Raw genomic sequence first — 72089 nt, forward strand, 5'->3', positions numbered from 1 at the left:
TTTGGTGAGTCCAAAATGGCCCAGGCCGTCAAAAGCCAGAATTTTGGTTTCCCCTAATGGTCCTGGCCATTGGAACCAGGACTCCACATTTAATCTTAATTTATGCATAATGGTAAAACACTCAGTGAATTTTTTAGAAAAATAAATTAATATAAAGCGTGCAAAGACAAAAACCCAATATAATAACAATATGGACGGATAAGCAATTGTCTTAGACAGAGTTGCACCCATAAAAAAAAAATAATATGTTTAAAAAAACTGAGAAAATGAGAGAGGGAGCCCCAAATTAAAGTACAAAGGCTCGGGCCTGGGCTTCATTCTGGTCTGGGACGTCTGAAGCATTCTCATCTTGCTAATCCCCAGCAAGAAACATCACATCCTCTTTCTCCTTAGCTTCAAATTCGTCCCTCTTCCCCGCCGAATCCGGATAGAGGAGGAGATTCATATTTTTATCTTAGAGCCAGGCCATGTAAACGGTCTCATCGAAAGCAGCCGCCAGCAATTCGTCATCCTGCTCCTTCTCCTTGCGAGCCTCCTTGCTCTGCTTCATCTCCAGCTGGGTTGTGGCCTCCAAAGCATGGTTCTGCGCCCCGAGAGATGCCACCTTTTCCCACTCCTGGCGAAGTTGGGCCTCGACCGCCTCCAAGAGCACCTTAGTAGAAGCCTCTGAGCCACGAGTACAAGATAGCTCCGCCTCCAAGTTCTCCACCAACTTCTTGTGTTTGACATCTCTCTGAAACAGAACCTCCTCATGCTCAGCCTGAACCCAGGCAGCCTCCTTGGTGAGGGCCTCCTTGGCAACTTCTCGCTGATTGACAGCTCCCTCCAGTTCCATTTGGGTCGTCTCCAACTTTATCACCAGCTCGGCCATCAACTTTATGTTCTTGTGAGCCAACAAGGCATCTTGGAACAAAGCATAATTAGAAAACACAAGAGGACAACAATATTAAAGAAACAAAATAGACAAATGGCTTACCGCAGTGACTTAATGATTGATGGCCTGAGAGACGAAGAGAGCTTCTTTGCTCGCCAAGGTGGCGTAGCATTTGAGTGGAAGAGTGGACATGGTAGTCCCCACCTGGGCTAGCAAGTAGGGCCATGTCCTGCCCCAACTTAGGCCGAAAACCCATCTCGGCTACCAGCTAATCCACGATCTATTGAGGGGCGTTGAAGGCCTCCTGACGTTCAAAAAACTCCACCTTCTGGCGGAGGATCAAGGCTAGGGCTAGCTCATCTCATTTATCGCACCCCTCATCCCAGGCCCGGGTCACCATCTTCATCCTCTCCTCCAGGATGATTGAATCCTTCTCCAGGAAAGGCCAGGTTGACGGGAAGCTCGGGAGCATCCGAGAGCTCTGTCGTAATAACAAGGCTTTCACCAGAGGAATGCTACTTGGCTAGGGAGAAATCCTTTGTCTTGGCCTTCTTGGCCCGCTTCGAGGACTCCGCGGTGAAAGAGTCCATCTTTATTTTACTCTTCCCACCTCCTTCTGGAGGCTCATGCTTCAAGTAACCTAGAGAGGAGCAGATGGGGATGGACGATGCTCAATTGGCACCGCCGGGAGCAAAGTTGTAGTTTGAACTCCCTTGGAAGCTCCCAGGTCCGACTGTGAGTCCCCAAGTATTAGTTTGATGACTTTCTTCTTGGTCGGGCCCTTGGCAGCTTTCTTTCCTGAGGCCTTGGCCACAGCAACCCTAGCCTCAATCATCTCCTTCATTTTTGCCACGGGATTCGACATTTTTGGGTCACTTGAGATAGGAATAAAAAACGAATTAGCAACATAAAGGAATGGAGTGACAGACAAATGTAAAGGAAACATGTAAGTCTAAAGTCCTCCGGGACAAACCCTCATCAATGGAACGAGCATGACTCAACTCTCCTAGTGCAAAAGAATGAATTTGGTCCCCCATGTCATTCGGGTCCAAAAAGTTACCGTACTGAAGGAACCAAGACGAGTGCATGAGGGTCAGCGTGTCTATAGCAATGGGGCAAGGAAGCCCCACATTGCTAATAATCCTGGTCAAATAATCCTTAAATTGTTGCCTATTCCTAACTAAGCCCTCAATATGAGGGGCGTAAGTTAAAACCGGAGGCGTTTTACCTTGCCCCAGGAGCTCCAATGTTGGGCTGCCTCCCCTCGAGAAGGGCATCCAGCTCCTCAGATTCGGCCCGCTCCTCACGACGTGCCTGCTCCGTTTTCTTTTTATTTGCGTCCACCTTGACTGCGGCCTCCACTACCTCGATATGAATGAGGGCCAACTCCTTTCTTAGAGCAGAATCCCTCTCACATTGCAGCCCCCAGAAGCTAGGGGCGTCTATCGATTGGTGGCTGGCAATCAACCTGACCAATCGAAGGTTCTCTATGGTCACAAATCCCCCCACATCCAGCTCATCAGCGCTAAGGGTGGTGTAATACTTCTTTCGATCCAAGATCGACTTAGTGAGCCAGGTTTGAGCGTTCAAACCTATCCACAAGAGCGTGAGTTTCCAATAAACAGAACAAAGGGCTATACAAAGAATGGAGAAGGATGACTTACCCACACACTGAAAGTCCAGCACCAGGGTGGGATTCTTCTCAATGAGGAACTCGGATGTCATGAACCAGTAGTGCCTAACATCTGGGGGATGTTTCCATGTGCTGAATGGAGTCGGACTAACACCACATGCTTTCAACTTATAAAATCCATCCCGTGTCTTGTCCTTGGAATTCAGTTGGGACTGTTAGAAATACTTATTGCATGATCTTTATTTATTTTAATGTGATTTACATATTATCAAACAAACATGCAAATTCCTAGAACATGCTCCTATGAAATTGATACAAATACAGAGTAAAGTAAAAACTTACATTACGCAGCAGAACTAGAACAACTCATTCCTTCAATCTCTCTAACCCTTGATTCCTTTCCGTAGCGGAGTATTATCAAGAGATTGAACTAGATCAGGAACACAGTCTTCCTCACTAAGCCTTTGATCAACCTAGAACTAGTGTGGGCTGGTTCTCAACACATGAGAAAGAGATCTAGAAGAGAAGAAGAAGAAGAGAGAGTGGCCAAGAAAGGTTAGATTGTCTAGGTTTTCACTTACCCAATGAATCAATTGAAACTGACTTCCTTATAAAAACCCTAGATATCATATTCCTTATATAAGCAACTTAATGGGCTTTATTTAAATTTAAAATAATAAACAAAAAGATAAAAGCTTTGGGCTCTCACAAATGAACTTTGATCCAATCTCTTTGTTTTGAATTTAAATCACAATTTGACCTAAATTAAAAATCTTTTATTTATTTATTTTTAATTAATTAATTAAATCCTTATTCAAATTAACTAATTATAATTTGAAACTTGATTTAATATTATTTATTTATATTGACACTAATTTATCAATATTAATAAATTTACCCAAAGATTCTCTTTTATTCTCTAAATCTTATATCTCTGTAAATTTTTCGAAATTGACCTAGTCAACTTTAAAAATCCTAATTTATAATTAAACCAATTAACTGAGACATTCTAGATGATTTACTCAAAGGTGATGCGGGGACCATGGGTCCATGAAATCAAGCTCCAATAAGTTACCGTGAATTTATTTACGAATAATTTCACTACCTTATTAATTCCTCGTTACTCCACTATAGACTCGGAATTGAACTCTTGAATTCATAGAACGTATTTTCCAAACCATAAATATGCTATCCATTGTTATAACCATTACCATCAGTCAATCCTCTATCGATGACTAATTAACGAGTTTGGTGCAAATTACCGTTTTACCCATCATCAGTATTTTATCCTTAACTCCCACTAAGTTCCTTATAAATGATTTTTCTGTGAACTTAATCACATAAATGAGATCTCAATCATTTAACCTTTTGAACAAAGCAATTAAGGAAATCATCTTTTCACTTCTCATACAGAAGTTATAGATTTCATATCTATAAATAATACTCCCACTCAATTACACTACTAAATCTCCACGATGTAAGTATGGGTTAGACCGTAGGGTAATGTAACGACCCGAATTCACTAATAAGGCTTAAGGGCCTTGATTAGTGTGCCAGGAAGGCGTGTTGGGATTTATGTGTGATTTTATGAGTTAAATGCATGGTTATAATTTAAAGCGTGTTATGTGACTATTTGATTGTTTGAGATGCATGACTATGTATATTAGTATGCATGTAGGTAGGCCCGGATTGTGTTAGAAGGGCATAATTGTAATTTTGGCCATGTTGGGCATAACTGTATTAATATGTGATGATTGTAGAGACCACAGTGATATGTGGGTATATCCATGATTGGTAACTTTCGACACGAGGCGATCCTAGAGCTGGATAGCGGGGAAAGTCACAACGGGGCATTATAATTGACTTTGGACAAGTCAAGGAGTATTTTGATATTGGGTTATGAAAATAAATAATTGGAGATATATTTGAGGTTAGGATGCCTAGGCGGGAATACTGGGGGATTTTACCATTTTTGCCTCGGGGACATTTTGGTACCCCGAACCTTGAGGTAACCAGCTTAAGTTATAAAAACAAAACAAATAAACCATTTGGAGACTTAGAGAAACCGACCTAGCCTCCACCCTCTCTTCTTCTTCTTTCTTTCCTCTTTCTTTCATGAAATCCACAGAAATCTTAGGAGAAATCAAGCTTGAATTTCTGAAAATTGTTGGTGGGATTTGGAGGTTTAGCTCAAGAGTTAATCAAGAACAAATCAGGGTAAAGGTAAGCAATTAATTCTTTTTCTCAAGTTAAATTCTGAGATGTTGTTGGGTTGTGAATGTTTATGGATTTTGATATTCAAGGTGGAGTTTGAGGCTTGAAACTTTGAAGATAGGTCATGGGATCCTTTGGGAAACGATTCTACAACTAAGGTAAGGTTTAAATTAAAGTTTGATGGTTGAGATTGAGAATTCCATGGTTGGTTTTGAGTTCTAGGTTTGAAATTTCAGAAATTTGGAATTGGGATTTTGGTGAGTGTTAGGTTGGACTTTTGGTGGAATTGTGTTGTTTAAACCATCCTAATGTTGTGATTATTAATTGGTTTTGAATTGGGAGCTTTGGGATGGCTTAAGGTGAGGTTTTAAGCTTGAAAATGGTGGGTTTTTCTGGGTTCGAAGGGTCGGGCCGCGGCATGGTTCTTGGAGGGCCGCGGCCCTTGAAGGCTAAGATGCGCTGAGGATGGAGGGCGGGCCGCGGCATGGTCCTTGTAGGGCCGCGGCCCTTACCTGTTTCTGGGCATTTTTGTGGCCCTGTTTGGGGGCCATGCCGCGGCATGGTTGGGCCATGCCGCGGCGCTTAAGGAATTTTGGGATTTTGAGAATTTAGGCTTCGGAATTTAACCACGGGTGCTCGGGATTGAATCTTTTTATATTTTTGGTGAAGTTCAATGTTCCGGGGACTAGAACTTGGTTTAGAAACTCATTTGAGATTTATCTTATTGGTATCCATTATCTTGGTTGTGACTAGGTGTTAAGCTAGAGCTCGGGAAGTGGATCGTGCTCGGGGGCCGTCATTTTTTTTTATTTAAAGCATTCGGAATTAAGGTAAGAAAACCGTAACACCCGAGATTAGGGCATGGCCCCACTGTGTGATTGTAGGGCATGGCCCCAGATTATATTATGTGCATATGTTTAACCTTAAATGAATCATGATGTGTGTGAATGATTATTCGAATGTACTATATGTGTGATTATAATGAAATGAACGGCAAGGGCCGAGTGCGGCGTAGGCCGGGTATGGCCGTGGGGCCGAAAGTAACACACAGCACATGGGATGCTTATATTCAGGGTGGGACCCAAGGGATACATGAGTTATCCTCGCGGTGAGAATCGATACCCCAGGCTTCGGTAAGGCTCTGGGGCGGCATGGCCGTGTTTGCTTAGTCTAATGGTTGACTTGTTTATCTGTGGGTTATCTGATATGATTAACCATATATATTTGCATATGTTATGTTCTGCATGAGTTTTCTTGTTGGGCTTCGGCTCACGGGTGCTCCGTGTTGCAGGTAGGGCAAAGACTGAGTCAACCAACCATGAGTACGGAGAGCGTGAAGCGACGCGTACATGTTTGGCCTGCCCGACTGCTTTGGTTGGGGGTTTATTCGAAAATGGCTGTAATAATCTATGATTTTTATGATCAATCAACTGTAAACTCATTTCAAGATGTAAATAGTTTTCAAACCTTATTTTGGGATCCCAAATGTTTAATACTAGAAGTTTTATTGAAACGACGCATTTTTCTAAGATTACAGCCTTAACTTTTATTTAGTCACACTTTTGTTTAAAAACCTCGGTTAGCGAGCTCTTTGCACATTGTTTTGTCTTAAAACTCACTTAGTAACGGCTCTAAGGAAGTAGGGCGTTACAGGTAAGCTGGTAACGAACAAGTCAAAAGATTTAAATAATATAATTAGCAGAATATTATCACTCAGAATTAAGATTGACTTAACCTATGGTCAAGGTTGTGACATTGATTAAATTCAATAACAACGATACTTATTTATCAATCAATAATCAATATCGGCCCTAGTCTGATGTAACCAAATACATCTGATCCTATCTACTTGGTCAATGCCTTGGACAAGACATTACACCCCGAATGTGTAAGTAGATCATATCGTAGATTGCCTAATTAGTGAAAATCCAATGCATTGATCTAATTTTAGGACTCGTTCTTTTGAACATATAATTACAACTATAATCCACTATGACTTAGTCACTATAATTGTAACTATCCATATGTTCAGAATTTTATAAATGTTTGTATTATTTCAACAATCATGTAATAAAACAAGCAAGCAACACGGTTGTCAAACTAAATGATTTCTACTACTTTTATCGACAATATAAAACCGCGTTACATGTCTGACATGGTTTTATAAGGGCATAAAACCCAACAATGGCTCCAACCGATAAAAGTACAACACCTCTGCGGGAGTGGGTGTCGCGATCTCCTTCGATGCGCAAAATATACGCTATCCCGCAAGCAACTTATAAACCTGGGGGAGAAGCTGGAAAGACGCGATCCTCACGAATTTGATGAACCGCGTGAAGTAGTCATGAAGCGGGAGAGTGGCTCCCACATTGATGTGGCCTACGCTCCAGGCCCCAAATATGCCCAATCTGGTATGAGCCTTCTCTTCTCTCTGGGCCAGTCTGTTGTAAAAGAGCCATGGAGTCGATTCTACTCCGAGGGCCTTCTCCAGCTCGTTTAGCATCCGGTTAGTTCTGGAATTCGTTATTTTCCCCATCCATTTCCCATGTGTTGCCAGTGGGAAGCTCGTGCCCCTCCAGGACTACGGGGTCTGCTTGGACATCATCTTCTGGGTGTAGAGTAACGCCACAACCCATGATCAAAGAAGTGACAAGAAAAGCGAGAACGAAATAGTTAGCACCAAAGCCAAAGAAAACTGGTTAAGTTACAAGGATTCTCCTCAAACTGCAGGGAAAGGTCCCCTCCGGACCTAGATCTGGGATCAATAGAGATCCCAAAAACATAAGTTGGGAAGTAAAGTACTAATAAACTAATTTACCCGAACGGTTTTGAGGCACCCGAGTTCAATGATCCGGGATAATCAATCCCACTCCACCAATCATACTATCTATGGTCTGAAATGTCATCTGGAAACCCAATCGTTCATCTCTACCACTACCACTACCTAGAACCACCCTACACAGTGGTCGCAGCCCTAACAGCTATACGGTCGCGGAAACAACATGGCAATAAAAATGACCAAAAGAAATAAGGAAATGACCAGAAAACATACTTTTGGATAGTGGATCTGGAATTCCTTCAAACTCAGGCGACAACGCCGACAAGAATTCGATCTTGAATCGGAGGAGACTGTGCGACAGTTTGTCGACTCTTCCAGATTAGTCGGCCGAGACAGAGCTGTCTGCTTGCTCAGTGGAAAAAGGGTTTGTCAGAAACAAATGGGCACGGAGATGCACTAACCGCCGGAGAAGTTCATCGGTAACTACGGACATATGAAGCTCTGGCTCTCTACTCTCTAGATTGAGAATTTGGGATCAGTAAAATGTGGAAAGGAGTCTGTTGAAGTATTTATAGGAAGAGAAGTTATTATTTAATCCAACGATCCATGATGAGGATCCCAAGATTATCCTCATCTAACGGTCCCGGACAATGCAAGGACATTAATTGGCCCAGTCGAGTGTTAAATCGTGGATTCGTCAATCCACGATCTACACTACCTCATCCAACAGTCCACATTGAAATTCCAAAATAATCCCCATCCGACGGCTCTGGATAGTGCAGAAGCATTAAACAACCCACTTGAGTGCCCTAAAGCACCTTTTCGTACATATGAGACGCTTTGAGAAATGTGCTCACACCCATCGGTCACCTAGTCATCAAAAGATTTTCTCTGGATTTTTAGGGTGCAAGTGGTACAAACACACCATTAGCTTGGAGGCACGTGTCTAGGACGTTGGGAATGTGAAAGGATAGGATCTACGAAGTGGCCCCCAAGTAAACAAACTCGGATCCTGGTAAATGAATTGGGACTTAAGCAAATGAACTAGGACTTAAGTAAATGAACCGAGATATATGTGATTGATTCGGGAGGAAGAAGGCAAGTCTCCACTGTAGCATCCCCAATTTGCTAATAAGGCTTAGGGTCTTGATTAATGTGTCGAGAGGGCAATAATTGATTTAATTATGTTAATATGTGAATTAAATGAGGTATGTAATTAGAAATGCATGTTTAGGTGGATTAAATATGCATGTGGGCCCAATTTGGTTATTAGGGGCATATTTGTAATTTTAGCCCGTTGATGGCATGAATGTAATATATACGTGTGTTGTCATTGATACCACGAGATTGTGGTGATATATTTGTAATGTACGATCTGAGACTGTCCTAGGGAGCAGAATAGCTAAATAGTCACAATGGGGTTGAATACCCGGCATTGGAGGAGCCTAGGGGTATTGTGGGAACATAGTTGGTGTTCGGGATTTACCGAGTAACAGGTAGTGATTTAGTGACTATTTAAGTATGTCGGGATTAAATGGAGATTTATAGGAACACTCGAGGATTTAGCGGGATATGGCCATTGACGGGATTGGCCTCGGAGGCATTAAGTGGCCAAAGGTAGACTTGGGGGTATTTTAGACATTTTGCAGACTACGAGATAGACTTGAACTTAGACACTAGGCAGCTGAGGACTCTAGAACTAAGGAAAGACAAAACAAAAAACAAACAAAAAATAGAACTTAGCTTATCTCATTTTCTCTCTCTCGGCTCCCTCTCCCTCTCTTTGGTGCTTGGAGGTTTGATGGAATTTTGAGGATTTTAGGCTAAAGAATTGAAGGATTAGAGACTTGATGTGCTTGAGAATCAGCTCAAGGTTGGAGATATCACAGAGGTAAGGGTTTTAAGTTGTTGTTTCTGTTGAAATTTTCTAGAACCTTAAGCTTGCATAGGAGTTGGACTCTAAGGTTGGTTCTGAGTTTTGATGAGCTTGTAGAATGATTTATGGGATTGTTATGATGCTTAGGATGTGGGGATAAGGAATCTAGACTCAATTGTGGGTTTAAATGATGTTTGGGGTGTGAATTAGTGATTTAGGCTCAAGGAAAAACACAGAGAAATGGTGGGATTTCTGGGTTTTGAGGCTCAAGCAGCAGCCATGTTCATTAGGCGCGTGACCCGCTTGAATACTAAGGCCTGGGGGCCTCAGAAGTTTGCCAAGGTGTCGCGACACAGGCATGGCGCGCCACGGCCCATGTCCTTCAGCAGAGAGAGTCATGCTTTCTGACTTGAGCGCGTCTGGGTCGCGGCTCAAATGGGAAATGTTGAGGGTTTTCAGCTCGAGAACCCAAATCTTAAGGCTCGGGAAGGATTCTACTACCCGGTATAGTAGGATTCGAGGTCCCGAAGGCTAGTATTTTAATCCAAAGTTCTTATTTGGTTTATGGCTTGATGGATTGTTATTATGGATGCGTTGTGACTAGGTTTACGTCAAAGCTTGGATTAGTGGATCATGCTCGGGATTGCGATAAGCAATCAGCTCGAGACACAGGTAAGAAAACTATTTGTGCCCGTAGAGCAGGGCATGGCCCTATTGTTTATGTTTCAGGCCATGGCCCTATTGTCTGTGTTTAATATATGTGTGAATATCTGTGAATGCTATGATGTGTTATGCATGTTAATGAATGAATAGCGAAGGTCCGGAACGGCGAAGGTCGAGAACGGCGAAGGTCGGGTACATCAAGGGGCCGAGATCGGCGTTAAGCACACTGAGCATAGGCTGCTAGGGAAAAACCCTCTAAGGGTGCTGTATCCACTCGCTCGGTGAAGACCGCGAACCCAAGGCCTGGTAAAGCACCTGGGTCGACGGAGGCCGCTATGTGTTTAGTATGTTGATTGTTTTGCTGTACATTGTGGATTGATATGTGTGATTTGTTATGCAATGAGTTTTCTTGCTGGGCTTCGGCTCACGGGTACTCTATGGTGCAGGTAAGGACAAGGGAAAGGTCGACCAACCATGAGTTGGAGAGTGTGGAGCGACGGGTACATGTTCGGCCTACTTGGCTGCCACGGCCAGAGTTATTTTTGGGAAATTTATTGTAATGATTTGCTTTGTCACTTAGGTCGACCGTAATTATATTTTTGAGTTGTAATATATTTTCTAAACAGTATTTTGGGATCCTAAATGTATAACTTTTACGATTTTAATGAATGTCCAAATCTTTATATCCAATGTTGTCAAATAATTCTTTAATTCAATTTAGTCACACTTTTTAACCTAAAACCTCGATTAGTGAGCTAATGGCACATTTATAACTTACATGGTAATGACTCTAAGGTAGTAGGGCGTTACATCCACCGCGTAAACACGGGTGAAGACTTAGGGGGTAAATGTTATCCATATTTTCCACCTTATGACAGTGGCACAACCAAACTGGTTCGTGGGCCCTCAGAAGAGGTCCGGGCCCCATCTGGGCCCAGTGAACAATGAATAAGGAAACCCTGACAGCCCAGATCATACCAAGCCCGATGACGAGCAAGTAGCACAAGGATAGTAAAAGGGCCTGAACTGAGGTGCAGGCCCGAATCACCTTCTGATTGTATTCAGTCTATATCCTCTGGGATGTAAATTATGATGGCAGACAATCCATTCCAGGAGACAGATCCTGTCAAGGGGGATCCAGGAGAAGACACCACCATCAAGATATTCGCCTTGGTAAATGAACCCGAGTTCTGGTAAACAAACTAGGACTTAGGTAAATGAACCCGGATCACCTGTCGGATAGAACAAGCCCAGTCCTTCCTACAGTTAACGTGTCCCTGAGAAATCCAGCATTTGACCTCCCTAACTAACCTGCAGAATGGAGTACACACAGAACGTACACTATTCCTAGGTACTACCACTACTCTGACAGATCCTATCCCCAGGATCTCTTGGTAGTCCACGTGGATCAGTCCATGCTAACGTACAAAGGACAGTTGTAAGGCTTCATCACGCCTAAGCCAGCCTAATGGGCCTAGATTAACAACCCTTAATTATGTTACATTTCTTGTATTATGGCTCCATTAACAAGCAATTATAATTATATCCTTATTGGGCCCGGATTAGTCCAGCCTAAGTGACATGAGTGCCTATAAATAGGATTAGTCGTGCACTGTAGAGGGGATCCCATATTTTCTCTTGTAAGCAAAACGCTGCTAAACTTGCAGAAAACCTCCATTGTCAAAACTCCCTAAAGCCTAATACTAGTGACTCGTGGACCGAGGCTCATTAACGCACCAACCACGTAAAAACGGTGATCTTATTTATTTCTTAGCCTTTCTTTCTAGCTCTTATCTTTTAATATATTTATAGTTTCTGAAAAACTCGGTAAACAACTATTAAAGGGGTTAGGGTTAACTTTTATAACAACTTTGGATTGCGAATTATAGAGGCTAGAGCAACAGAGGAGGAGAAAAGACATCAGCATCTACATTCTTCAATCTAGTTTTTATTTCTTCTCAAAACTCATTTATTTTCATTGTATATTTATGTTTGTGAATATGAATGTGATTATGGAGTAGTTTTCTTTGTAGTTGAGGGTTATTTCAAAACCCTAGACATGAGATCTTGAATGTAATCATATATTTAATTCATTTTATTTCCTTATATTAAAATGTTTCTATTTTTCTAGTTTAATCTTATGAATATTGTGAAATCTTGTTAGGTGGCCAACTAATTAGCGTTCTGCATTATTCTACTATCATCTTAGGATTGATATTCACTTAATAGTTTAGGATTCTACGTAGAGTGATAAATTGCAATTAGGATATTGTGATGGGTATCTTGGTTGTGATGAAAAATAGAACCTAGGTTAAATGAATTGCATGCTTAATGAATTTGTTGCCTAGATTAACTTGTTTCCATAGAGTGTAATATTTTTACTAGGTTAAATAGATCACATGCTTGATGGGTTTATTGCTGGATAAAAATGATTAATTAAGAGTGCTTAGCTTTAATTAATTATAATAGGGAAACTAGAATAATTGACTGCTTATGTGTTATCTGCGGGATTAATAGTTTAATTGGGAATAGATAATATTATTTGTGATTGTGGATAAATTGATTGTCGAAGGTGGAGAGTAATTCTTGACTATTTCTTTAACATCGTTTTATCCTTAGTTATTTAATCTTTAATCATTATTTCATTTTATGTTTTCAGTTTTTAAAACTAAAATCCCTTTCTAATTTCAGTTTAGTTCTTATTTTGAATAATAATTTGATCATAATCCTCGTGGGTTCGACCCTTATTTACCAATATACTAAAGTAGCTGGTATAAGTAAGTGATCAAATAAACATTTAAATTTGATATGCCATACGACACCCATCAATTTTTTGGCGCCGTTGCCGGGGACTATTTTATCTAATTTGTTATTCAATTTTTTTTTCTTTTTACTAACTTAGTCTATTAGTTGTGGTTGATGTTTTTAGGGCTTGCATTGAACTTGGTTTAAGACATGACAATGTACTATCAACACTGCTATGATCCACAAATGAATAGATATGACCCATATTCTAACAATTACAATTCACAATGGGAGGAATATTCTAATACTTTCTACGATGGAAATCAATATGTTGAGCTGAATTACTACTCTCCATCATAATATAATGAGTTTGCGCCACAATATTCTGATCCATCAATTCTAGATCTCATCAATGCATTGAATGTCAGCAATCTCCAACTTCAACAGAAGTCACAGCAGGATTACGTGCCTCATCCTCAATAACCTCCTACAGGAATGCCACAAGATCAGGAACCATCAATTTTATATATGCTAAAAACATTAGTGGCTTCAAATATACAGACCCAAGTAATTCTTTAGAGTAACCTGAAATCTTTTCAAAATTTGGAGAGTACAATGGGACAAATTGCTACATCATTGAATAATCTTGAGGTTGAGAATTACCCACAGAACTGGAGAGTAATTTAATAGAGAATGATAGTGCCCTATCTCTCCAAAGTGGTACACAACTTGACATGTCACCTCACCCAGACACAACATTTGACCAAATTCCAACTCAAGAAGTCAACAATTCAACCCAGGAGCATCTTCTCCACTGGAGATCGAAACTTTCACGGCAGTTGGTTCATCATCACAAAACATGCTACACAAACCAACTGTCAGATTGTATGCCCATCTTCCTCCTTTTTCGAGCACATTGACAAAATCTAAGAATGAGGAGGAGAATAAGGAGATCCTTAAAACAATATTCTGCTCCTTAAGACCATTAAGCAATTACCACAGTATGTTAAACTTCTTAAGGAGTTGTGCACAAATAAAAAGAAACTGAAGGGTGATAAAAAAAAATAAGTGTGGGGGAGAATGTCTCTGTTGTTCTTAAAAGGAAGTTGCCACCTAGGTGTAAGGACGTCGAGATGTTTACAAATACATACACCATCAGTAAAACTAGGTTTGATTATTGTATGATAGATTTAGGAGCATCTATTAATGTTATATCTTATTTTATTTTTTCTTCTTTAAAGCTAGGGTTATTAAAATAAACTGGTGTTATTATTTGATTGGCTAGTCGCACTAATGTTTATTCCCTAAGGGTAGTTGAAGATGTTTTGGTGCAGGTTTAACTTAGGAGGCCATTCTGACTTATTACAAGTACAAAGCTGGATGTCAAAGTATGGGAACTTAAAATGAAATTTGATGGTGAAGTTATACAATTTGATATGTTGAATTCTATTGATAAGTACAAGATGAAGAAGGTTCTGTTAAATGACCCACCATAACAATTATGACCACATCATTCAGTCGAGCTAACGACGTTAAACAAAGCAAACTTGGGGGAGTTTTTCTTACCCTTATCTTTTTATTTTGATTTTTACTTTTTATTTAGTATATGCCTTGAGAACAATGCTTAAATTAAGTGTGGGGGAAGGGAAAACTGCAAGTTTTATTTTTATTTGTCACTTTTTTAGTTGTTATTTGTGTTTGTGTTGTTTAGTTTTTTTTTAGTTTTTTTAGGTTGTCATAAGCATGGTTGTGTTGAAAGTTGTTTGTCAATAATAAAACTTTTCATTGAGATAAGAATATGTCTAGGAACTTGATGAATTATGCATAAATTATGTGCTTAACTCTTGTGTGATTGTTACTTAAGCTTGATCTTCTATTTTTTATCATAATATGTGTACAATTCGATTTACCTTTTCACTTTGGAGATATTTATGCATGGTATTACTTATATATAGTCTCGACCACTCTAGAAATCATTGATTAATTATTTGAGGAGAAATAATAAGTACACATGATGAGGAAGATGATTAAGGCATGTTCTTTGGATCGTTTGAGCCTTTTCAAGCCTACCTATGATATCTAATGCCCTAGTATCCCATTTTTGAGTTATAATGACTAATCTTTTATTCTATGAATCCAATATCTAAACCTCTGCAGCTTAAAATTTTTATCTCTTCTTGTGACCCATTACACTATAGTTTTATATGAATGTTTGATTTTGTGGGTTGGGTTATGTATTGTAAGAAGAGGAAGTTTGATCTACTATTTCTCTCAATGAAGTTGAATTAAAAGAAGAAGAAAAAAGAAGAGAAAAAAATTATGTATTGAAAAAACAAAATTTGGCAAAAGTTTAAGTGTCGGGGAAATAGTTGGATCGATGTGAAAAGTAAAAAAAGGGAAGGTTATGTATTTTCTTGAGTTGTATGAGAATATTGTGGAAGATCTAAACAATATAATGAATATATACTATGGTGTGATTTAAGCTTAAATATTAATTTTTCATCTGCCTTTAACAATAGCCTTACATTACAAGCTTTTAAAGACCTTTTGATTCTTGATTATGTGTGTTTATTTTAGTGGAGAATAATTGGTTAATTTCTATGGAGTTGATGCTTTTCATGAAAATATTTACTATACAAGAGATTTTAAAACATACTTTGGCATGTATAAATTGAATCGAATGTTTGTGTTTTGGTAATTTTGATTGTGCATAATCATAAAGAGATCAAGTTTAAGTGGTAATTGGCATTGAAATGAAATTCTAAGGAATGTGGAATTCGAATTTTTCCTATGACTTATTCGTTTGATCAATTTTTGAGACAACTAGCGCTTTCGACAAAACCATTGCTTATGTGTTTAGTTTTTATTTTGTTTGCTCGAGGACAAGCAAATGTCAAGTGTGGGGGAATTTTATAATTATCGAATTTGTCTATTTTTAATTCATTATTCTTTTGTGATTATGTACTTGATTTTTTTTATATATGTTCAATAAGTTTATTTGGTGTTTTTAGTATTTTCAAGACATTTGGATGAAAAAAAAATGAATATGAGATGTTTTACAAGCAATGGTTAAGCTCAGAATTACAAGTATGAAACTTCACACTTGATTTTGATAATTTTGTAATACTCTTTTGAAAATGTTTCATGAAATACAATTTTTAGATATTTTTCTTAGCTTTCCATATCTTTTTGAATCGTCCAATTTCAAGCTATATCGAGGAAGTTATGGTTAAAATACCATCAGTGACTGTAGCTGAAGAAAAACGAAAAAAATAGAAAAAATGCTATGGCCATGGCCAACCGCATCCCAGGCCGCGGCCACACCAACAGAGCCTAGAGGCCACGGCCAGAGCCCAACTTTCTAGAAAATACACGTTCCAGTGGTCGCGGCCGCCAAGAAACACTGGCCGACGCCGGCGATCAATTTTTTCCTTAATTTTTTTTAATTTTAAATGTATTTTTGAAATGGATATTAAAGTGGTTAGGGTTAACTTTTATAATAACTTTGGATTGTGAATTTTAGAGGCTAGAGCAGCAGATGAGGAGAAAAGACATCAGCATCTACATTTTTCAATCTAGTTTTTATTTATTCTCAAAACTCATTTATTTTCATTGAATATTTATGTTTATGAATATGAATGCGATTATGGAGTAGTTTTTTTTTTTTTTTTGTAGTTGAGGATTATTTTAAAACCCTAGACATGAGATCTTGAATGCAATCATAAATTTTATTCCTTTTATTTCCTTATATTAAATTGTTTTTATTTTTCTAATTTAATGTTATGAATATTGAGATTTTTTTAGGTGGCCAACTAATTAGAGTTTTGTATTATTCTACTATCATCTTAGGATTGCTATTCACCTAATAGTTTAGGCTTCTAAGTAGAGTGATAAATTGCAATTAGGATATTGTGATGGGTATCTTGGTTGTGATGAAAAATAGAACCTAGATTAAATGAATTGCATGCTTAATGAATTTGTTGTCTAGTTCAACTTGTTTCCATAGAGTGTAATGCTTTTACTAGGTGTTTACCTAAAAAAAGATTCGTCTGATGACGTGGCAAAAATAAATATGCACGTGGAGTGCACGTGACTATTCAAGTGGGTACGTTCTGTTTGACCATCGACCAGAAGATGATTCACTTAGCATAAGGCATATTTCATAGGCGATCAAGCTAGTCGCAGTATTTCAGATATCTTTTATAAATTTGTAATCTCGCATTATGTAATAATTGTAATTTCCATTATTATTTGAGATACGCTTGTATTAAATGTAATCAAGGCCCACCGGCCCCTAAGGAACTCCTTGATCCTATAAATAAGACTCGAAGGGGCTCAAGAGAGGGGACTTTTGAATCTAGAGAGAGAGAGAATTATAGTGTTTTTATCCGCCGAATTTGTATTCATCTCCAAACTTGTGAAACACGTGAACCCTAGTTCATTGATCACAAGTTTTGGAGTTCTACATTAATAAGAATACTATGTGGACGTAGGTCATTACCATCTCTGGGGCCGAACCACTATAAATTTTTGTGTCATTTATCTTTTTGGCTTGATTTCATCTCATTTTTGTCGTTTTACTTGACTCCGTGTCGTTGACCAAATCCAGGGTCAACACTAGGTTAAATAGATCGCATGCTTAATGAGTTTATTGTTGGGTAAAAAGGATTAATTAAGAGCACTTAACCTTAATTAATTATAATAGGAAAACTGGGATAATTGACTGCTTAAGTGTTATCTGTGGGGTTAAGTTTAATTGGGAATATGGAATATTATTTGTGATTGTGGATATATTGATTATCGAAGGTAGAGAGTAATTATTGACTATTTCTTTAATACAATTTTATCATTAGTTATTTAATCTTCAATTATTATTTCATTTTATGTTTTTAGTTTTTAAAACTAAAATTCCTTTCTAATTTTAGTTTAGTTCTTATTTTGAATAATAAGTTGATCATAATCCTCGTGGATTCGACCCTTATTTACCGTTATACTAAAGTAGCTGGTATAATAAGCGAGTGATAAAATAAACATCTAAATTTGATACGATATACGACACCCATCAAATAAATGTTAGATATATATATATACTACCTCAATGGAAAATAACAAGACTCTTACAACTCTAAGCAAAATAATACAAAGACAACATTATTGATTAAATAAGATTACAACTCAATAACCAAAATACAAGTAAATGTAGAAATAAGAGGAAGAAGAGAATTATAAGAACTACAACTCTAAAACAAAATATACAAATAAATATGTAAAGAGAAAATAGAAGAAGAGAAGATAAAAGTAATAGTAGACATAAGAAATAACAAGAACAATAAGCAAAATTCTCTTACTCACACAACCAAAGTGAAGAGTATTGGGGATCACCAATTTGAACAAGGTTTACAACCTTTGCCCAAAAGCCTATTTCCTCCTATCTCAAGCACTAAGAGATTCTCTTAATATTGGAAATAACTATTTGGAATAATCAAGTCTTTTTGGTGTATTTATAGTCAAGTGCTCTGGTGGATAGAAATAGTGTTGTCTTACAAGTGAGCAATATGCTCCTATTTTTAGTGTTTTGAGACACTCTTTAAATTTCAAATTCCACAAACTCTCATGGCTGTTACCAATATTTAATTGGATGTTTATGGAATTAAAAATGACTTTTGAGAGTTACATGAGGTGTTAAACCTGTTTAAGATGAAAATAGAAGTTGGAGTTGGCTATCAATGCCCCTAGCCGCAGCCGCTAGCCTCTATCCATTAGGCCGTGGCCAGGGATAATCAGTGGCTGCAACCACAACTCCAATTTTAGCAAAACTCAACGTTTGCATTTCCAAATGGTTACATCATCTTCCCACATGATTTTGTAACCTTCAAACACATTATGAGAGTTAAAATAATGTCTCTAACAACCATATCACTTATGACTTTATGAAATTCAAACTCAAATGTGTAACATACAATCTACACATTATTGGGTAATATTTGAGAGTTACAAATTTGTAATTGACTTTGTAACTCCAAAATATGTCATATTTTGGCACACTTGTGTCCAATTTTGTAAGACCATCCCCATTGGAAGGGGTATAATTTGTATCAAATTTGGCCAAAATATTTGTCAATTATATATTTTGCTCACTTTTTGCATTTGTACTCCAATGCACAAGGTGCAAACTAGCTAAAAAAAGTCAATATTGTTATTAATGTTTATTGAAAATATACAAAACAATTAATTTTTTTTTTATTAAAAGATAAATTAAAAATTAAAATATTAATAATCTACATTAATGAGTGATAAAGAAGTAATTAAAAAATGTGATATTTATTGTGGGTCAAATTTGACCAATAATATATTTTGTGCTAAATTTGGCACAACTTTTAGCATGTGTCAAATTTGACACATATTTTAGACTACCATTGTAATTCAATTTTATGAAGATGGGCTAAAAATTAGCTATACAACACTTTTATAACACTTCATTGGAGATGCTCTAACTCTCAATAATATATTACAAATAACATTTTGTCACATTATTTAATCTAACATTATATTATTTAAAATAATATAATAATAAATTAAAGATTCATTTTTTAAGCACATGGTTAATTTTGTGTATATTATTATTTTTGTTTTTATTTTTTATGATTACAAAAAATATTATTATTATTTTCATGGACAAAATTGACATGTTATTTTGTAAGAATTTTTATATTGCACTTACCAAACACTTTAAAAAGATCTTTGATTTAAAAAAAAACTTCTTTTAAAACATAGGGGAATTCTTCGGTGCACCCCCGAAAAGGGGCACACCGTTACACCCTCTTGTTGTTTTTAGCTCGAAAAACATTTTTGGCTAATTTTTTTTATTTTATAGCTGTGTACATTGTAATTATTTAGACTATCTGTAAATTTTTCAAAAAAAATGCTGAATAATTTATACTATCAAAAACTAAGGTGACTAATTTTTTTATACACTCAGAAAATAACATGTTTTAGCTTTATTTTTTATCTGATTAATTATTTAGAATTTTCTTAAAATTTTAATGGGGTAAATAACTACAATGTTCTACTATGCCTCCAACTCACCAAAACACACTTCTGACTCTAAAAATATTCAGATTCGACAGTCAGTTTGGTAATTCTCCAGTCAAATCCAAACAACTGTAAACAAATTCATAAATCTCTTTTCCAGTCGTCTATGTTCTATGTGGTTTCACTCTCAACCTTTCTGCAGTGTTCTTCGTCAGCCCTTACGCAATCTTCATTTCCGGATTTTCCCGGCAACCCACATTTTCCGGTAGATGTTTTTCTCAAGAAATTTTCATTCTCCCTTTGATTTTATATTATTATTATTAAATTAATTTTCACTTTTTAATTGTTGCCTTTTTTTAATTGGAAATTGACGTCGAGAAGTGCAAGAATTTCGGGAATGGCACCTCCGATTCTTTCATTAGCTCTCCCTTCGGAGACTGGTCGAGTTCTCAGTATTCAGTCTCATACAGTTCAGGTATTGATAGATTCTTTGTGGTTAACTTCTCTTTGGATGATGAGAAAAACGAATTTAAGGGAAAAGGGGATGATGGATATGGTGAATTTCTTTACAAAAATGAGGATTTCAAGTTAATTTTGCGCGTTTGAATTAATTGATTGAGTAAACTGTTTTCGGTTGGAGTTGGAATGAGAGCAGAAGCAATTTTTTTCTGTGTTTTTTTGTTGTTGGGTTTATCAGAGGTTTACTGCATGAATGCTGTTTGAATTCGTATCAATTTTGATCTCGATTCGTACATGTTTACATCCCATTTTAGATGATACTATTTGAATTTGTGTATATAAAATGATTTGCTTATTTGACAAAGAATTTCCAGTGTAGTCAATTTTATTTCAATGCTTGCCCGACGTTTGTGTGGATCTTTCTGATAAGCAGATAGAACACCAGTAATGATCTATAATAAAGTTACCAAGAAATGCTTTTAGGATGAGTGGTGCTGTTTGTCACCTTTAAGTTGCTCAAGATGGTACTTATGCCCAAGATGTGTTAGCAATACTTATAATACTTATTAAATTAAAATTAATTAAAATGTGTGAGACCCGATATTAAATTATAATTTGCACCAATATGCCACATTTTTTATGATGTTGGGTACACTGGTGAGTTTAGCAATACTCTTTTATTATATATTCAGATATTCAGATTTTAAAGAAAGAAAAAAGTCTTGAGTTGGCAAGAAATCTGCTGGCCATGCATTAACTGTTATATTCTACAATTCACACCCTTTAAGATTCAATATCATAATTGTCAGAGTACTTTACATATCTGACAAGATTTACTAGTCTAATGAAGATGGATACAGATATTTACTGGTCTAATGAAGATGGATACAACTTCATTGGACCACATATTCGTGTTTGTGTAACTAATTTCAAATTTTAGACGGAAATTTGTTGTTGTATTAAAATCTTAACAGCCTTGTTGTCCATTCTATCTTTTGTCCGCTTAAAAATTGGAAGGGGTATGACACTAATGTGTTTTGTTGCTTACCATGTCGTTATCCTATTAAATTTAGTGTAATCATGAATTTGTGCATGGGGATATATCAGATATTTAGACCTAGAACATGATGCTCAAACCTCTCTGATGTGGCCTAATCTTGACTAGACCATTTTGTCAGGTTATGCCATATATTCTTCTTTACGTGTTTGTAACTGTCCTATTCAAAAGGAAATGATGGAATTATAAGTGGTGTAACTAGTAAACATTTCAAAATATTGCATCTGAGAGGGAAAACATGGCAAGTAGGATGTGTAACGACATGGTATTTATCACATGTTGGAAACTTTATAATGCTGTTTTTGAATTTTAATCCTCAATCATTAATGTTGGAAGAGTAGTACATAATGGATGCAGGAGCAGTCACATGATGAGTGATGAACAAGATTATTTTTAATAAAGTCAGTGTATAGTGCAGTCAGACCATGAAAGGAGAGGTATATATAACCTTTGGAAGGAAATTTGAGTGGAAGGGGAAGGAGATGAGTCTTCTCTTGTTGAAGTTTGTAGAGATGAAAAAGTATTAGACAAAAATCACCTTCCTTGTTTGGTACAAAATTATTATGAGGAAGGAATACAGAACAATTTATTTTATACGAATAATGTGTAGAGATGTTGTTTACACATAGTGGTAATGGTGTTTCACAACCAGTTGATTGAGAAGCATTTGTTTTAGATTTCAATTCCTTCTTTCTTGTTAGTATGTGACTCTGAAGTCGTAATTCAATTATACTGTTGACAGTTAGAAAAAATAGAGTATTAATATTTTATCTTTTGGGTTCCCTGGGATATAGGAATCATTTCCTATTCTGAGATTAATGTAGTTGCCTATATATATTTCTAGCCCTAGATTGTATATTGTGTATCAGAAAAATAAAATACGGAGATGATTATTTCTCACCATTTTAAACATGGTATCAGAGCACTAAGGCTCCCTCTCCGATCCTCTCTGTCCGTTCCAACATCTGTCATTTTTTTTTGCCAGCCCAACCGCAGAAGCCCACGACCAGCCCAACCGCAGGAGCCCTGTCACTCCACTCCTGCGTCATCTCTAGCCGCACATCCCCAGGCAGTTCTTAGAAGCTCTCGGCTAGTCCTCTCCGTCAGGCCATCTCCAGTCGCACGAATGCCGACTACTTCTCCAGTCACAATCTCCGGCGGTTCTCGGACAGCTCTCCTTCCCCAGCCGCATATCTCACGAGAAGTCTACCAGTGATGAAGTTACCTCTCAAACTATTGGGCCTAACCCTAACTCAGCCCACACCCAGCCCAATGGGTCTATGGGCTCTCTTTACAGCCTGGACAGTGGTTCACTTAACAGCCCATAAACTTGATGGATAAAATTATTTGCAATGGGCTCAATCTGTCAAACTTGTCATTTGTGGTCATGATAAACTAGGATACATTACTGGTGATCTCCTTGCACCTCCTTCCAATGATCCTACATACAAGGTATTGCTAGCTGAAAATTCTATTGTACTTGTGTGGTTAATTAATTCAATGGACTCATAAATCAGCTGCAAATCTCTATTCTTTAAGATTGCTAAGGAGGTGTGGGACGCTGCCCGAAAAATGTATTATGATCTTGGTAACGCTTCTCAGATTTTCGAAATTCATACCAAGCTTAAAGAAATCAAGCAAGGTAATCGAACTGATACCCAATATTTTTCCGACTTACAAGACTTGTGGCAGGAGCTCGATTTGTATCTGGATACCGCACCACTGTATGCTAATTGCACTACATTCCAGCGGCAGCAATTAGAGATAGAAGGAGTTTTTGTATTTCTTACGGGGCTAAATAGTAATCTTGATGAAGTTAGAGGTCGTCTGGTGGGCGTGTCCCATTTCCTGACAAGCATTCTTTGAGGTTAGACGTGAAGAAGCGCATCGTTGTGTCATGCTCACTACTCTTGATCTGCAATCCATTGAAAGTTCGACTCTCGTTTCAAAATCCGTCCCCACACCACATGGCAAATCCACTCTTGACCCTCGACCTAATCGTAAGGGTGATCGGCCTTGGTGTGATCACTGCCAACGTCATGGTCATACTCGATCCACTTGTTGGGTAATCCATGGTAAACCACCCAACTGGACCCCTCACTGCCAAAATGAGAGAGGCCTACCAAACTCAGACTGAGAGTTCCACTAATCAGAATAGTACTGCTACCCCTTCATTCATTAAGGAACAACTTGCCCACCTATACACTCTTTTGAGTCAATCATCCATAAACCCAAGTTTCGTTCCTGACACTCATAGTGCCTCTGTTGCTTACTCTGGTAATTTTTCTTCTACCTCCAGCACACTATGGATCATCGATTCAAGCGCCACTGATCACATGACAGGTTAACCATATTTGTTTGATACTTATTTTCTCTGTTCCACTAAATCTAGTGTCACAATTGGAAACGACACCCATTCTCCTATTGTTGGAATAGGCACTATTAAATTATCTGTTGATCTTTTTCTTAAATTAGTATTTTATGTTCCTTCTTTGCAATGCAATTTAATCTCTACTCACAAATTAACCAGTGATAATTATTGCTTCGCTAAATTCGTGTCCAATTCTTGTCAATTTCAGGATCTATCATCGGGGAAGATGATTGGGAGTGCTAGGATTTGTAACAGATTTTATTTCTTTGAAAGACAACATCCAGTTAAAGAGCTCTCTTCTCTGCTACGTTTGGGTTCAAGTCTGTTTCTAATTCTTGTTCAAGTTCATCTTTTGTTTCAAAAACGATTATGTTATGGCACTGTTGACTTGGGCATCCAAGTTTTTTATATTTAAAACATTTATTCCCATCTTTTTATGTCAATAACAATATTACTGATTTCCATTGTGATATTTGTCACTTTGCCAAGCACACACGTGTTTCGTTCCTTCACAAAATATACACACCTTCCAACCCATTATCTCTCATTCATAGTGACATATGGGGACCTTCCAAGGTCAATATTTCTTATGGTAAGCGATGGATTATCTCTTTTATTGATGATCATACACGTCTCACTTGGGTCTATCTTCTTAAAAGTATATCTGAAACATGCCAAGTTTTTCAGAACTTTCATCTAATGATCAAAACACCATATTCTGTTCTTCGATCTCTATATCCTCACACCTCTACAAATACTCTACCAATTAAAGTATTTGGTTGCACTGCATTTGTGCGTGTTCACTCCCACCAACGGAGTAAATTTGATCCTAGAGTCGTTAAGACAATGTTTTTGGGTTATTCTCCTACCTAAAAAGGTTATCGATGTTATTGTCCCCTCACCAAAAAAACATTCATCTTATGTGACATCACCTTTTTCGAGGATACTCCTTTCTTCACTCCCATATCGCTTCAGGGGGAGTCCAACCATCACCAACAAGAAGCTCAGTGGTCATGGGGGGTTAGAATTACCCTTAACCACTCATTTTCCATTTTCCTCTTCCACTCCACCTTCTTCTGAACCAGATATCCAGACTTTCCCTCCTGAAAAAATCCAACAATCTTTCCAGAAAATCCACCAACCTCTCCTAAAATCACTGAACTAGAAGGGCATCCTCAAGACCAAAACGTACAGAAAGAGATTCGGGTGTATTATAGGAGAGAAAGAAATAAACAAGTTATGAATCCTCAGCACAGTCAAACGCCCAATCTGGTGATGGAACTACTTCCCTCAAAAGATCCAAGTATTCTCTCATCAAACAAACAGTCAGATCTAGATATTCCTATTGTTTTGAGGAAAGGAAATAGATCATGCACCCAACTCTCCATTTCAAACTTCATTTCTTATTCAAAATTGTCATATCTATTTAAAGTTTTCACCTTGAGTCTATCAAATGTTATGATTCCTAGGAATATCGAAGAAGCATTTGATTCTCCCATGTGGAAAGCAGCAGTGCTTGAAGAGATAAGAACACTTAAACAGAATAGAACGTGGAAATTAGTGGAGTTACCACCAAACACGAAGGTAATAGGGTGCAAATGGGTGTTCACCGTCAAATACAATGCAAATGGATCTATTGAGAGGTACAAAGTTCGGTTAGTTACCAAGGGGTTTACTCAAACCTATAGAATTGACTACATGGAAACATTCGCTATAGTTGCCAAACTCAACACTATCAGAGTTCTACTCTCGCTAGCTGTTAACATGGATTGAGAATTGCATCAACTTGATGTAAAGAATGCATTCTTGAATGGGGAACTTGAAGAAGAAGTGTATATGAGTTAGCCTCCGGGATTTGAAGAATCTCCCAAGACAACCATAGTCTGCAAACTGAACAAATCCCTCTATGGCTTGAAACAATCTCCCCGTGCATGGTTCAATCGTTTTCTGGAAGTTGTCAAAGGGCTTGAATACATACAAGGTCAGACTGATCACACTCTCTTTGTTAAACACTTAGGAAGTGGAAAAATTGCAGTACTGATCGTATATGTTGTTGACATTATTATCACTGGTAATCACACTGGGGAGATGAATTCAATCAAAGAAATGTTGGCAAAGGAGTTCAAAGTCAAAAATCTCGGTGCTCTCAAATATTTTCTGGGTATGGAATTTGCTAGAAGCAAAAAAGGTATTTTCGTGTCCCAGAGAAAATACACTCTAGATCTTCTAAAGGAGACTGGCATGCTCGGAAGCATGCCCAACAAAACTCCAATTGAGCTCGGAGACAAAAGAAAAATGTTTGGAGCCAGTCCAGTTGACAAGGGGAGGTACCAACAGTTGGTAGGAAAACTCATCTACCTCTCACATACTAGACCCGACATTGCTTTTGCAGTAAGTCTAGTCAGTTAATACACGCATGATCTGTGTCAGGGACATCTCAATGCAGTGTATAGAATTCTGAGATATCTCAAGCAAACACCAGGAAAGGGTCTCTTTTTCGGAAAGACAACTAAGAGAAAGGTTGAAGTGTTCACAAATGCAGACTCGGCTGGTTCAGTTGATGATAGAAAGTCTACATCTGGATATTGCACAATTTTAAGGGGAAATATGGTCACATGGCAAAGCAAAAAGCAAATAGTGCGCAAGAAGCAGTACAGAAGCAGAGTGTAGAACCATGACACATGGAGTGTGTGAAGCTATATGGATCAAACGTCTACTAGAAGAATTGAAGATTGAATGTGAAGCCCCTATTCAGCTCTACTGTGACAACCAATCTACCATCAACATTGCACTAACCCTATACATCATATGACAGAACTAAACACGTGGAAGTTGACCGTCACTTCATTAAAGAAAAATTGGAGGAATTATCAGCATTAGATATGTGCATACTGATCAATAACTAGTTGATATTCTCACAAAGGGACTATCCGAACAATTTGATTTTCTTGTAAACAAGCCTGGACTCATCAAAATCTATAGTCCAGCTTGAGGGGGAGTGTTGACAGTTAGAAAAAATAAAGTATTGATGTTGTTAGCGAGGTCAATATTTGTTAGGTTATTAGAGTTTTATTCCTTAGTTTTAGGAATATTGTTATCAGATTATTTTTTGTATAAATATATGTATTATAAGTCCTAATGAATACAATAGAGATATACGATTAATCTCTTTCTTTTGTCTTTTTTCTTGCTGAATATACTTTCATGGTATCAGAGCTGAAAATATATTCAGCAATTGAGAAAATATGACTTCGACAGGGGTAAGTGAAGATTAGGTTCACACTGAGTCTTTGAACTCAGTCCCATCGATCTCCAAAATTACTCTTAACTCTCTCTCTCTGAAAACCTATTTTCCCTTCAAATTTTGGCATTTAAATTAAATGGACGAAAATTTTAAGTTGGTCCCGATCGGTCCAGATGGTAATTCGTGGCAAAGGGAAGATCGGCCTCATCGATGGCTCCAAACCACCTCCAAAAGATTCAGACCCTTCGTATTCCGATTGGGACATCAATAACTCAATGGTGATGTCGTGGTTAATTAATTCCATGGAGAATTCTATTGCTGAAATTTATCTTCTTTATTCAACGGCAAAAGAAATTTGGGATGCTGTAACTATGGCCTATTCTGACCTTGAAGATGCTTCTCAGATGTTTCATCTTCGTACTCGGGCTCGCACTCTTCGACAAGCTAAAACCAATGTTACTTTATATTTTAATAATCTAACAAAACTCTGGCAGGAATTAGATTTGCTTTCTCCACAAAAATGGCATGACCATAAAGATGTTGAGATTTATCGCAAAATCCTTACAAAGGAAAGGATCAATGATTTTCTTGTCGAACTGGACAGCAGCTTAGATCATGTACGCAGCCGGATTCTCAGCAACAAAACAATCCCTTCCTTAGACGAAATTTTTGTCGAAGTCCGTAGAGAAGAATCTCGCAAGCATGTCATGCTTCCTTCCGTTGTCCAACAAAAAAATCCTTCTTCTCAAGAGGCTTCAACATTGGCTGCTCGTAATGTTGATAATCGCAACTCTAAGAAGCCATCTCAGTTTTGTGATCACTGCTAACGACCATACCACACAAAAGCTACTTGTTGGAAGCTTCATGGCAAACCAGCTGATTGGGTTCCTCATCATCTTCGTGGCACTGAGAATAAAGCGTTACAAACTTCACATTCTACCGAGGGTGACAGTTCTTTCACAAAAACTCAGTTGGATCAGTTGAGTAAATTTTTTTCTGGGAATTCAGTTGTGTCAACAACACATGGTACAACACTTTCTGCTATTGCAGCCACCTCTTCTTCTGCTTCAGCCTCTTGGATTATTGACTCAGGTGCTTCTGATCATATGACGGGTAATAGATCCTTGTTTTCTAATCATTCTCCATACAATGGTAATCGTATGGTCAAAATTGCTAATGGTTCTTTCACCCTTGTGACTGGTATGGGTTCAGTTCACCTTAATCCCAGTTTTTCACTTGAAAATGTCCTTTACGTACCTGAGTTATCATGCAACTTGCTGTCCATTAGCAAGATAACTGCAGATCTCGGTTGTACAGTCAATTTTTCACCAAGCTTATGTGTTTTTCAGGACCAGGTCTCGGATCAGATGATTGGGAGTGCTAAGGAAGTAATGGGACTCTATTATTTTTTGCATAAAAGGTCTTCGAATGGGAGTGGGAGCAGCTGCCTTCTTGTGACCGAATCTTCCTCTTCTCGTCAACATAAAGTGATGCTTCTTCATTATAGATTAGGTCATTCTAGTTTTTCTTATCTACGTCGTTTATTTCCTAGTTTGTTTTCACATACTCTTTTGTCTGTGAAACATGTTTACTTGCTAAACATACTCAGGTTTCTTTTCCTATGCGTTCTTATAAACCATCTAAACCTTTTTCACTTATTCATAGTGATTTATGGGGTCCTTCTCGGATCTCATCTATTTCTAATAAAAAATGGTTTGTTTCATTTATTGATGATCATACTCGTGTGTGTTGGGTATATTTGTTTCGTGAAAAAAATGAAGTTTTTGCTATCTTTGAAAATTTCTATGCCATGATTGAAACACAATATGAAACAAAAATTCAAGGTCTACGAACTGATAATGGTAGTATTTTAATTCTGTCCTTAGGCCATTTCTTCTTAAAAAATGGATTATTCATCAGAGTTCGTGTGTTAACACCCCTCAACGAAACGGGGTGGCTGAACGAAAAAATTGTCATCTTTTGGAAGTCACTCAAGCTCTTTTATTTGGGGCTAATGTCCCAAAATGTTTTTGGGGTGATGCTCTTTTGCCAGCCTATTTTTTAATTAATCGCATGCCTTCCAAAGTTCTTAAGTTTCAAGCTCCTTTACAATGTTTACAAAAATCTTTTCCTAATAATAGATTTTTTATCAGAGATTGATCTCAGAGTTTTTGGCTACTTAGTTTTCGTTCATGTTCATACTCAAAATCATGGCAAACTTGAACCACGTTCTCATAAATGTGTTTTTCTCGGCTATTCATCTCTTCAAAAGGGATATCGCTGTTTTTTTGTTGAAAAAAATAAATATTTCATTTCTAAAGATGTCACTTTTTTAGAGAATCAATATTTTTTTAAGGAAATTCAATCTCAGGGGGAGAATTTAAGTGATCCGAATTTTCCTGATCAATCTACCAACTCCCAGTTAAATTCAAATTGGGAATATTTTTGGCTGCCTCAAAGCTCTCCAGCCCCAATGCAAGATTCTGCTCCTAGTTCTTCAATACCTCAATTATCTCCAGTTCCTGTGCCTCAAAATTCGCACTCAATTCTTGATATTTTACCAGAAAAACCTCTTATTATTACTTATTCTAGGCGAAGACCTGTTATGCAAAAAGATAGCACTACCGAGCAACCTACACTTCAAGAATTTGATCTGGGTACAGGTAATGATTTACATATAAATGAAATTGAAAAAGGAGTTGATCTTCCAATTGCTCTAAGGAAAGGATCCCGTAGTTGTACTCAGCATTCTATTTCTAACTTTGTTGGTTATTCTCATCTTTCTAAACAGATGCAAGCACTGGTTACTAATTTATCAGCCACGGAAATTCCTTCCAATTTTGAAGAAGCCTACAAAGATAGCAATTGGAAACACGCTGTGCTTGAAGAAGTGAGAGCTCTAGACAAGAACAATACTTGGGAGGTTGTTGATCAGCCACGTGGAGTGGTTCCAGTTGGGTGTAGATGGATTTTTACTGTTAAGTATAAAGAAGATGGTTCGATTGAACAATACAAAGCCAGGTTAGTGCCTAAGGGTTATTCACAAACTTACGGGATAGATTATCAAGAAACTTTTGCACCTGTGGCAAAAGTTAATACCATTCGTGTGTTGTTATCCCTTGTTGCCAATTTGGACTGGACTCTTCAACAATTAGATGTAAAAAATGCATTCTTGAATGGTGATCTAGAAGTGTTTATGGAATTGCCACCTGGATTTGACTCAGAAAAGAAAATGGAAAGGTATGTAGACTGAAGAGATCATTATATGGACTAAAGCAATCTCCTCGTGCTTAGTTTGAGCGATTTACCAAGGCTGTTAAAAAAAATGGTTATAGACAAACTCAAGCAGATCATACACTTTTCTACCGATTGAGTAATGGAAAGATAGCAATTTTAATATTGTATGTTGATGATATAATTGTTACTGGCGATGATGGAGCTGAAATTAGCAGAATAAAAGGAAAGCTTGCTGAAGATTTTGATATGAAAAATTTAGGGAATCTTCGATATTTTCTAAAAATGGAGATCGCTCGGAATAAGGATGGAATTTCTATATCTCAACGGAAATATGTTTTGGATCTGTGGAAAACTACAGGAATGTTGGGATGTAAACCTGTAGAGACACCTATGGATGCTAATGTAAAGCTTAGTTAAGACCATTTTGACGATCAACCAGTCGATAAAGGGCTATATCAGAGATTAGTTGGTAACTTATTTACTTATCTCATACAAGACCAGATATAGCTTTTGCGGTAAGTTGTGTGAGTCAATTAATGCATGCACCGTCTAAAAGTCATCTTGAAGCTGTGTACAGAATCCTCAAGTATTTGAAAGGCACACCTGGGCGAGGTTTATTGTTTAAAAAGCGGAAAAACAAAGTGGAAGTGTATGTTGATGCTGATTGGGCATGCTCTCCTTTTGATAGATGTTCAACTTCAGGGTATTGTTCTTATGTTTTTGGTAATCTTGTGACTTGGAGGAGTAAGAAACAACCGGTGGTCGCCCGAAGTAGTGCAGAAGCTGAGCTTAGAGCTACATCTCTTGGTATTTGTGAAGCAATGTGGTTGAAATTACTTTTACAAGAGTTGAAAATTGAAGTTAGATTTTCCTTTCAGGTTTACTGTGATAATAAAGCTGCAATTTCCATAACTCACAATCCTGTTCATCATGATTGTACTAAACATGTTGAAGTAGATTGACATTTTATTAAAGAGAAAATTGATGAGGGCACATTTAATATTTCTTATGTACCATCTTCTCATCAAACTGCTGATATTCTAACAAAAGCCTTGTTCAAGCCTATGTTTGAAAATATGATTGACAAGCTTGGATTGTTCAATGTGTACTATCCAGCTTAAGGGGGAGTGTTAGTGTGGTCAATATTTGTTAGGTTGTTAGAGTTTTATTCCTTAGTTTTTTAGGAATATTGTTATTAGATTTTTTTTGTATAAATATATGTATTATAAACCTTAATAAATAGACAGAAGAGATATACGATTAATCTCTTTCTTTTATCTTTTTTTAATATTTTTTCTTGCTGAATATACTTTCAAATGTTTTATCTTTTTGGGTTCCCTGGGATATAGGAATGGTTTCCTATTCTGAGATTAATGTAGTTGTATTACCTATATATATTTCTAGCCCTAGGTTGTATATTGTGTATCAGAAAAATAAAATACAGAGGTGATTGTTTCTCACCATTTTAAACATATACTTTTGTAGATAAAGTTGGAAAGTTTGATTGTTGGTGTGAGGTACGATGATGAATATATAAAAGTGAGGTATCACACCGCTTACCGTATTGAAGGATAATTAAGAAAATTTACTGTTAACTTAATTTTACAGAATATGCATGTGTAAGGAAACTCATTCATCTTCAGTTATCCAATTTATAAATATTTCTGTGTATTGATGTTCCATTGTTGTATAACTTGTATATGTTGCATATATTTTAAATATTCTCCTTGCCATATCTATGTGATGCTATATAAGAATTTGTCTGTAGTTTCTTTTAAATTTGTGAATCATGCCCAAAGCTAATATGCATATGTGTACAATCCAATTTCATCATCACTGGCTTAGACTCCAACGGTTATTTGATTTTGTTTTTAAGTTGTTGTCCTTGATCATAAACTGGTTAATGCTATGATACATGTGCAATAATGTACTTGCAGTGAATGTGTTAATTCTCATGATTATATCTTTATTGTTAAAATGTTGATATCTTAAATTCATTGTAGGGATATGTTGGCAACAAATCTGCTGTCTTCCCTCTCCAATTATTAGGCTACGATGTTGATCCAATTAATTCTGTGCAGTTCTCAAACCACACAGGCAAGCTGATTCTATTAATTCATTCAAACGACCTTAGAACTCTGAGGCCTTATGTATGAAGCGATTTTTCAATAACTAGGCATGGTGTCCTAGTTTGATGAATCTAAGATCATGATTTGATTACCTTGAAAATCTTGCAGGATACCCAACTTTTAAGGGTCAAGTCCTAAATGGAAAACAACTATGGGAACTAATAGAAGGCCTTGAAGAGAATAATTTGTTATACTACACTCATTTATTAACAGGTATCATTAAATTTATCCTCGTGACATTTTTAATATTTGGGCATGGTTAGATTTATGAGTTTGGATGAACTATATGTCTGGCATAAGAGACATAGATGTTTGACCCCAGGTTAGGTTCACCTATTCTAGACCGCCAAGGCAGTAGAGAAAGGCTGAGGGGCTCTATTTTAAATGCAGCTGATGTGTATTATTTTATTGAAATCATCGGCTCATGTTTTTCTATTTTAAGTGCTGTCATTTTGCTTGTTTCCCATTGGTGGGCTAGTTAGTTGGAGTTGTTAGTCCTAGCCTTTAAATAATCAGCTTAGCCTTAGAGGGAAGGTATGAGAATTGTTTTGTGACTTTTAGAAAAAAGATTTCTGTGTGGAGTTTCCAAGTTTTCTCGAAAAACTTTGGTTGTAATTTTGGTTGTAATTTCCTACTGTCAATAAAGCTTTCGATTTTCCTTCTTCCTATTTTCTGGTTCATATACACATTTGTACCAATAAACTTTTGCTGCGTAGAATCTTGGTTATGTTTGCGCAACCAACCCAATTGATGTAAAGGCAATTGTTTTTAGATGTCTCATAGTCTGATGCTTTTACTTTTATCATTTGTTACCTATTTCAGGCTCAGCTGTATACATATACAACTCGTGCTCCTGTTTTACATTATGCCTTACATTCCCTTTTCCCATCGATCAGGAATAAGAATCTTTGCCTTATATAGATATGCAATATTGTTTCGAAGGATTCAGATAACTGGTTATAGCCAAGTACTTGTGTTACCACGTTATTAATTATTCTTCCCACAATAGTGTTGGTTTGAATAAATAATATATTCACAATTACTTTGAATCAGTTTGACTTCATTTTTCAGGGGTTCAGAATTATATTATGCAATCTTAAATTTTTTTAAAAGTGGTAATTTGAAAATATGGATTGCTCTTTACAGCCTTTCCATCTATTAATTCCAAGGATAAGCAGTTGGTAAATGACATGTTTTGAGATAGTATTTGTATATTATTGATTTAAGTAGATAACTTTTGACTCTACCTCAATTGTTTGATTCATTTTTATTTTTTATTGGAAAATTAATGACTTCTCTATTAATTTGATGTTCTTTAATTCTTGATAAATTATACCTTGCAGGTTATATTGGTTCGGTTTCTTTTTTAAACACTGTATTGGAAGTTGTCCATAAGCTCCGTGCTGTAAACCCAAAACTCACGTATGGTAAGTAGATTTAGTATTATAAAATTCCTTGCCTCTTACTAGGACTTCTAATGAATCTCTACTTCTATTCACTTGAATATATTGTAGACTTGACTTGAGGCTGTTGAAAAATGAATCCGTACTGCAGCAGGGCTATTATTTTATTGGTTTTTTGATCCTGCATTCTGGGTGACCAATTTCAGCATTATTTTTGCATATTGCACACTAATGTTACATTTCTCGTGTTTCAGCTTCAAAGATCAGCCATAATTCTGCAATAAAAGAAATCAGTCTTTGTGATATTTCTGATTATTATATCAAATACCAACCCTATCTAAGTTTTTCTTTTAATTATGTTACAGTAGACATGCAACAAACAAGTTAATAACTCCATTTGATCTAGTCATAAACCTTTCTCGGATATGTACACAGTACTTGTTTTCAATGTGTCCTAATCAGTTCATTTGCAACATTGTGTGAACATATTAGTACCTACTTATTAGAAGCATCCTAAGATTTTGGAACAATATCCTATGTATCTGTGTGAACTGCCTTAGTAACACCTTTTTGCCAAAATCTTACATCCTTTCCACCAAGTTTTTCAGTTTGAAATTTGAGATCATGACCCTCCACTAGTCCACATAAAAGACCTATAAAACATTGACTTTTATTACCACACAGTGAATGAGCATCCATTACAATTCACAACATCCCTGGGTAATGAATACATTATTTATGTTGGTTTTAGTTTCAGCTAGTGTGGATATAGCAATTTTCCTTTATGTAAACAACCCATCATGATTCATGCTCTTAGAAAAATAATTAAAACACGCTGTAGAAATTATTCACTGATAATATTTCAACGAGAGCAAACATACCTTTAAATAGGTACTATACAGAATAAAGAAATATTTGGTAAGAATATTTTAGTAATTACAAATATTATAGACAACCTATCAAATAATCTAAATATATAATCTGTACACAGTGGTTACTGTTTCCTAATTAAGAGGATACCGAGTAATAAAGGCTAATAAACACCAATATTTCCTACACACATTTCTGTATGCTGTCATCAATTTTTCCTTTTCTTGTCCAGTATGTGATCCAGTGATGGGTGATGAAGGAAAGCTCTATGTCCCTCCTGAGCTGGTATCAGTATATCGTGAGAAGGTAAGTAATCTACTTGGCTGTTTATGGGTGTGCATGCACATATTTATATTACATCCTTGTGCGTTTGTAATCTGAATCATTGGCATGCTGTTTATGGGTGTGCATGCACATATTTATATTACATCCTTGTGCGTTTGTAATCTGAATCATTGGCATCTTGGTTGTTAGATAAGTAGTGAATGAAGGTGTCATGTCAAATGAACACGGCAACTGTGTTTTTTCTTTATATATGTAATATTTATATGCAAATTAAGCTTATAATACCTAGTTTTGGCTAGTTTCTGAGGCTTATTCTTGGTGCAAAACTTGAAATTTAAATCTATGGTGGTTGGTTTTATATAATATTTATTGCTACTAGGTTGTTCCAGTGGCTTCAATGTTGACTCCTAACCAGTTTGAAGCAGAAAAATTGACCAGGTCCAGGTAATGTCTGATATCATATCATATAGGTAGACATTGTTTTATTATTTATTTGTTCTTGGGATACTAGAGGAGTTTAAACTGTACAATTTTCGTGATAGTTTGGCCGCAGATATCTGTGTGTATGGCATTAAAAAAATCAAGTTATTTTTCTATTTCTTGAAAATTTTCAGAATTTGTCTTTAGAAGTCAAAACCATGGTAAAGATTTTATAGTCTGAGGCATCCGTTCATATGCAATTTTAACATTATCTACAATGGGATCACTTAACCATAAAATTATGTCTCGTCTAGTTCCTTGGTAGAGCAAATGTATCATTTGGGGAGCAAAATTATAATTATGTGAGATATTGAGTGGAAGTGGATGCTTTCGCTAATCTGATCTCTTATTTCGTTATTCTAGAATTTCAGAAGAATGGTAGGAATTCTATTTTTATTGAGATGAATATGTTACAAATATATTGGCTTTACATGATATTCTAACATAAATACAAAATCAGATCACATTCTAAATATAGAAACTAAATATATATACACAGCTAATATGTTTGATTTCCTATCTGTCAATACTCCCCCTCAAGCTTGACTATAGATGTTGATGAGTCCAAGCTTGTGTATAAGGAAATCAAATACTTTTTAGATAATCCCTTGGTAAGAATATCTGCCAAAGCTTGTGTATAAGGAAATCAAATACTTTTTTAGATAATCCCTTGGTAAGAATATCTGCCAGTTGTTGGTCTGTGTGCACTTATCTAATTTTGATAACACCTCCATCAATTTTCTCCTTGATAAAGTGACGATCCACCTCTACGTGCTTTGGTCTATCATGATGTATTGGGCACTCCATGGGCCATGGCTTTGTATTCTGCTTCTGCACTACTTCTTGCAACAACAGTTTGCTTCTTACTTCGCCATGTTACCAAGTTACTCCATAATAAAGTACAATATCCAGATGTAGATTTTCTATCATCAATTGATCCAGCCCAGTCTGCATCTGTGAATACTTCAACTGTGAGCTTTCTTGAAGAATAACCATTTTCCTGGTGTTTGCTTTAAATACCTCAACACTCGATACACGACATTGAGGTGACCTTGACGAGGGTCATGCATATATTGACTTACTAGACTCACGACGAACGCAATGTCGGGTCTAGTGTGTGAGAGATAAATGAGTTTTCCAACTAACTGTTGGTATCTTCCCTTGTCAACTGGATCTCCTGTGAACATTCGTTTTTTATCTCCAAGTTCGATTAGAGTTTTACAAGGTTTACTGCCTAGCATTCCAGTTTCCTTTAGAAGATCAAGAGTGTACTTTCTTTGTGATACAGAAATACTCCTTTCACTCCTAGCAAATTCCATACCCAAGAAGTATCTTAATACCCCAAGATCCTTGACTTCAAATTCCTTTGCCAACAATCCTTTGATCATAATCATCTCTTTGGTATTATTACCAGTGAAGATTATATCATCAACATACACAATCAGGATAGTTATTTCTCCTTTTCTTGAGTGTTTAATGAACAAAGTGTGATCTGTTTGGCCCTGTGAGTACCCAAGACCTTTGATTGCTTTCAGAAATCAATTGAACCATGCCTGAGGAGGAGATTGTTTCAAGCCATAGAATGACTTGTTGAGCTTGCAGACGATCTTGGGATTAGGAGTATCTTCAAATCCCGGCGGTTGAATCATATAAACTTCTTCTAACTCTCCATTTAAGAAGGCATTTTTTACATCCAACTGATGTAACTCCCAATCCAGATTGGCTGCTAGCGAGAGTAAAACTCTGATAGTATTGAGTTTAGCAACAGGAGCGAGAGCGAAGGTTTCAGTATAATCAATCCCATAGATTTGTGTAAACCCTTTTGCAACTGACCGAGCTTTGTACCTTTCGATAGAACCACTTGCATTATACTTGACAGTAAACACCCATTTGCATCCTACCACCTTTTTCTTGAGTGGTATTTCCACTAATTTCCAAGTCTCATTTTTCTCAAGGGCTTTCATTTCTTCAAGAACATCTGCTCTCCATTCAGGAATGTCAAGTGCTTCTTCGATGTCCCTAGGAATGACAATTTCTAACAAACTAGAAGTAAAAGCTTTAAATGAAGATGACAAATTTGAATAAGAGATGAACTTTGAGATAGGATGTTGAGTGCAAGACCTAGTTCCTTTTCTTAGGGCTATAGGAATGTCTAGATCAGTGTTTGAGTGATTGTTACCTGACTCATCTAGAGGAAGAGGATCTACCATTGGGTTGGCTTCCTGACTGTGTTGAGGATTCATGGTTTGGTTATTTCTTTGTCGTCTAGAATAAACACGCAACTCTTGTTGTTGGCTTCGACGATGGCTTGGAGGATGTGCATTCGTTTTTATTAACTCAGAGGATGAGGCAAGATCTTTTGAATTTGGATCTGCTGGAGGGTGACTGGATTCTGGAAGAGATGAGTCTATGGGATGTGATGGGATTATAGATTGACTCAAAGGTAGTTCTAATCCCTATGACCACTGAGCTTCGTTCTCTGGATAAGTGTTGGTCTCCCCCTGAAGCGAGGTGAGAGAGAAGTATGGAGTGGTTTCAAAAAAACTGACATCTCTAGAGACAGATTTTTTTGGTAAGAGGGCAGTAGCATCGATAGCCTTTTTGAGTAGGAGAGTAACTAATGAAGATAGTTTTTAGGGCTCTAGGGTCAAGTTTGGTGCGATCCTTAGGATGGATATGGACAAAAGCGGTTCACCCAAAGGTTTTGACAGGAAGACTGTTTGAAGATGGATGGGGATAGGAAATCTGAAGGAGAGAATATGGTGTCCGAAAACCAAGTGGACGACTAGGGAGACAATTGATGAGATAGGCAGCAGTAAGGATAGCATCTCCCCAAAGGTATTTAGGAACACGCATAGTAAAAAGTAGAGCTCGGGAAACTTCTAAGAGATGACGATTCTTACGTTCAGCAATGCCATTCTATTGAGGGGTATCGACACATGAACTTTGATGAATAATGTCTTTTTCAGATAGGTAGGGACCTAAGATAAAATTGAAATATTCTGTGCCATTATCCGTGCGTAATAGAATATTGTGTTTGAATCATGTTATAGAAATTTTTAAACATATGAAATGTATCAGACTTGTGTTTGAGGAGATACACCCAAGTAAGACGTGTGTGATCGTCAATGAATGTGATAAACCATCGATGACCATGAGAAGTGGTGACTTTTGAAGGTCCCCATAGGCCACTGTGAATTAAAGAGAAAGGGCTGGTTGGAGTGTAATGTTTTGGAGGAAATACAGCTCGTGTGTGTTTAGCCAATTGACAAATATCACATTGCAGAGAACTATAATTATTATTTGAAAATAATGATGGAAACAAATGTTTTAAATATGAAAAACTTGGATGACCAAGTCGATAATGCCATATCATAATTTTACTAGAGTTTGAAATGGAAACAGAAGCCAAACTAGATGAACTAGGTTGCTGTATTATTTGTTGACGATTTTCAAAGAAATAAAGTCCACCATGAATCCTAGCACTGCCAATCGTCCTCCCCGAAGATAATTCCTGAAAATAACAAGAATTGGAAAGGAATTTAGCAAGGCAACGATTATCAGTAGTCAACTTACTGACAAAAATTAAATTGCACGTTAAAGAAGGAACATGAAGGACAGATTTAAGAATTAAATCAGCTGACAATTTAATGGTACCAATTCCTGCAAGGAGAGAGCGTGCCATTTGCTATTCTCACACTAGAAGGTTTAGAACATGAAGTATAGGATTCAAACAAATAATACAAACTGGTCATATAATCCGAGGCGCCAGAGTCAATTATCCAAGGTGTTTGAGAGTCAGTGAGAGTAGAGGAAAAATTACCAGAGTGGGCAACAGAACAAGACGCACTATGAGACCCGGATCCCGGGGAAGAAGACTGATTCAAGAGGGCATACAACTGTGCAAGCTGTTCCTTACTAAATGATAGTGAGAATATCAATGATGCCTTTGGTTCTGTGTTTGGTACGCCTTCCTCTCAGATTGACGCCGAGGAGTCCAATTAGCAGGTTTTCCATGAATCTCCCAGCAAGTGGAGCGAGAGTGTCCATGGCGTTGACAATGATCACACTAAGGTCGTTCACCATTGCGGTTTGGACGTGGATCAAGATTGGATTTGCCATAGGTTGAAGAACCAGACCGGGAAATGAGAGCAGAGCCATCAATGGGTTGGGATTCAGGAATAGTAAGCAAGACTCGGTGTTGGGCTTCTTCACGACAGACTTCAGAAAAAGCTTCCTCGGTATCAGGTAAAGGAGAACGACTAACTATACGGCCCCGGACTTCATCAAGATTGCTGTTTAACCCCGTAAGGAACTCAAAAACCTGTTCTTTTTCCAATTGTTGTCTCTGGATTATGCTACATCCAGTACAGAGAGGTATGGTCTCGAGATACAGATTGAGCTCCTACCATAAATCGTGCAAGTCCGAAAAATATTGAGTCACAATCTTATTACCTTGCTTGATCTCTTTGAGTTTTGTGCAAATCTCAAATATCTGAGAAGTATTCTCCAGATCAGAATACATTTTCCGAGTAGCATCCCACACCTCCTTAGCGGTCTTAAAAAATAGATACCTACGTTTGATTTTCGGATCCATAGAATTAATGAGCCAAGCAAGCACAATTGAATTCTCAGCCTGCCATACCTTGTAAGATGCATCGGTCAATGGAGGCGCAGGGAGGTCACCAGTGATATAGCCTAGTCACAGATTGGGCCCATTGCAAATAATTTTTACCCTCGAGTTTGTGTGTCGTAATTTGGATGGAGCCACTGTCATTGCTGTAAAATGATCCCACGGAACCCATGGACTGAGTTGGGGCTGGAGAAGTGGTGTCTGATTGTTGAAGAGATGTGACTGGGCCGCTGGACTGAGAGGAGAGTTCTTTGCTTGTGGTGGTCATCACTGGAAGATCTGGAAAAAAAAATTTCAAGTTTACAGAAAAAAAAATTGCCGAGACTGCCGAGAGTGATTTTGAGATTGTCGGAGGACTGCTCCTGAGTTTGTGGGCTGCAACAGTGCCGTGTAATGGACTTCCGGGCTTGTGATGGGCTTTTGTGGTGGCTCCTGGTTGTTTAACTGAAGGAGGACAGAGGACAGAGGCTACAACCAGAGCTTTGAGAAGGATAGAATAGAGCCTATAGCTCTGATACCATCTAGAATTTCAGAAGAATGGTAGGAATTTTATTTTTATTGAGATGAATATGTTACAAATATATAGGCTTTACATGATATTCTAACATAAATACAAAATCATTACATGATATTCTAACATAAATACAAAATCAGATCCCATTCTAAATATAGAAACTAAATATATATACACAGCTAATATGTTTGATTTCCTATCTGTCAATAGTTATCCTCTTAACAAGATGCCTCATATACATACATATGCCCATATATATCTATATACACCCACATGTATATATTTATACTATAATAATGTTATCAAAGTATGAAGGAAGTATATTACATAACAGAAATTGATAAGTGTTACTTGTTACAGGATAGAATCTGAAAGTGATGGTCGTGAAGCTTGTAACATTCTTCATGCTGCTGGACCTTCAAAGGTTTCAGTATCTAATTCACAAATCACTTGCCAAATCATGAAAATACTTGCATTATTTGTAATAGCTCCTTGTTTATTCTTAATGTTATGTCCTCTTATTCTATTGGTCATAAAAAAAAGGTAACAACATTATGTTATTATCCTATACAAATCTGGATTGAAATAACTCATGTACTCGACAGAATAAAGTCAAAGAAACTCCTGGTTAAAAATAATTAAAATGGGTAACCATATGCAAAATAAGAAGAGGAAAGAAACTAGTTAAAAAAATTTTGGGTGCTCTTCTGTAATTTAGAATCATGGCAATGAAGCTCTGCTTGGTGAGCATAGTCTTTGCTAATTCATATCTGCAGTGAAGAAAGGTACTTGGTTGCTTTAATTTCCTTGATCTTTATTGTTTGGTCATTTTTGGGCATTTGGTTTACTTGGCTATTGTTTGTATAAAATGCTGGCTGTTTAAGTTCAATTGAAAAAGGAAATTGCTAAATTTTATACCTGCTTTTATGTTCAGCATTCCATGCTGATGCCTTAGCTATTATTTTCAGATAAATTTAAAGCTCAAATATCAAGTAGATAGATGATATACACAGCAGTAGTAATGACTGAATAAACCTCGGTATCAAGTGTAATATTCTGGAAAATAGTCCAGCATTCGAGAGGCTAGAAATCTCTCCAATGATCCAAGGTCAATTACAAGTTCCAGAATGAATCGTCACTGCTCACACACACTTCACTAATACGACAAATTATTCTCCCCAATCCCGAGGCTTAACTGAAAATAGAAATAAACCCTAAACTGCCCCTGTTATAACAGATAAAAGGAAATATACGTAAACATGACGGCAGTACTGTAGCTTCCTATGTGGCCTTAAGCCTGGCATATGTGAACCGAATAGGAGGCTTATTAGTAGAACTGCCTGTTTTAGCTTACGAGAGCTTAAATCAAAATTGTAATGTGTAACAGAAACATCAAGGTTTCCTAGATGAAGTTTGTGGTTAGAAGTTGATGCAAAGACGAGTTTATCTAGGATATATACGAAAAAATCTGGTGATATTACTTTACAATCCTGTATATAACAATCTCTATAGCTAAGGTGCCTAGATAATGTTGTTGAAATTTTATTCCCAATGGGTCTAGTTATTAAAAATGACTTGCAGATTTATGGGAATAAAACATTGTATTGTGCTGTCTAGAAACTAATGTGTGCATGAGGGTTGTTTATACACAAGTTGAACATAGTAGGATTGGTGTCATTTCTCAATTGGGCCTTGGAAATTATTTTTGGTGATACATCAGGCTAGGCCTCTCCAGCTGAGCTGCTGCACTGGGGCTCTGGATGCGCTAGCAATCAACACATAGGGGAGTGGTTGATCGGTATTAGCTGAGTTATGTAACTAACCAACCAATTTCTTCCTGGGAATCTGATGGGCCTCCACTCATGTACGTGTACACAAAGAAAGGGACTAAGAATGACAGGTCAACAGGGGGAAAGAACCTATGGGTGAATGAGTTAGTAAAGTGCTTGGGAGGGTTCTGAGTTTGTGTAAGGTGTGACTGAGGTGTAGGATGCACATAGTGTGCCTGAGGGAGGAGAATTTGAGTAGTTTGTACTCGTTTGGGAGAGAGCAGGCTCTTGAATTCCTGACTATTTTCTAATACAATTGTGCTGAGTTTTCATTCATTTCCTATTATATTGCTTCTGTTCTAATTGATTTGGCAAGGAGACCCTATCAATTGGTTTTCAGAACCAGTGACCTGTGATGGGCCCAAAAAAGGTACTCAAATGGAGGTGTTGGGCGAAAGGGTGGAGTTGCTGAAATCGAACTGTCTAAGGGAGATTTCAGGAGTCCGATCTAAACTCCATCAGGAATTGAATTCGCTAAAGTCAGATCTTCAGCGTTTGCCAGTTTTCGAGAAGTAGATGGAATTCATTGTGCAGTTGCTACAAGCATCGGGGCGTCCAGCGAAGACGATGACGGCTACAAATGATGACCGCCAACGGCGAGCGGTTGACGGAGTTGCTTTTGCAGTTCAGACCCTGTTTTCGGTTGATAATAGGCCTGCTTTGGATCTGACGAAGGCCAATCCCGATCTGTGGCCACCGTTTGGACGAGATCACCGACCACCTAGAATGGAAATACCGTTGCTTTCTGGGGATAATCTTGATGGCTGGGTTTTTCGTGTCGAACGCTATTTCCTCAACCATTTGACGAAGGCGCACATGTTGGAGGCAGCGATTATTGGATTGGAGGGTGATGCGCTCACTTGGTTTCAGTGGCAGAACCAACGTCGGTCAATTACATCGTGGGCTACCTTGAAGAATTTACTCCTTCAGTTCTGAGCAGTTCCAGCTGGGTCACTTTCGGAGGAACTTTTATCCATTCACTAGTAGTCGGCGGTCTAGGAGTACGATGAGAATCACTGGCCTCACGGGTACCCGATGTGCCCGAGCACATTCTAGAAGGGAGTTTTGTGAAAGGTCTCGAGGAGATCAAAGGGGCTTTACACATTCTTCAGCCTGTGGGCCTAGCCCAAATCATGGAAACTACCCAAAAAATTGAAGAGGGCCAATAACTACTCGGCTCAAATTCGACCCAACGGGACAACCACCCCAAACCCAGTCCTATTTCTCTGCCTAGGCCCACAATCAGCTCCTTCCTTGCGAAGTCGTAAATCTCCACACCGATTGCTTCGTCCATATCCCCAACACCATCTCTTGCAAGCTTGGCCAAGACAACCAGACCACCACCGGTTCACCGTTTAACAGAGGCGGAATATCAGGATAAGAAGGCATGGGGCCTTTGTTTCAAATGCGACAAAAAGTTTCATCGCGGTCATGAGTGAGCAAAAGTCGCTACTAGTCATGTTGATGGTAGATGAAGAGGATTCGGCCCTTCCCATGGATTCTCCACCTCCAACTCCCGATTCTTCTACAGACAGTGTGGCGAAGGAGACGTTGGCGACACTACCCTTAAATTCCTTGGTGGGGATCACGTCGGCTCATACAATGAAGTTGGTTGGGAATATCGAACAACAATTGGTTACAATGCTCATTGATAGCGGAGGCACCCATAATGTTTGTCTCAATGGATATTGTCAAAGCTACTGGTATGCCAATCACATCAACGACTTGCTATGGAGTGCTGTTGGGAACTGCGGGTAAGGTGCGCACGGAGGGCTTATGTACTCAAGTTGAGTTAGATATGGGGTTGTTGAGGGTGGTAACTGATTTTCTTCCATTGGAATTGGGTGGTGCGGACATAATATTGGGTATCAAGTGGCTGGAAACTCTAGGAAATATGCAGGTCAATTGGAGGACAATGGTCATGAAGTTTGAGGTGGGAGGCCAATGGGTAACTCTACAAGGGGATTTGAGTTTATGTAAGTCTCAGATCTCCCTCAAAGCTATGATTCATTCGATTCAACAAGAAGGGCAAGGGTTTTGGGTCGAATTGGGGATACTTTTAGCGAAGGGGAAGCCTAAAAGGTGATACAGAACCGCCTTAGACTTCAGCTCCACTGCAGCAATTCGAGTCAATTTTCCACATGCTAGCGGGATTACCACCTAAACAAGCTAGGCCACACGCCATTTGCCTCCGAGAAGGTGCAGGTCCTATTAGTGTACGTCCGTATCGTTATGCACAAGTCCAAAAAGATGAAATAGAGAGGTTGATGGCTGAAATGTTACAAGTCGGAATTGTACAACCGAGCATTAGCCCGTTCTCTAGTCCGGTTCTTTTGGTCAAGAAAAAGGATGGAAGTTGGAGGTTTTGTATTGACTATCGAGCTTTGAATCGGGAAACGGTGGGGACACTATGAGTTATTGGATGAGTTACATGGGGCTGGCATTTTTTCCAAATTGGACCTCAAGTTGAGTTACCACCGAATTCACGTGTGTGCTAAGGATGTGGAAAAGGCAGCTTTTAGGACACTTGAGGAACTCTATTTGGCCTCACCAACGCACCAGCCACTTTCCAAGCTTTGATGAATGAGGTGTTCAGCGAATTTTTGCGTAAGTTTGTCCTAGTCTTCGTTGATGATTTCTTGGTTTATAGCTCGACTTTGGAAGCTCATATGTAACATTTAGAGATGGTTTTGGACAGGTTGCAACAACACAAATTTTATACCAACCATAAGAAGTGTTTATTTGCGCAAGCACATCTTGAGTACTTGGGGCACATCATTTCAGCTGAAGGTGTTTCATCGAATCCAAGCAAACTAGCAGCCATGGCGGAAGGCCAATTCCTCGTTCATTGAGGAGCCTTAGAGGATTTTTGGGCCAAATTGGTTATTACAGGAAGTTTGTAAAGGGTTATGGTCACATTGCTCGACCTCTTACGGACTAGTTGAAGGATGCTTTTGGGTGGTCGGCCGACGCTTAGGAGGCATTGATTTGCCTTAAAGAGGCTATGTGCTCGGTACCAGTATTGGCATTACCAGATTTTTCAGCTCTTTTTGTATTGGAGGTCGACGCTTTGGGATCGGGTTTAGGGGTTGTGCTCATTCAAAACCAGCACCCGATCGCCTATTATAGTCGGGTACTATCCCTATGGGCGCGCACCAAGTCTGTGCATGAGAGGGAGTCGATGGCTATTGTGTTGGCCATCCAAAAATGGCGACCATACTTGTTGGGATGGAAGTTTTTGGTGCGAACCGACCAACAGAGTCTGAAGTATTTGTTAGAACAACGACTGGTGGCTTCGGAGCATAAAAAATGGCTCACTAAGCTTCTTGGGTATGATTTTGACATTCAATACTGCCCTGGTTTGGAAAAGAAGGTCGTCGACGCCCTTTCACACGTTTACCAGGATATTTCTCTTGCAACGTTCTCTATTCCGTCAACTCTATTTTGGACCTCAAGGCCCATGTGGCAGCGGACCCGACTCTGTCAAAGCTTATACAGGAGTTACAAATGGGTCAGGCCAAGGCAGGTTACTCGTTGATTCAAGGTCATTTGGTCATGCCTCCTTCCTCTCCTTTCATTCCTCTTCTGCTACAAGAGTACCATGGTAGCTCGGTTGGGGGTCATTCAGGCGAGATTAAGACTTCATAGATTGGCAACGGATTTCTACTAATTGGAAATGAGGAAAGATGTGCAAAAGTTTGTAGCTTAATGTTATTTGCCAGCAACATAAGTACCTTGTTTAATCTCACGTTGGCCTATTATAGCCATTACCTATTCCAGAACAAACGTAGGAAGACATTTCGATGGACTTCATCAAAGGGCTGCCCCTTTCCAAAGGCTTTGGTTCAATCTTTGTGGTGGTAGGATCATCCGAGTAAATATGGACATTTCACTCCCCTGAGGCATCCTTTTTCGGCTATGACAGTGGCTACGGTGTTTGTTAGAGAAGTCGTCAAACTTCATGGCATTCCTCGTTCCATAGTGTCCGACTGCGATAAGATTTTTCTCAACTTGTTTTGGAAGGAGATTTTTCGTCTACAAGGAATTGTTTTGAAGCACAATACCGCGTATCATCCGCAGTCAAAGGGGCAAACCGAGGTGGTTAATTGCTGCCTAGAAACTTACCTTTGATGTTTTGTAAGTTCTAAGCCCAGGCAGTGGGCAAATTGGTAACTTTGGGCTGAGTTTTGGTACAATACACCGTACCACACATCGGCTAGAATAACTCATTTTAGAGATGTGTACCACCGTGACCCCCTCGCCCCCACCATTGGTTCTCCTTGATCACAACAGCACCTCCATTTCCGCAGTTGAGCAGTAGCTAAGAGCTCGTGATGATGTTTTGGAGCTGCTGAAAATGATTCTACAACGAGCCCAACAGAAGATGAAATCCCAGGCAGACCGGAAGAGAAGAGATGTACAGTTTGCAGTAGGGGATTTGGTGTATGTGAAACTTCATCCATATCGGCAGAATTCGTTGGCTAAACGCAAGAATGAGAAGCTGGCACCTCGGTTCTTCGGTCCTTTTCTAGTGGTGGCTCGTGTGGGAACAGCGGCCTATCGTCTGCAGCCGCCTCTGGACGCAACTATTCATCTCATTTTTCATGTTTCATTACTGCGAGCTGCTTTAGGACCACATCAACAAGCTTCTGACTTACCATTGGATTTGACAGCCGAAATGGAGTGGTCCCTTGAACCGGAGAGAGTGTTGGATGTTCGCCCTCAAACACACAAGATTCATCTGCAAGCCTTGATTTAGTGGACTAACCTGTCGGCCTTTGAAGCAACTTGGGAAGATTTCAGCACGATACAGGAACAATTTCCTTATTTTCACCTTGAGGACAAGGTGAGACTTTGGGCAGGGGTATTGATAGGCCTCCACTCACTTACATGTACACAAGGAAAGGGACTAAGAATGACAGGTCAGCAGGGGAGAAAGAACCTATGGGTGAATGAGTTAGTAAAATGCTTGGGAGGGTGCTGAGTTTGTGTAAGGTGTGACTGAGGTGTAGGATGCACTTAGTGTGCCTGAGGGAGGAGAATAAATACTAGTAGAAAGGAATTATGTAGATTGTGGAGAATTTGAGTAGGTTGTACTTGTTTGGGAGAGAGTCAGGCTCTCAAATTCCTGACTATTTTCTAATACAATAGTGCTGAGTTTTCATTCATTTCCTATTATATTGCTTCTGTTCTAATTGATTTGGCAGGGAGACCCTATCAGTATCCTTTTTATATTCTATCTGATAATCTCTATCAAGAAATGGTGAAGACTAATATGTGAAATGAAAATTCACCCAAATGTTACTCTGCTAATCAGGGAAATTGTAACCTGTTAATTTTCATTATTAAGATTCTATCATTATCTGTTTCGGTAGAGTGAAAAGTTGAAGAAAGAATAAGCGTCAGAGTGACATTTAAATTATTTCATTCATGCCAGAAAATCTGTATCCACTTCTTTTACTTTTGGTGTTACCTTTTCTTTTCTCTTTTTTTGAATTCCATTATTTTAATGACTGAATTGTGATAAATTTTTCAGGTTGTAATTACAAGCATTAGCATTGATGGTAATCTTCTCCTCATTGGTAGTCATCTAAATGAAGAGGTACATTTCTTTGTAGAAACGCCCACTGAATTATTTGTTATTTGGCAAATTTGTCCCTGGGAACTTTTTTTTTTTTTTTTTTAAATCAAGTTTAAAAAACAGTTAAAATTAAGTCATTTTAGTTAATTTTTAACAAAATTCTAAGTTTTTTTTATTTGAAATAATTTTGATATTTTTATAAATATTATATACCTGTAAATATTTTTACACATCGTACTGTATAGAAAAATAATTTTTTTCAATAACTAAGAATTTTGTGAAAAATAAACGAGGACTTAATTGCTACTGTTTAAATACTCAGATTTGATTGCCAAAAACAATTCTTACGGACTGAATTGCCAAACAAGATAAAATTGAGGGAGTATTTATGCTAAAACCCCTTATATGTACTTTATTCAGAGCGTAAATTTGATGCAAACTCAAATATTTTTTATCTAGTGTACTGATAACTTTATGATTGATGATTCTGAATTGTTTGAAATTGTATGAATCTCTTATCTTTCAATATTTGACACGTAATAATGGCGTAATTTCTGTTGCACACATGTTTTTTAAAAAAGGGGAAAAAATGTTGGTGGTTATTCTGCTTTCAAAGTCCACGGATTTTTTTTTTGGTGAGGTAAAAGCGCTGGTTTATTAATACTACTGTAGTGAAATGATTTTTTTTTTTTTTGAGTTTGACAGGGTGAGTCACCTAAGCAGTTTAAGATCAGGATTCCCAAAATTCCTGCATATTTCACGGTATGAGGAATATTTTTATGAGTTCTTCCATCAGCCAAGCTTTATGTTATATTTTCTTTATAAAAGGTTTGAAATTTGACAGGGTCTGTTACCTAACCAGTTCAATGTCAGAGGGATTGTTTATATTATTTTTGCTTTTGGCTGGGAAACAAATTAATTTATTAGAATAATTAAAACAACAAAAAGTTGCAAGAACTATGCAGTTCCATAATAATCTGACCACTGCTTTCAATAACGTACCAACAGAACCTGAGAATCATGCATCAATTTATAAATCTTTGTAAAGTAAATTGCACTCCTTTTGGATTTTATATCATTTGGCACTTTAATCACTTATGTCTGTGATAAGGGATATGATTCTAACTTAGACCCATGAATAGTAAATAGTTCAAGTAGTCAGACTTATGATTTTCTCCATGAAGTATGCGGCACAATTTCCAACAATATGCTAGATGTATTGTCTCTCAAAGATTGTAGGTTTAACTATAGGAAAAAGGGAGGGGGGAAAAGAAAGAAAGAAGCTCTTAACTTAGTCCTATTGGTCACCTTTGTTAAACTCTCAAGATATTTTATGAACATTGAAAGTTCATTCCCCAATGAAAACCATTGGTTGCACTTCGCACCTTAATCTTTAACTGTTTTAATCTTTAACTGTTATGTTTTCAATTCAAGGGTGTATTTTAAACCACTGGAGTGCAGTTTTGTCACTTGCTTGTAGAAGTATGTGTTCTTTATTATTTATAAAAAAAAAAGGTTGAATACTGCTTGAAGTAGGGTTATGGTAGGTACATTCAATGTTTGGTTTTCAGTAATTAAAAGGATTGAAATTATGTAAAGTGTGCTATTTTAGTGGCTGTTAAGGACTATTGAGGATATGCTTTAATATGATTGAGTATCTTTGGGAGACGGAAGATTCTTGGTTTATTTACTTAGTACTTATAAGCTAGTTAGGCTGTTTTGGAGGATTAATGTTTTCATTTTGTTAGAGAAATCCACGATACCTATTTTGAAAAATATCATACTTTCAATGTTTCTCTGTATATGGTCCCAATTAATTTGATGATTTTTAAACTCAATAAGGTATGTAGTCTAAAATGGATATCTTCTTGAGGAACTTTTAAGGGATAGTTTTCAACATAAAGCTGACATAAAGAAAAGAAAAAATAGAATTCATTGGTAGCATTTTGGTATTTTTCAGTCCTTGAAAGGATACATTTCAAAGAAACATGGAAAGAAGGATATTTTTCATTGTAAGAGCTTCATGGAAGATGTTTAATTGATTTTTTTTTATTTCTTTTAGCATGTTTTAATACTAACCAGATTAAATAAATGGATGACAACATTATTTCCCAGACTTCAGATCTAAAAATCTTGCCTATCACAAACTAATTTTCCAGGTTAATTAATAATTGGATAGCTCGCATAAATACTAATCAATGATGCGTACTGCCACTGCTGTTTTGTTTATTAGTAGATTTAGCTTTGCATTATTAGCTATTTTCCTTTGTAAGATGCTTTAGACTAACAAATTAATATCACGCTTATGCAAGGGTACTGGAGATCTTATGACTGCACTTCTACTTGGTTGGAGCAATGTAAGGCTTTTAAAATATTTTCTGGCTAATCATTTTCTAGTATGAAGCTATTCATGCCAGGACTAATAGATTTTTTTCTTTTTGTTCATCCAGAAATATCCTGACGACCTTGACAAGGCAGCAGAACTTGCTGTATCAAGCTTACAGGTTGGATGTTTTAAAACCTGATAAAAAAGACTGTCACGCAATGTATCAAGTTATTCAGTATGGTTTGAAAACTAACACAAACCAAACGAAACTAGCTTAATAATTTTGCAGTGAATATATTTTTGTTCTTTAAGTACTTGCATAATGTAGTTTTTAGGGGACACGTGACTTATAAAAGACGAGTTCATTTCTTTAATAAGCAATTATAGTTTGATTTAGCTTTTAGACAAGATATAGTAGAAGCTTGTAGATTTCAGTTCAATGGTTTTTCTCATTTTGTAACATGAATAACATTTTGGATTTCATTCAACCTATGACAAACTTTAGTCCCTCAAGTTGGGATTGCTCTCGCCTTTGTGGGATTTATCGAAAGAGACCTCAATCGGTTTACCATACTAAGGTCCCAGCTATATTTAAAGTTTTAGACATTCTTCTTGATGTGATCTTATTTATTGTACATAAAATTATACGGGACTATAACTAATCCCACAATGCTGACAAAGTACATGTGTCCGAGGAAAGGGAAGTGTACTAGAGTCATTGTTATTTGTTTCACCGTAATCACTACCTAGATTTTCGTTTAGAAGTTCTTTGCTGCCTTTGGTATCACTTTGTTTTGGATACTAACCAAAGTAGTATCCAAAACAAAGTTTGTCTTAGATAGCTAGCATATTTCAGATTAGTTTCTGATTGACTAATGATTTTTTTTATGACTTACAGGCACTTCTGCAGAGGACACTGAATGACTACAAAAAGGCTGACCATGACCCCAAGTCGAGCAGTTTAGAGATTCGTTTGATCCAAAGCCAGGACGATATTCGCAACCCTCAAGTTAATTTCATTGCCGAAAGATACAACTGAGTGTCCAAAGCAAATGCTGAGAGCATTTGACTTAATAAAACACCCAAGTTTTCTCTTAAAACTTCACCTAGTGCTTGCGCTTATAGTTATTTATTTTCAAGGGCTCTGCAGTGCCCTTAACTAAAAGAAAGAAAAGAAACTATTCCATTATGTTTATATATTTGAAGACACTGCTCTTAGCTAAGAGAAATTAGAAATAAAAGATAATAATAATAAACTAACATTGACACAAAGGGGATTAATACAAGGGATTTTTCATTTACATACACATAATATAAAATAATTACAAAAATTACTTAGAACTTTTTATTTACAAAAATACTAAATTTTAAAAATAATATACCTAAAATGGAAAAGTTCACATAATATCGATTACTTTTTTGTTTTTTATAGGTTTTCAAGAGTAACATTTTGGTTAATTACGATGTTGATAAGATACTTTATAAAGGTTTTATTTTTAGACTTTTATTTCAGGTTTTCTCCAGAACTAATTTGTAAAAATTTATTATACTGATTAGTCATTTTTAGTTTATATTATGGTGTCTTATTATTTAAGATATATTTACATTGTCTTCAAGTCTATTTTAAAAATTAATGAGTTACAATAAAGTATAACAAATACTTTTTAATTTGGTTAACAAAAATTAATGTTAAGAAACCAAAATGTGTATTTTTTATTAGGGAATTTTTTCAAAAATGTCTTTTATGCTATCACTGTGTAAAAAGGGAATTATATTTTTCGTAATTTGTATGGCAAAATTTATTAAAGAAAAAAATAAAGTATGAGAAACACAATTACTAACTAACTAAAATATGAAAGCTAAATTTAAAACCAAAGCACATTAGTCAAACAGGGGTACTATTGTAAATTAGCATTCCACTCTTCTCTTTCTCAAACCCCAGCCACAAAAACTATTTCTCTCTCCAAACCCAGCCGCACGCTTCTCTCTCCCATCTCTCTTCTCTTTCCTTTTGCCCTAGTCGCCACCTCCCTTGTCTTCCACTCGCTTGCCTCACCATCTTTGACCACCTACACTCACCACTTGCGATTCAGCTTAGGCGCGCACCTCCGCGAAACCCAGCCCCAATCTGCACATCTTTGTGCGATTCCATTCGCAAGCCCCCAAATCCAAAACGACAGGGCTAGGATGAGGCGAGGGATGTGCAGGTGGTGGTCGGAGACGGGGGAAAAGGGTGGTGCCTAGGCTGAGTGCAATCTGTGGTGCTCGGAGCTGTGCAAAACGACGGGGATGGCTAAGGTTGCGACGGGGTTCTGTGCGCAGGGGATGGGGGGGGGGGGGGGGGGGGGGGTTCTGGTGGTGGTCAAAGGCGAGGGAGGAGGGTGGTTCGTGGTCAGATCTGTTTTTTTTTTTTTTTCTATCTTCAAGTCTGTAGTAACTGGTTACCTTCACGTTCTTTGTGTGTATATATCTAGAGGTAACTGGTTACCTTCACATTTTGATGTGTGTGTATATTTTTGGGTTTTTTTTATGCTAACTGGTTACCTATGTTACTAAAATCATACTTACTTCTTCTTCCTTTTTTTAATGAAGTATTCTTCCTCTTTTTCCTTCAAATTTGATGTTTCTTTTCATTTCTAATACGAGTGACCCGTTACTCCTCTTATGGTAACTAGTTACCCCTCTTATGGCAGAAGGTTACTCCTCTCAAGGTAACTGGTTACCCCTCTTGATACATGTTATTTAACCTAGCTTTAGGACTCTTTTTTACATAACGATGAAAAATCAAACAAGTAACTAGTTACTCCTCCTGATACATGTTATTTAACATAGCTCTAGCATTTTTTTTTTACATAACTGTGAAAAATCAATCAAGTAGCTGGTTCCCAGGCTTCGAAAAAAATACGTACATTCTAAAAAAAAGGAAAAAAATGTTTATAATAAAATCAACTTATATTACAAAAAAAAATTGTAAAACAACCAAAGAAAAATCTAATACAAAAATAGTTATATAAAATTAATGTAAAAAAAATAAAATAAACTAAAAAAAATAATCAAATTACAAACTTACCCTCCTTCTAAATTAATAAAACTTGATTAAGAGTAAAACTATGACATATACAAACTTTTATACAAAAATATGGGAAACTAAACCCATAAAAGTGAAATATCTTTAAAAAACCATAGATTAACTTTTCTTGAAAAAAAAAATCATATTTTTGCAAAATCTATTAAAAATCTCATATAAAATGTAATTTCATCTTTTTATTATAATTCGAAAGTAACTTCTAATTTAATTTACTTTTTCTGTTTGATTAATAAAAAACTACAATTACTCACATGTAAAATACATGAGTGACCAAAAAGTGTATTAAAACTTGTTGACGGTGAGAGCTCGTCAACGAACTTAGGTCGGAAAGCTCAAAGATTGATAAGAAAATGATGAACTTAGAAAGAAAACTTGAAGTAAAATTGCTAAGTAGAAATGGAGAAAAAACGTTTGTATTGCTCAATAGTTTCAGTGTACCAAATTTTTCCAACCCCCTCCCTCGGTGAAGTGAGGTTCCTTTTGTAGGTGATTACTAGTGGCTCTTAATACATAATAGCCCCACGGGGACAAAAAGGGTACATCTGCAAGCTGCAGGTAATCATGGAGCATGTGGCAGTGGTGCTGGAAAAGTGGTAGTCGGCTCCAGTACATGTCAAAGGCATGTAGGTGATGCCACCAGTCTTTGTAATAATTCGTACCACCACTACTTGTCTAATACGGATGTTAAGGGCATGCAGGTAATCCCACCACTCTTTGTACTAATTCGTACCACTACTACTTGTCTGGCATGGGTGTCAGGCATGTACCCACCATGTACATGATCAGGTATCTGGCCTGACGTACCTTGTACCCTAGTCTTTTCTTTTGTCCTTTCTAAGTGCACCCAGCTCTTGCCTTATCCTTCATTTTCCTCTTGAAGTGCATGTTATGTCATTAAGGTACCTCTTCCTTGGGAGATAGTGAAACCTTACGAACAAAACCCCTCGTGTCTATGACTGTGGGTCTAAGTGTAGGGAAAAGTTTGATCTATCTCATCTGTCGAGCATGAAGAGGCTGTGGAAGTACCATATCTTGTTCTCGCACAAAAGGACACCTTGGTTAGGCAACGCATAAAGTGTGCCATGCTGGTGGCACTTGTCTTGTTAGGAGAGATCGAGCCTCATCATCATGGCACAATGTCAGTGGGTGTCACGAGGTGTCTTAACAAACGACCTCGCGAGGCGAGACTGATAACTTCATTTTAGTGTCATTTTAGAATGTATTTTTGTGGTAATCTTGAGTCATTATGTGTGTTTTGTGCAAGATTGCGCTTTTGTTTGTCTTTGTTGTAGGTTGGTGCGGTGAATCATGAGAAAAATGTAAAAAGAAGAGAAAATGGTGGAAAAACGATGCTCTTGGTGGTTGTTGGACTCAACATGATGCTAAGGACGATTAAAAGTCAGTTTTTTATGAAGAGACGAGTTGAAAGACCTAATTTGAGAAAAAATGGAATTAGAGTCGCGACTTGAGCTTATAAGTCGCGACTCTAGGCAAGTCAGAAACATATGGTTGCTGGAGGCAATTAGTGTTGCGACTTGACCTTATAAGTTGCGGCACAAGGCAAAGTCAGAGGCTAAGCAAGGGGAAATCCTAGACACGGGCCGCGTCTTGATATGCTTGAGTTGCGGCGCCTGAAGACTTGTGTAGATTCGGAATGCTTCAAAAATAGACACAGGCCACGACCCAGAGAAGGCCAAGTCGCGACCCGCATATGAAAAACACAGCTTTTGTAATTTTTTTTACTATAAATTCATATTTAGGGTTTAATTAGGTCATTAGGTCAGTTTTTAATTACGTTTTTTAGAGACTAATTTTGATTCTTAGACTAGTGTTCTGCAATTTTTATATTTTTCTTTCTTCTTTAAGTTTGTGAATCTGATGTTTTGAATTATTATTTTGTTGATTTAGTCATGTCTGATATGAACTAAACAAATTTATCTAGGGTTTAATTTAGTCACTTGGATTTCTGTCTAATTTAATTATGATGTTCTATTGAATTTTCTTCTCTATTCTAATCTATATAATGTGTGTTTAATGCTAGTAAATACTTGATCAATATTTGCTTGATTTATGATTTTGATTCAAAATTCGAAAGATGATAATTGAATATGCTATCATTATATAGACATAGGTTGCATATTGGACGAAAGTACCTATATGACTTGTGTAGTAATTAGGTTTCCATGCTTAAAGTCTACTATATGTTTAAGTTTATCACAGAGATGTAGAAAACCTGGATATAGGATGAGATCTTATATCTTGAAAAAGAATAGGAATCGATTTATGTTAGCCTGCTATTAGAATAGAAGGAAAGAATTTTAGAATTGATTAATAAAATTAGTAGAATGAAAAGTTGATGAAATTAACATCCTAGGTCTTTTTAATAGTGATTTTTATCTTGTAATTAGTGATTCTTGTTCCTAGGGAAGATTATAAGCTTTTTAGCCGAAAGATTTAGTTGGAAACAACTCAATTGGAGGTAATTCAAGTTTTAAGTTTTTAAAAGTTTTTAAGCTTGAATTGGACTTTGTGTTTTGATGAGTTTTTGTTAGATTTGAAGCTTGGGTTTTATGGGTTTTGGATCATGGGGATGTTTGGGAACTTTGATTTGATGATTTGGTAATGTTTAGGCATGATTTTGGAGGCTTTGAGATGTTGGAAATCGTGTTTGGGGATGGCTCTGGGTTGGGGGCCGCAACCCTGTTCTCGGGCGCCGCGGCCCTAGCTCAAAGAAGCAGGTGGAGTAGTTTTGCCCTTGCTGGGCGCCGCAACCCTTGGTGTTGGCCGTTGCAGCCCTTGCTTCTGGAGTGGCTGGGAGCTGCGGCCCAAGGTGCTAGGGTCGCAGCCCTTGAGTAGGGTTGAGCCCGTTTGAGTGTTTTGACCTCGGGAACTTGGTTTTAGGCCTCGGGATCATTCCTACTACCCGGATTGGTGGGGTTTGATGTCTTGGAGGCTAGGTTTTGGTTCCGGGATTGGTTTTAGAACTTGAACTCATTGGATCACCATTTGTGGTTGTGACTAGGTTATCACTAGAGGCTTGGAATCAGGATCGTGCTTGTAACGCCCTGGATAGACAAGACCGTTACACGGTGTGTTTATAAAGTGCCAGACTCGTTAATCAAGTCGTTTAATTAAACACGTGTTATTGAAACTATAAAGGAACTAGGGTTAAAATGTTTTGGTCTCAAAAGTCACATTTTCATAAAGAAACGTTTCCTGTTTACACGGGATCCCAAAAAATATTAAGTTTAAAGACCGTTTACAAAAGTCATAAGTTTAAAATACTATATCAAGCCATATTAAGGCAAAACGGTCAGTTAGGCAATCCCTGTCCTGATCCACTCCTCGACCATGGCGATCGAATAGCTGGCTATGTACATTCAACCCCGTAACTCTCCATCTCAGGATTGGTCCAGCTTGCCTTTGCCTTTACCTGCACCACGTAGCACCCGTGAGCCAAGGCCCGGCAAGAAAACACAACAGCAGAGCATAAGCAATCAACAGACAAATCAATATCTCATATTGCATCACATATTCTCAACCATATAAGTATTCAGTATAATCAAGTATTCCACATACTAAACATATCAACTCATATCATATATCAGTTCACAAATGATAACTAGGGCTAGCGCCCTCAGGTCGCTCCCTCCGTTATCCCACTGACTCCGGCCCGCTTAAACCGAGCTAAGTGAATATTAAGCTGTCCTCGGCTACCAGTGGCCAAGCCGCGCCCTGTGCGAAAATATTGTGTACGGCACCCTTAGGCCGCTATCACATGTCCCATGGCATAATACCATCATTGACATAATACAAATATCGGAAGCACTTAGTCCCATCACTAACATATAACCGGGTGTAGTTTTCTTACCTTTCGATTTGCTAGCTATGATCACTTGACTCCTTGAGCATGATCCCTCTCGAGCCCTAGCGCTCACCTAAACACAACCATAGGTCAAAGTCATCACCAAACCTCAAGTCCAAAACCTAGCCTCGGGACCAATCCCGAGCCCCTGGGAAGTCCTAGTTCCACCAAACAAGGTGGTGGAATCAAACCCCAAACCCTTGGTTAAAAACCCTTGAAAATAACCCTAAAATCCCTTTCTGAAGACAGGGTAGCGCTCATTGGAGGGTGCTACAGCGCTACAAGCAGAACCAAAACACCCTCAGCATGCATGGCCTAGCGCTACAGTGCCCAAAGGCTAGTGCTGTAGCACTAGTCACAGACAGGCAACCTCCAAATTTTCCCTCCTGCGATTTCCTCGAACCAAACTCAACCAAAACTTCTCCAAACCTTCACCAAACTCAAAAATAACCTTTTTAACACACTCCACTCATCCCAAGCACCCCAAATACCCAGAACTCAAGCACATGCATCCCTAATCTCAAAATTCACCATAGCCACTTCTAGACATCAAAACTCAGCAGAAACCAGTTAAACATCAAAGTTAGAAACTTAGAATTCATACCTTTAATGGGAATTCAATTTCAAGACAACCTCTACACCTCCTTAGCTTGCTCTTCCTCACCCTTTGGCCTGAATTCCCTAAACTTCCCATCAAACCCAGCTTATACACATAGTTCAAAAACCAAAACCAGCAACTGAAGAAACTACAAAGCCTTACCTCAAGTTTTAGGGTGTTCTTGCTAAAACTCTGCCAATTCTCCAAGCCTAGCTTAGGAGTCTTGATGCTCAACCTAACTTAGCTCCTCCCTGAGCTTTGCCCCAAAAATACTCAAGAAACCGATGAAGAGAGGATAAACCAACCTTAGGAAACTCTCTGCTTTCTCCCTTTCTTTTTTTCTTCCTTTTCCTTCTTTTCTCAGCCTTCTACCCTTTTCTACAATTCCCACTAAGTATAAAACCTCAACATATCTATCCCTTGCAAGCCAAATGACCTTACTGCCCTCCCCTTTAATCTCAAGTCCTTTAATCCACTTAGGGGCATTTTAGTCATTTCACCCCAATTCCCGCTAATTCCTCAAGTGTCTCTAATATTCACCGCTTACTTCCCGATACCTAATTAATCACCAATTATATTCCTCAGTATCAAAATAAACCCCACTTTACTCACCAAATTCCCATTTATACCCGCAGACTCACCCCGAGCCGGGTGTAAATCCCCGCCATGACTTTTTCGCTAATCTGCTCACTAGGATCGTCTCAAATCACAGATCACAGATATATCCACATAATAATGTGGTCTCGACAATTATCACATATATCAATACAGTTATGCCCACAACGGCCAAAATTACGATTACGCCCTTCTAACCTAATCAGGCCTACATGCATACTAATACACATAGTCATGCATCTCGAATATTCAAATAGTCATATAACATGCTTTAAATCATAATCATGCATTTTACTCATTAAAGTCACACATAATTCCCATTATGCCCTCCATGCACACTAATCAAGGCCCTTAAGCCTTATTAGCGAATTTGGGTCGTTACAGTGCTTGTGGCTTGTTTATTGGTAACTCATGCTTGGACCAAAGGTAAGAAAACTGCACCCCATATGTGACATGCATGGTTATTCTTGATGCATGTTGGATGTTTAAATGTAAACATTGATAGCATATTGAATGCTTAGCAATCTTGCTCATTTGCATATGGTTATTATTGAGGCATGCTGGATGATTAAGTGTGATGCATGTGATGCACGAGAAACATGTGATTAGGGCATGCCATGAATATTGATTGTGAGATTGATCAGAGCTTGAGTCTCTATGTTTGTGCATGATTATAATTGTGCTAGCAAATGTTAAGTAAGCATGTTGAATGCCCTACGTTTGAATATTCGACATATGACATATGTTTGGTAGCATTGCTTACTTGTGCATGGTACTAACTCATTAGTCAAATTTGGCAAAGGTGTCAGTATCAACTGTGAAGTTGTGACTCATTAGTCAGGTTCGACAGTGGTACTGGGCACTGGGCACTGGTCACACAGTGCTGACTCATAAGTCAAGACGGCCTTAGCATGTTCAACGCAAGCCAATAAAGATTAGATCTAATCGATATCTGCATTGAATGACTCAAAGAGCATTGATGTCGGACCGACCTCAAGTTCGATGAATACTATAAGCGCTTGTCTAGCCAAAGGCTAGTCATTTAGAGCCACGGTGACTATTTAGTCGCATGGCTGTGGGTGTTGAGCTCGTGAGACTTACCCATCAGTCACTCATCTGTTTAAGCTAGTGACTACCCATCAATCACTCATCTGGTTAGAGCCATTGCAGGAAATCCTAGATAACGGTTTCGTTACACAGCTATGGGCACCGAGCCCCATAGTGACTTGCTTGTCAGTCACTCATTATGGTTAACAGAACCTCAAAGTGATATTCACTCATCTGTTCAGAGCTATAAGCTTTGTATGATCATTTTGATCATCATATGCATGGCTTTGGGTGCTGAGCCCTGTAGTGACTTGCTTGTTGGTCACTCAGTATGGTTTACCAGAACCTCAAGTGTCGAAACACTCATCTGATTAGGATTGACTTGATAGTCATCCAATCAAAAGGGCAGGATTTCTTATCTTGGATACCCCAGCACTGTTTGAACTTATTTGCATGCTTGAATAAAGCTATGTTTACTAGGCATGCCAGATATGATTTGATATCATGATATGACTGTTCATGAGCATATTGAGTTTTCTTGCTGGGCTTCAGCTCACGGGTGCTATGTGGTGCAGGTAAAGGCAAAAGAAAGCTGGACCATCCTTGAGTTGGAGAGCTTAGGTGACGATGTGTACATATGCGGCTGCTCGACCGCCACGACTGAGGTTTGAAGGAGAGGAACCAAGGCTAAACCCTATTTTGCCGCTTAGATCGGCTGGTTGTAAATATTTTCTTGTAATAGCCCTTTAAATTATATTTTTTGGGATCCCAATGTATACAGTAAATGTTCTAGTGAAACGTTATATCTTAACCAAAAATTTTAATCCCTAAACTGCTAATCATACTTAGTTACACGTTTATGGCCAAATGACTCGATTGGCGAGTTTAGCACTGTTTGCAATGTGCACTGTAACGGTCCCTGGAGTTGGGGCGTTACATTAAGCTCCTCGATCACTTGGGGGGCATATAAGATACTAAGCAAGCAGCATATCAACAGTCATAAGTTAACACACAAGTAAAATAAGGGAAAGCATACTACGACACTTAGCGTATTTTAAAAAAAAATTCGTTAATTTTGTGAAATCTTAATAAAGTGTTATGCCAAGTTCGGTCATACGAGCAGATGTTATAATAGCAATAAAAATATATTAGAATATCACAATGAAATGTATTTACACTATGAGCAATTGCTACTCGGATGTAATTAAGAACATTAAAAGGAAATTAAAGCTGCCTTAGGCAGCAAATTGTCTTAACATCACGAACTGTTGTTCGTATGTTTTAATTACATAAATAAAATTGTTACTGTGCAGTTGGAGGGTCTTACTAAGACTGTTGGTCGACTAAAGGTTCGGCTTCTTCTTCAACACCATCAATGCCTATCGCCAAGGAAATTTCAGGAGACTCTGAGGCATTTTGAGCATTTCTTTCATCCTCTAGACGAGCAGCACACTTGGCAAGTTCAGCTTGTTTAGCCTGCTAGGGAAGATAATCAAAGTTGCCTCTGGATTGTTATTCAAAAACATGTAGAAGAAGTTGAATATAGCTCCTTAGAACCTCTCCAAGTTTTGGGAATTTGTCTCCTCGAGCAGCTTCACTCGCTCCTCTAGACCAGAGGTCTCCTTCATGCTTGCCTCCAAATCCTCTTGAAGTTTGGCTGCTTCCTTGTAGTTAGACTCGGAGGCTTCCTTAAAGTTCTCCTTGGCAGCAACTGCTTTGGCCAGATCTTCTTGGCTCCTCTTTAGCTCCTCGATTAAATTGGCGATTTTGTCTTCAGCCGCCTTAACCCTCTCCTCGCATGCCTTAATCTCCTCGGCATGTTTTGCATCGACCTCCTCGGCACGGCGCCAGTCGTTATTCATGGTTAAGATACCATACGAACAGTAGAAGAATGAAGTTTTTAGAGCTAATCAAAGGAAATGTTGTTCGACTAAAATACAATACAGAAGAAACTTACACTGAGCAGTTCATTGAACCCACGAGTAAGGACCTGGCTAGGTTTCAATGCAGGAAGACAGGCAAAGGCCTCTGTAACGCCCTACTACCTTAGAGTCGTTACTAAGTGAGTTTAAAAACGTTCAATCACTCGCTAATCGAGGCTTTTAAAGCAAAAGTGTAATTAAATCATGAACAGAGTAGAAACTTTAGAAATAACTCTATCTCATTGAAAATAATAAAAGTTTAACACTTGCGATCCCAAAATACTGTTTAGAAATATTTACAATATATAAGTACAACCAAGTCGGCTAAACGACAAAATCTAGGTTTAGTTACAATCATCTCCCAAAATCCATTGGATGTGGCAGCCAGGCAGGCCAAACATGTACACGCCGCTTCATGCTAGCTACACTCATGGTTGGTTGACTTTCTCCTTGCCCTTACATGCACCACAGAGCACCCGTGAGCCGAAGCCCAGCAAGAAAACCCACAAGCAGATAACATATGCAAAACAAACACATAGCATATAAACAGGCCTTCAATAGGCTAAACACATACGACCAAGCCATCCCAAGTGCTTTACCAGGCCCTGGGTTAACGGTCCACACCGTGAGGATATCCCAGGTATCCTTTAGGGTCTTGCCCTCGCAGCTCACACTCCATGTGATCGACGCTGCTCCCAGCCCCTTGCCATACTCGGCCTCGCACTCAAGGTGCCCAATGTCGTTCCCGGCCCCTGCTGACCTCGGCTTGCGCCGTTCCTGGCTCTTGCCGAACATTTACACAATAGCATTCATAGCATAGTAAACAAATAATGAACACTAACAAATTCAGCCAAGGGCTATGCCCTGCAATTCAGACATATTGGGCTCAGCCCTGCATACAAGCTCTATGGGAACAGGGGTTTTCTTACCTGCGTCCCGAGTTTTCCGAGCACCGATATCCTGAGCACAGTCTTCTAACTTGAGCCTCGCCGAAACCCTAGTCACAACACATTAACAATATTCATCCATCAAGTTCTAATCCACTAAATAACTTTGAGCCATATCTCTAATCTCCGGAATCTTGAATTCTATCAATCTGGGTGATAAAATCCATCCCGAGCCTTAACCTTTGAGTTCCCAAGCCTAAACACACTTAAAAACACAAACTGGCACTAAGAGTCGCGGCCCGACCCACAAGTGCTGCAGCTAGCCTCGAAACAGAGGCTAGCACCTCCCTGAAGCACGGACGGGCCGCGGTGCACTTGGCCAAGCGCCGCGGTGCGCATCCAACATCATGGCCTCCCATGGCCGCGCATGCACACGGGCCGCGGCATGCCCCTCCTAGGGCCGCGGCCCTCGCCTCTAAACCCAGAAATCTCCATCCTTTTCCTGCATTTTCTTCAAACCAATTCACCCAAAACCAAACTAGATATTCCAAATTATCACCACAAAGGTTCTAGCCCAGTTTTAACATCAAAACCTATCAAAAACCTACTCCAAAAACCTTGCTAAACACCCTAGAATAGATCAAATCCTACTCACATGCATTACCTAAGAAAACAATAGAAATCAACCATAATTTTCAAAGTTAGAACTTACCCTTGCTGAGTTTTGATTCAGAGTTGATTCCCCTAGTTCCCAACCTCAATTCCTCAAGCTCCAAGCCTTGATTTACTGGTTAGAATCTCCCAAGCTCTGCCCAATTCTAGTTCTTGACTGACTTCTTTCCCTTGCTTATCTCCTTGAGTTTATCTTAGAGAGTAAATATGAGAGAGAGAGAGAGAGAATCTATCTTCAGTTGAGAAGGGAAAATAGATGTCGGTTTCTAAGTCTCCAAAAGCTTCCTAGACTTTGTTTTATTTAACTTAAAATTTAAGGTTACCTCAAGGCTCGAGGTACCAGAAACGTCCCCGAGGGAAAAATGGTAAATTTCCCCAATATTCCCTCCTAGACATTCTATCCTCAAATATATCTCCAAATATTTATTTCCATAACCCGATAACCCCATAATACATCTAATACCCAAAGTACCCCTCGACTCAGCCTGAGTCGGATTCTCAACCCTGTTGTGACTTTCTGGCTAACCGCTCCCCAGGACTATCTCGGATCATGCTACGCAGAAATATATCACATGTATATCATATTTATCACATTTACGCCCTCAATTGGCTAAAATCACAAACATACCCCTAATATCCAAACGGGGCCCACATGCACATTTAACTCAACTAAACATGCATCTCTATCACATACTCACATAAATTCACATATTAACATATTAAATCATTTATTGCCTTCCGGGCACGCTAATCAAGGCCCTAAGCCCTATTAGCAAATTTGGGTCGTTACAACTATCCCATCCTTACAGAAATTTCATCCTCGAAATTACCTGAACAACTCGGGATACCGCTCCCTCATCTCTGACTCAAGTTCCCACGTCGCCTCCTCAACCTTGCTATTCCTCCATAGCACCTTCACCAAGGCGATGGTCTTGCTCTGCAAGACTTTATCCTTCCAGTCAAGAACCTAAACCAGCTTCTCCTCGTAGGAAAAATCCTGATCAAGCTCCAGATTCTCATAACTTAGAACGTGCGTCGAATCTGACACATACTTCCGAAGCATGGACACATGGAAAACATTATGAACCCCTGATAAAGTTGGAGGCATCGCTAGTCTGTAAGCTACCTCTCCAACCCGTTCCAGAATCTCGAAGGGGCCAACAAACCTAGGGCTCAACTTGCCCTGAACGCCAAACCGTTTCACTCCCCTCAAAGGTGAAACCCTAAGAAACACATGATCACCAACCTGAAATTCCACGCCCTTGCATTTCAGGTCTGAATAGCTCTTCTGACGACTCTGGGAGGCGAGCATTCGCGCTCTAATCTTCTCAATCGCCTCATTGATCCTCTGAACCATCTCTGGACCTAGATATCTCCTCTCACCTGTCTCATCCCAATGAACAGGTGATCTACACTTCCTTCCATAAAGCATCTCATATGGAGCCACTCCGATGGTCGCCTGATAACTGTTGTTGTATGAGAACTCGATCAAAGGGAGATATTTACTCCATGATCCCCCAAAATCTAGCACACAGGCTCGCAACATATCCTCCAATATCTGAATCATCCTCTCAGACTGTCCATCTATCTGAGGATGATAAGCGGTACTAAACCGTAACTGCATGCCCATAGCCTTCTGCAGACTCTCCCAAAACTTGGAAGTGAAGGTGGGGTCTCTGTCGGATACTATCGACCTCGGAGCCCCATGAAGTCGAACAATCTCCTTCACAGACAACTCAACATACTGCTCCACAGTATAAGTTGTCCTAACAGGCAAAAAGTGGGCAGACTTGGTATACCTATCCACAATCACCCACACCAAGTCATGCTGTCCCACGGTCCTCGACAAACCAACCACGAAGTCCATGGTGATATCTTCCCACTTCCATTCCGGCATCCCCAGAGGCTGCAGTAACCCCGCTAGCCTCTGATGCTCAGCCTTAATCTGCTGACAAGTTAAGCATTTGGCCGCATAATCCACCACATCCCTCTTCATGCCCGACCACCAATACAAAACTCTCAAATCCTGATACATCTTCGTTGTACCTGGGTGCAAAGAATAGGGTGTGGTATGCGATTCATCTAAGATCTCCCGCCAAATATCAGAGTCCATCGAAACACAGATCCGACCCTTGTACCTCAGTAATCCCATCTCTGAAATAGAAAAGTCCTTAGTCGCTCCGACTAAGACATTCTCTCTGTGACCTCTTAACTGGGAATCTTTCCCCTGCGCCTCCTTGATCCTCTCAAGGAGTGTAGGCTAAAGAGTGATGTTGGCCAACTGACCAACCACCAAATCTATACCTGCTCTGGTCATCTCCTCAGCTAGCTTATCAGATATCTGCCTCGAACTAAACAACTGTCCTGGGCCTTTCCGACAATGCGTCAGCCACCACATTAGCCTTCCCAAGATGGTATAGGATATCACAATCATAATCCTTAACCAACTCCAGCCACCGCCTCTGGTGCATATTCAGATCCTTCTGAGTAAAGAAATACTTTAGGCTCTTATGGTCTGTGTATATCTCACACTTCTCACTGTAGAGATAATGTCTCCAAATCTTAAGTGCGAACACCACCGCTGCCAACTCCAAATCATGCGTGGGGTATCTCTGCTCATACTCCTTTAACTGTCTCGATGCATAGGCTATCACCTTACCAGCTTGCATCAGCACGCACCCCAAACCCTGTCTGGATGCATCACAATAAACCACAAACTTTTCATTATCTGCCGGCAAGCTTAACACTGGCGCGATGATCAATCGCCGCTTCACCTCCTGGAAACTGTTCTCACATCTGTCCGTCCAAACATACCTTGCCTTCTTCTTTGTCAGTTCTGTCAATGGTGTAGCTATTCTGGAGAACCCCTCAATGAACTGCCGATAGTACCCCGCTAAGCCCAAAAAGCTTCTCACTTCAGGAACATTGCTCGGTCTTGGCCAATCTCTGACCGCCTCAATCTTACTTGGGTCAACCAGGATCCCCTCCTTACTGGTAATATGGCCTAGAAATGTAACTTGTGGTAACCAGAACTCACACTTACTGAACTTAGCATATAACTTATGCTCCCTCAACCGCTGTAGAACCAACCGCAGATGCTGCTCGTGCTCTGCCTCCGACTGAGAGTATACTAGGATGTCGTCGATGAACACAATCACAAACTTATCCAGATAATCCCTGAAAACTCTATTCATCATGTCCATAAAGGCTGCTGGGGCATTGGTTAATCCAAAGGACATAACCAAGAATTCATAGTGTCCATACCTCGTTCGAAAAGCGGTCTTTGGTATGTCCTCCTCTTTAATCCTTAACTGATGGTAACATGATCGGAGATCTATCTTGGAAAACAATGTTCTTCCCTGTAACTGATCAAATAAATTGTCGATCCTAGGCAGTGGATACTTGTTCTTAATGGTTAACTTGTTTAACTCCCTGTAATCAATACACATCCTAAGGGATCCATCCTTCTTCTTAACGAACAATACTGGAGCACCCCATGGCAAGAAACTCAGTCTGATGAACCCCAAATCAAGTAACTCCTGCAACTGAATCTTCAACTCCTTTAACTCCGCTGGAGCCATTCTGTAAGGTGTCCTGGATACTGGCTCCGCTCCTGGTACCAACTTTATAACAAAGTCAATCTCCCGCTGCGGCGGCAACCTTGGCAAATCAGCCGAAAACTCACACACCAATCTAGTCTCACCCGGTCCAACCGACACCACCCTAGAGGTATCTACAACGCTCGCTAGAAATCCCATGCAACCTTCCTGCATCAGGTCTCTAGCCTTCAATGCTGAAATCATTGGTACTCGCGGTCCACTAACCATCCCCACAAACACAAAGGGTACCCCCCCTTCCAGTTCAGAAGTCATCATTCTGCGCTTGCAGTCAATCGTTGCCCCATACTTCGATAACCAATCCATCCCTAGAATCATATCAAAGTCATCCATCTCTAACTCAATCAAATCAACAGACAGTTCTTTACCATCTACCTCTACTGACAATGCTCTAATCCATTTCCTAGAGACTACCAGTTATCCTATTGGCAATAAAGTCTGAAATCCCCTAGCATACACACCACTAGGTCTACAAAGTTGATCTATCACTCTAGCAAATGCAAATGAATGGGTAGCCCCTGAATCAAACAATGCAATATACGAAGAACTAGCACTAGAGATCTGACCTGTCACAACTGAATGGCTAGCCTCCGCCTCGATCTGAGTTAAAGTAAATACCATGGCAGGAGCAAGACTATCACTCTGCTTCTGCTCCTCCCTCTTGATTTTAGGGCAATCCCTCTTCAGATAACTGGCACTGTAACGACCCAAATTTGCTAATAAGGCTTAAGGGCCTGGATTAGTGTGCCGGGAGGGCATAACTGGGATTAGAATGAATGTTATTGATTTAAATGCGTAAATATATGATTAATAGTGTGTTTATGATAATTGATGATATTATATGATGATGTGATATTATGTGATTAACAGTGCTTAAATGACATTATATGATAATTGGTGATATTATGTGATAATATGAAATAGACATGTTGTATATATGAGAACCACATTATGATGTGGATAATTCTACAGCCGGCGACTCGAGGCGATCCTAGGGCTAGATAGCGGGAAAAGTCACAACGGGGCATTATAATTGACTTTGGACAAGTCAAGGAGTATTTTAGGTATCGGGTATTGATTTAGACTATCAGGTGATGAAAATAAATAATTGGAGATATATTTGAGGTTAGGATGTCTAGGCGGGACTATTGGGGGAATTTACCGTTTTGGCCTCGGGGACGTTTCCGGCACCCCGAGCTTTGGGATTAGTCTAATAATTTAAGGATATACTTTGAAGACTTAGAAAATACTAGACAGAAAAGTGTAAACCGACCCTATCTCTCCTTCTCTCTCTTAGCAAAGGAGAAACTACTGAAACTTGAGAGGGAACTGCTGGAATTAAGCTGTGTCCTTGAGAATTGAAGGGAATGATCTGGAGGATTAGCTCAGGAACTGATCAAGGTCTGAGATAGAGCTAAGGTAAGTTTTGAATTTTCGTTTCTGAGGTTAGGAATTTAAAGAAATGGCTGAGCTTTAAATATTTGTGGTTTGGACATTCAAGGTGGAGTTAAGGCTTAAAACTCTGAAGATAGGCCAGGGGATCCTTGGAGAAACGATTCTACAGTTGAGGTAAGGTTTAATTTAAAGTTTGAAGGTTGAATTTGAGAGTTTTCATGGCTGGTTTTGAGTTCTGTGGGTTTGAAATCTCAGAAATTGGAATTGGGATTTTGGTGAGTGTTAGGCTGAATTTTTGGTTGGATTGTGTTGTTTAAATCATTCTAATGTTGTTATTATTAATTGGTTTTGAGTTGGGGGCTTTGGGATGGCTTAAGGTGAGGTTTAGAGATTGGAAATGGTGGATTTTTCTGGGTTCAAAGGGTCAGGCCGCGGCATAGTTCTTGGTGAGTCGCGGCCCTTCGAGGTTGTTGCATGCTGAGGAAGGAGGGCGGGCTGCGGCATGGTCCAAGCAATGCCTCGGCCCTTACCTGTTTTTGTGCCTTGGATGGCTCTGTTTGGGGGCCATCCCGCGGCATGGGTGGCCTGTGCCGGGGCGCTTAAGGGATTTTGGGATTTTGAGATTTTAGGCTTGGGAATTTAACCTAGGGTGCTCGGGATTGAATCTTTTACCATATTTGGTGAGGTTCAATGTTCCGGGGACTAGAACTTGGCCTGGAAACTCATTTAAGATTGTTAATGGTATTCTTTATCATGGTTGTGACTAGGTGTTGAGCTAGGGCTCGAGGATCGGATTGCGCTCAAGGAGTATCGCTCGTAGCTAATTCATCTAGAAGCTAAAGGTAAGAAAACTACACCCGGTTGAATATTTGAACGGGACTAAGGGCTCCCTGATATATATGATTGAAAGAATGGTATTAAGCCATGTAAATTGTAAACCAACAGCCTAAGCGTGCCATGGTTAACTTGTGCAATTGGCACGGCTCGGACACTGGTATTCGAGGACAGCTTATTATGCACTGAGCTCGGTTTAAGCGGGCCGGAGTCAGTGGGTTAAACAGAGGGTGCGACCTAAGGTGTCAACCCTAGTATTTGTGTTAATTGATTATTATATTTGGCTATGAATGTGATTAATGAGATTGTTGAGTAATCTGAGTATAGATGAGGTTACTTGTACCTTGAAGTGTGCTTATATGTTGTGGACTGAATATCTGAACATGCTTACTAGAATTTCTGTTTGATAATATTGTTTATACTGTGTATGTTGTTTTCTTGCTGAGCCTTGGCTCACGGGTGCTGCGTGGTGCAGGTAAAGGCAAGGGCAAGATCGATCAACCTTGATTGGAGAGCTCTGCAGGGTGAATGTACATATCAGGCCGCTCAACCGCCACGGTTGAGGAGATTACAGGGACGAGAGGACCAGAACCTTGTATTTTGCCTTAGTATGGCTAAAGTTTACTCTTAACTGTTGAATTTTGTAAACCAACTTCTAAACACTGTGGATTTTGGGGATCCCTTCTGTAAACTATTTATAACTTATAAAATGTATCTTTTGAGGCCAAAATGTCTTTTAGCCCTAGAACTCTTTAGTTAATGACACGTTTTGATTAAACGACTTGATTAGCGAGTCTCACACCTTTATAAATACACAGTGTAGCGGTCCTGGCTATCCAGGGCGTTACAACTTGGTATCAGAGCATCCTAGGTTTAAGGGTTCCTGAAGACAGGCTAGACATGTACATTCGCTGCTAGAGACAAGCTCTGAACTGGGAGGAACAAAGGAATCTGGGGCCTTCCTCTTCTGCTCACTAGAGCCACCACCCCGACTGGATCCAAAAAATGGTGGCACTGTCGTCCTGGCTTCGCGCCTGACAGCACTCTCCCTCCATATCTAGTCCTCGACCCTCTCAGCTGTAAGGGCTTTGTCCACTACCTGGGCATAAGTAGTAGTCTCCGGATCCAAGGTAATATTCACATCACGGGCGATCATAACGTTCAACCCTTACACAAACCTGTCTCTCCTTGCCGCATCAGTCGGCACTAAATCTGGCGCAAACTTCGCCAATCTGCCAAACTTCAAAGCATACTTCTTCACTATTACTCTGTTCTGAGTCAGGTTGATGAACTCGTCAACCTTTGCAGCTCGAACCGCCACACTGTAATACTTCTCATTAAATAAGTTTCTGAACTCTTCCCAAGTCATAACCGTTACATTCCTTCTCTGAACCACCACATCCCACCAGATGCGTGCATCCTCTCTAAACATGTAGCTAGCACAAGCTACCCTCTCATTTCCTTGAACCCTCATAAAATCCAGAATCGAGGAAATCATATTCATCCACTACTCTGCCCGCAGTGGGTCTGGTCCACCCTCAAAGGTGGGAGGATGCTGCTTCCTGAATCTCTCATACAAAAGTTCCCACTTATTCTCCATAGCAGATTGAACTGGCACTGGCGCCACAACTTGCTGAACTGGCAACCCAGTGACCTAAGGTGAGGCCTGCTACCTCAACTGCTGCAGCTCTTCCTCTGTTCGCTGTAGTCTCGCTTCTATCTCGGCAAACATCTCTTGCCAATTCTGTGGGGCAGGTGGAGGGTCCTGACCCTGGTTGTCATCCTCGGCCCTACTGCCGCGGAGTCTAGATGATTGTCGAGGCATCTCCACAAATATGCCTGCAACCAACGACGCCGCTCAACAGGCATGATAACAACATCCAAAACCACCTCCCAAACACATTAGCCATCCACAAACAGTAACTCACATAATATTCAGATAGCATATAACACACAATGGGCCATGCCCTGGCATCATGCATATGTTAACTCATTCGTCATGCTCTATATGAAATAAGCAGGCAAACAGGGCATTCAAGCACATATACAAGCATATTAGTCAATCATACCAACCAACCCTGAGTTGAGCTTGCCACTGATAGTGAGCGTACATGTTCGGTCAATCTCCAAAACCATAAACCTTGGCTAGCTCTGATACCAAGTTGTAACGCCCTACTACCTTAGATTCGTTACTAAGTGAGTTTAAAAACGTGCAATCACTCGCTAATCGAGGCTTTTAAAGCAAAAGTGTAATTAAATCATGAACAGAGTAGAAACTTTAGAAATAACTCTATTTCATTGAAAATCATAAAAGTTTAACACTTGCGATCCCAAAATACTGTTTAGAAATATTTACAATATATAAGTACAACCAAGTTGGCTAAACGACAAAATCTAGGTTTAGTTACAATCATCTCCCAAAATTCACTGGCTATGCCAGCCAGGCAGGCCAAACATGTACACGTCGCTTCATGCTAGCTACACTCAAGGTTGGTTGACTTTCTCCTTGCCCTTACCTACACCACAGAGCACCCGTGAGCCGAAGCCCAGCAAGAAAACCCACAAGCAGATAACATATGCAAAACAAACACATAGCATATAAACAGGCCTTCAATAGGCTAAACACATATGGCCAAGCCGTCCCAGGCGCTTTACCAAGCCCTGGGTTAGCGCTCCACACCGTGAGGATATCCCAGGTATCCTTTAGGGTCTCGCCCTGGCAGCTCGCACTCCACGTGCTCGACACTGCTCCCGGCCCCTTTCCGTACTCGGCCTCGCACTCAACGTGCCCAACGCCGTTCCCGGCCCCTGCCGACCTCGGCCTGCGCCGTTCCCGGCACTTGTCGAACATTTACACAATAGCATTCATAGCATAGTAAACAAATACTGAACACTAACAAATTCAGCCAAAGGGCTACGCCCTGCAATTCAGACATATTGGGCTCAGCCCTGCATACAAGCTCTATGGGAACAGGGGTTTTCTTACCTGTGTCCCAAGTTTTCCAAGCACCGATATCCCGAGCACAGTCTTCTAACTTGAGCCTCGCCGAAACCCTAGTCACAACACATTAACAATATTCATCCATCAAGTTCTAATCCACTAAATAACTTTGAGCCATATCTCTAATCTCCGGAATCTTGAATTCTATCAATCCGGGTGATAAAATCCATCCCGAGCCTTAACCTTTGAGTTCCTAAGCCTAAACACACTTAAAAACACAAACTGGTACTAAGAGCTGCAGCCTTACCCACAAGCGTCGCGGCTAGCCTCGAAACAGAGGCTAGCACCTCCCTGAAGCACGCACGGGCCGCGGT

At 38.9% G+C, this 72089-nt stretch overlaps 1 protein-coding gene across 1 annotated transcript; it reads left to right on the forward strand.

Annotated features, from left to right (window-relative positions):
* Window positions 1–19868: 19868 nt before the first annotated feature.
* Window positions 19869–51506, forward strand: LOC133818612 (pyridoxal kinase). The gene is made up of 13 exons (XM_062251601.1): window positions 19869–20081; window positions 20198–20291; window positions 32188–32281; window positions 32422–32526; window positions 33657–33740; window positions 34819–34892; window positions 35251–35315; window positions 40859–40922; window positions 47864–47929; window positions 48614–48670; window positions 50221–50265; window positions 50359–50412; window positions 51133–51506. Exons 1-13 carry the CDS (start codon window positions 19990–19992, stop codon window positions 51271–51273), a joined length of 1035 nt encoding a protein of 344 aa, XP_062107585.1. The 5' UTR covers window positions 19869–19989; the 3' UTR covers window positions 51274–51506.
* The last annotated feature ends 20583 nt before the right edge of the window (window positions 51507–72089 follow it).

The sequence above is a fragment of the Humulus lupulus genome, chromosome 2 (genome assembly GCF_963169125.1).
Source record: "Humulus lupulus chromosome 2, drHumLupu1.1, whole genome shotgun sequence".
NCBI classification, from domain to species: Eukaryota; Viridiplantae; Streptophyta; class Magnoliopsida; order Rosales; family Cannabaceae; genus Humulus; species Humulus lupulus.

Excerpts from the sequence above, each read along its gene's own strand:
- LOC133818612 (XM_062251601.1), top strand. The coding sequence starts at position 19,990 with ATGTGGTTTCACTCTCAACCTTTCTGCAGTGTTCTTCGTCAGCCCTTA. Across the intron at positions 20,292-32,187 it reads TTCAGTCTCATACAGTTCAG|GGATATGTTGGCAACAAATC; the intron begins GTATTGATAGAT and ends AATTCATTGTAG. Across the intron at positions 40,923-47,863 it reads ATGCTGCTGGACCTTCAAAG|GTTGTAATTACAAGCATTAG; the intron begins GTTTCAGTATCT and ends TAAATTTTTCAG.